This window comes from Portunus trituberculatus, chromosome 10 (assembly GCF_017591435.1).
Source record: "Portunus trituberculatus isolate SZX2019 chromosome 10, ASM1759143v1, whole genome shotgun sequence".
NCBI lineage: Eukaryota > Metazoa > Arthropoda > Malacostraca > Decapoda > Portunidae > Portunus > Portunus trituberculatus.
Genome location: NC_059264.1, coordinates 5,791,583 through 5,844,082, shown reverse-complemented (window position 1 = coordinate 5,844,082; position 52,500 = coordinate 5,791,583). Strand labels below are relative to the sequence as shown.

The window sequence follows — 52,500 nt, the reverse complement described above, 5'->3', positions numbered from 1 at the left end:
TTTCCTATCTCCCGATGTATCATTTGCTATATCTATCATTTTTTTACGTAAGAGGGAAAGCTGGCCAAGGGCAACAAAAAAACATAAATAAAAAGGCCCACTTGATTGCCAGTTCCCTTAAAGGTTAGTAGAGTTAGCCAAAAGTCTGGGAAAAATGTACATCTTGAAACCTTCCTCTTAAAAGAAGTCAAGTCGTAGAAAGATGGAAATACTGAAGCAGGCAGGGAGTTCCAGAGTTTACCAGAGAAAGGTATGAATGATTGAGAGTACTGGTTAATCTCTTGCATTAGGGAGTTGGACAGAATAGGGATGGGAGGAAGAAGAAAGCCTTGTGCAGTGAGGTCGTAGGAGGGGAGGCATACAGTTAGCAAGATCAGTAGAACAGTTAGCATGAAAATGGCGATAAAAGATAGAAAGAGATGCAACATTCTGGCGGTGACACAGTTGAAGACAGTCAGTCAGAGGAGGGGAGTTGATGAGACGAAAAGCTTTAGATTCCACCCTATCATAACCTAAATATACCTGTATATATCCTATTTTTCTGTCTATTTATATCTATCTATATATTTTTATCCTTCTCCCGCTACTTTCATATTTATTTATCTATCAGTTCTCTCTCTTTCTATCCTTCCATTTTTTTTTTTTTTTATCTTTTCTCTCCATCATCATCCCCATTCATGTTAATAAACCATCTCTATTTTTCCTCCTTTCTCATATCTCATTCTTCCCTTTCCTTGATTCTTGCTTCTCTTTTATTCATCGCGTGCCCTTGTGCTCTATATTAGTCATATTCTAGTGTGAATGTTAAATGTTCTAGTGTTTCTTGTTCTTCCCCAAGGTGGATTAACTTTCCATATGAACGGGCAAAATATATACATTCAAAATATTAAGTCGAAGTTTGCTATCGTGTTAATGTTATAAGAAACAATATATAAAATTCGTTTTGTGTGTCTCAGTTATATACTTTTGAATGTCCTTGAGAGATTATTGAATTTTTATATACTGGAATATGAAGTAAAAAATATATATCCGTAAATCAATGTATGTCCTTGTGATGTTATTTCAGAAATAGGAAAAGATAATGAAAAACTTGCACTATTAATTGAAAAGCTATATATAAATTTGAATGAATCAAGTTATAAGTATTCACAAAACTACGAAGGCACACACAAACGAATAAAACAAATATATCCCAAAACACAAACCAAACATTATCACAACACCAAAACAACAAAATAAAACACATCTAGAATACAAACATACATTAAACAACACAAAATCTAAAAAAAAAAAAAAAAAATACACTAAGAACAAAATACAAGCGCACACACCACAAACTGACAAAACATACACATCCCAAAACACAAACCAAACATTATCACAACAGTAAAACAACAAAAAAAGACACATAAAATACAAAAACACATTAAACAACACAAAAGACTAACAAAACTTATAAAACATACTAAGAACAAAATACAAGCGCACACACCACAAACTGATACAAAACATATACATCCCAAAACACAAACCAAACATTATCACAACACTAAAATAAGAGAAAAACACATTTAAAATACAAATAAACACTGAACAACACAAAAAACTAACAAAACATTAAAAAATATACTTATAACAAAATAGAAACGTGGATTGGAGGAGTTTCCCGCCAGTGACGTCACACCAGCAGGACATTAGCACGAGTCTCCCTAAACACGCAATTTGAGGGAACTGTGACTTAATTAACCTCTTAGACACCCCGGGACGCTGCGTGGCCGGCGCCTGAGAACCCCGGGGAGCTGGTGTAGGCGCTGAAGAGGCAGGTAATAGCGAGGAAATATGAAATAACCGGGAAATATATTTGAATTCCCGCTCATGTTGTGTTTGGCCTCCATGTTTGTTGTTATTTTATCTTGGCGTGGCGGAATTAGTCGCTTCTCTCTCTGGTTCACCTTCTTCTGGCGTCTACACAGGATAGTTAAAGGATAGTAGTCGTAGGTAACGTAATAGTTGTCAATGGTAGTCGTAATAGTATAAGTTCATAGTTATACTTATTTTTGTTATTCTATTTTTTCTACCCTCGCTTGTCATTTCGTAGTAATTTGTCTACTATCGTGCCTGTAAGGTAGTGAAGAGGGGATAGTTAGATTGGTAGTAGTAATAATAGTAGTATACCATAGTGTCCTTTATCAGTCCTTTATATTCTGGTTATATTTACCTATTATTTATATATCCCTTTAATTTACCTTACCTACGTACCATAGCGACCATTTTTAAACCATTCCCCATACAGTTAACCATTCACACATATATAGCTAACCACTTATAACTACTAATGCAATTTAATATTTTACGTGAACTAATCACGTATTTATGGGGCAGAATGCAACAAACAACGTAATTTTGTGTTGATTTTCCTGCTTCGTGACGTATTTCATAATGTTGCACTGGGATTTCATAATATTTAAACTGGATTATGGTGGCGTGGACTGGAGTGAAGTGGAATATAACTGGATCTAACTGGGTGGGAGAATTGCATCATGTTGCTTCACTACGAGGGTATATAGAGACTGGGGAGGGTCACGTTGGGTTCAGTCCGTCACAGTCACCCAGTCAAGCAGTCGGTCTTCAGTACATGACTATATGACTAGTGGCTCTCGTTGTTGTTCTTGTTGTTTGTTTGGTGGTGGTAGGTATTGTTAGTAGCTTCGTTGGCACTGTCCTGATATAGACATCCCTCCAGCTGCCCTCGTTCCCCGGCTCCTCCTTTGGCTGATGGAACGTTGGAATGGAAATATTATAACCAAAACTAACCTAATCTAGTTGAGGCGATACGCACTGCTGATACGCTTTCCTCAGAACCCTTCTTACCTATAGGGTGGTTAGGTTAGGTTAGTTTTGGTTATCATATTTTCACTCCCGTCATCTGAGTGAAAGACCTGCAAAGGGGGAGCTGGGAAATGAGGACAGTTGAGGGATGTCTTTATTAGGACAGTGCCGGTTTGATTTTTTTGGGTGTTGATTCATTGTGTTAACTTGCCTGAAGGGAGATTTGCTGGCTCTCAGATAAGAGGAATCCACATTAGCATATAAGTGGGCATTTTTTAGTTTTATTTTTTTGTTTATGTATTTGTTTACTTTATTTTTTTTATTTTATGTTGGTCTTTGCCAGCTTTCCTCCCTTGTATAGAAAAAAAAAAAAAAATCTGCAAGCACACCATTCTCCATTTCTCTTGTATGTTAAGTTAATGGCACAATCCTGATATAGTCATCCCTCCAGATTAAAGCAACAGAAAATATAACACTGAAATTCAGGAAAACAAAAGTGGTCTGAGCCAAAGCCAAGAACTAAACTGCATTATGGCATTATTAACTTGGTACTGTTCTGATATAGATGTCCCTCCAGCTGCCTTTGTTTTTCTTTTTATACCATGTAGACTTTTCACGGGAATTTATGGGCTAAAGGGGATACTTTTTGTAGTACCTCCTATCTCAAAGCCCACCCGCTAGGAAACCGTTGCCCTGAGTAAGGAAGCCCAACCTACACTCGGACCGTGGACAGGATTTGAACCCGTTAGCTTGGAGACCCCTCGGACCCCAAAGCACGCATGGTTCCACTGTACCACGGAGACCCCTACGCTCTTTCACTCTGCTGACTGAACGTGGGAATGAAAATATGATAACCTAACTTAACCTAGCTAGCATACCCTAACCACACTATTGGTTGGAAGAATTGTGAAGAAGACATGTGAGCGGTGCGTGTTGCCTCAACTAGGTTAGGTTAGATGAGGTTAAAATTAGGGTTATTTTATGTTAGGGGAAAGTTAGAGTTAGACCAGTTTAGGCTAAGATTAGGTTAGGTTAGGTTAGGTCAAAGTTTGTTAAGTTAATTTAGGTTAAGTTAGGTTAAAGTTTAAGTTAATTTAGTTTGGCATTAGGGTTATGTTATATTAGGTTGAAGTGAAGTTTGGGTTAGGTTAATTTAGGTTATTATATTTTCATTCCCCACATTCCACCCCCCTCCCCCCCAATGAGTGAAAGAGCCAGAAAGTGAGGACAGCTGGAAAGACGGCTATATTAGGACAGTGCCAAGTTAATAAAGTTTTTGTCATTTTTGTAGCCATGCAGGAAAAGAAGCTGAGTTTGTGTCATGTGTATATTAGGTTAGGTATGATCATGGCTAGGTTAAGGTATTGTTTGGTCATTTTATTACATTATGTTCATTTAAGGGGGTATCACACTGGCCTATGATACGCTGAACAAGAAATGTCCACTCCAAATAGCTGGAACTTTCCTGAGAATAGCAGAGCAAAGTTCGGATAGTCTGATATTCACTTCGCTTCTCAGTATGCTATCCCAGTAGAAAAGTAAACATAAGATATATAGTAAAGACCTATTATTTAAACTAAAAAGAACGCACATAAATTTTCATATCAGAATATTAAATAATATTTCATTAATCTAGAAAGGTAAAATATATATATCAATAGTTTGGGGTCATGGCAAGCATCCCCAATTCTATAAAGTTGCCGTCGTGCACCTCTCAGTTTTCTCCAGCTTCTTCCTCTTCTTCAATAACAGGAAGTGCAAAAACAATTGTTACACGATGCACAGGTTGAGGTAGAAGTGGCATGGTTTAGTTCTGGTTTGTTTTGATGAGGCTTGGTGTTGGTTGGTGGGCTGTTTACCTGGCATAGCAAGAAGGCAGGCAGCTTGTGTGTGATAACGTTCCTGGTTTCAAACAAAGAGCCATGGCCCGTGTTCTGCGTAACATAGGCCAGTGTGATACCTTCTTTAGAGTGAAGTTTTAGCTTATGTAGTCAAAATTTTGAGTGTTGCAGTTGGACTTTTTTTATTGAGTATTAATTCTTTTTGTTTTGTCGTTATTTACTTGTTTTATTTTATTTATTTATATATTTATTTTTATTTATTTTTTTTTTTTGCCACTGTAATATTGAAATAACTTTGGACATTTATTGTAATATTAAAGTAACATTTGAGTTCTTTTGGTAAAATTGAAGTAACATTTTTTTTCTTTTAGGGTGTTAATATTGGACTAATATGTTTTTTGTGGTAATATTGAAACAATTAAGATTTTTTGGTAATATTGAGGTAACAAGAGTTTTTTAGGGTAATATTGAAGTATCATTAGGGTCTCTCTCTCTCTCTCTCTCTCTCTCTCTCTCTCTCTCTCTCTCTCTCTCTCTCTCTCTCTCTCTCTCTCTCTCTCTCTCTCCTTCTATCTTTCTATTTTCTCTCCCTTCTCTTTCTTCTCCCATTTCTTTTCCTTCCCTTCTTTCTCTCTTCTTTTTCTTATTCCCTTCCTTCTCTTCTTTGTTCTTTTCCCTAGAGTATTGCATACAGGCCTGGTCACCCCACTATAGGCAGGATATCAACATGTTAGAAGCAGTTCAGAGAAGAGCAACTAGGATGATACCAGCATTAAAGTGCCTGGAGTATAGAGATAGATTAAAGGAATTAAACATGTTTTCATTTGAGAGATGTATAAGAGGGGATATGATAGAGTTATTTAAAATGTTCTCAGATACAAACTACATAGATGTGAGATCTTTCTTTACCTTAGAGGAGGGAAATAGGACTAGAAATCATGGCAGGAAGATTAGAAAGCAAGGCTGCAGGTTAGATATAAGAAAATATTTCTTTAGTCATAGGGTGGTAGACTTCTGGAATGCATTGCCAGAGACGGTTGTAAATAGCACTAGTTTGACAATGTTTAAAAACAGATTAGATAAGCACTTAAATTTATTAGATTTATAATTATGTATAGCACTGCATGATAGTTTTTATAAGAAATTTACTATAGTTAAACAAGACATGATCCCCATGTATGGGGACCACAAATTGTAGAGGATTTCGCTGCAGGACTTAGCCCTGTTAATGGGCCAAATATTTAGAATTAGTATATAATGTATTGTGTACTTGTAAGTGTATCTTTAAGTACTGATGACGAGGTCGCTGTGCGACTGATACAGGATAACCTAGATGGGCCCTGGTGGCCATTTGTTATCCTATTATTTATGTTATGTTATGTTCTCTCTTCTCTTTCTCTCCCTGTCTCTGCCACACCACCAATACCATCACCACCACAATAACCCCCTCCTCTCCCCCCCATTATCCACAGCGCTGGTCTAGGCATCACCACACACCACCACCACCACCACCACAATGTTTGGTCAGCCTCGGTCAACCTTCGGGGCCACCAACACCACGTTCGGGGCCAGCTTTGGCACTCCGAGCACCACCGCCAGCACCACCGGCTTTGGGGGCAGCACCTCCTTTGGTAGATTTGGTGCCCCGGTAAGTGTTATCTCTCTCTCTCTCTCTCTCTCTATCTATATATTTTTCCTTTTTTGTTTTTTTGTTTCTTTTTTCATATTTTTTTTTCTTTGGCGATATTTCTATTTTTTGTTTATATTTTATTTATTGTATTTTTCCTTTTTTTTATGTTTTTAAGTCTTTTTCTTTGTTTTCCTTTTTTATATATTTCTTTCTATTTTTAGTATTTTTCATTTTTGTTTTCCTTTTTTCTTGTTTTGTTTTCAATTTTCTCATTTGAATTTTTTTCTCTTTATTTTCATCTTGTTTATTCTTTTTGTATTTTTTGTTTGATTTGTTTGTTTTAATTTTTGTATTGCTTGTTTTCTTTTTATTCTTGTTTATTTCAATCTTTCCCTTCACCAATTTTCCATATAATTTTCACATCAACCATCAGTATTTTCCAGCATTTTTAGTCTTTAATCTCAATATTATCCACTTCCTGAGCCATATTTTCCCTTCTTTCCTCTGTTTTCCACTTCAACCATTGATATTTTTCCCCCCTCAAGCAATTGCTCCCTTCACCAATTCTTCATTTTCACTTCAATCATCAATTTTTCCATTGTTTTTAGTCTTTCACCTCAAAGTTGTTCACCTGAATCTTCATCATTTTCCCCTGACTTTCCTTTATTGTCCACCATCAATAATTTCCACCCATAGCAATCTTTCCCTTCACCAATCCTTCATTTTCACTTCAATCATCAATGTTTTTCCTTAATTCTTAGTCTTTCACCTCAACATTTCCCACTTCCTAAATCTCCACCAAAACTTCCCTTCCACTAAGACCATCAATAATTTCCACCCACAGCAATCTACCCACTACTTTCCACCCCTAACCACTTACCACCCTTATTTCATCCCTAACTAATAAACCCCTAACTATAAACTCTATTTCACCTTACAGCAGCAACAGACCACCAGCTTTGGCACTGGCACTATGCCCTTTGGAGCCGCCACATCCTCCTCTACGTCCCTGTTTGGTACTCAGCCGCAACAGAGCACAGGGGGACTATTTGGCCAGCCCCAGACACAAGCATCCACAGGCTTCACCACTGGGTTTGGGTCTACAAGTGGTGGTGGGCTGTTTGGCCAGACGCAGCAGCCCGGTACAGGTGTGTAGGGTGTGGCAGGGTGTAGCAGGGTTGGTTGGGTTGGTTTGATAGGGTTGTGTTTGTGTTAAAGCTTCCTGTTTGTTTGTGTTCATGTTTGGAACTCCCTAGCGTGTTTCTGTTTAACTCTAGAACTGTATCTGTGCTTCTGTTGAATTCTAGAACTCCCTGCCTGCTTATTTATTTTTTTTTTTTTTATTCATTTATTTATTTTTTTTACTTGAACTCCCTACTTGCTTCTGTTTAGCTCTTAATACTCCCTGCCTGCTTTTATGTAACTCTAGAACTGCTTGAAAAATAAAAAAATAAAATTGATGCTGTGAAAAAGCTCTTAAGTGTTAATATTCACATGCCAATTTAATGCTGTGACGAAAAATAATAATGTCCTATCAACTCAATGCTGTGAAAAAAAAATAGATGCTGTGTAGGAAAATTGTCAATACATCCTTGCCGTATCAATGCTGTAAAAAAAATAAATAATAATAAGAAGAAAAATTTTATGTCAAAAATCCACCAATAACCTCCAGTAACACCACAAACACCAGTAATATACCACTAACACCATCTCTCTCTCTCTCTCTCTCTCTCTCTCTCTCTCTCTCTCTCTCTCTCTCTCTCAGGTTTATTTGGAGCGACGGGCACCACTGGCTTTGGGACGCAGCAATCCACACAGAACCGCCCCTTTGGGTTCGGCCAGACCACCACCAGCACCACCACCACAGGAGGGCTGTTTGGCACCACCCCATCCACTGGCGGCGGTCTCTTTGGCACCTCCACGGGTAGGTCCACATCCACCAGTCCTGCCTTGGTGAGATAGTGCATACGTTGTGGTTGTGGTGGTTGTTGTGATGGGTTAGGTAAGTTTTTGGGTTTTAATGGGGGTTTAATAGGTTGTTTTTGTTATTTGTAGTGGTTTTAATTATGATTCTTGTTATTTTTTATTTTTTTTTATTTTTGCTTTTTTTTGTTTCTTAATTTTCTTATTTTTTCACAATTTTGACTTGGTTTCTTTTTCTAATTTTTGTTAATTTCTCATTTTTTCCACAACTTACTCTATTCTATCTTATCTTTTCACAACTTTTACTTTTACTTTTTTTTTTTTTTTTTTTTTTTTTTTGTTCACTGTGCTCACCAACTTCTGGTGTGTGTGGCAGGGTTTGGCGGTGCAGGGGGAGCGGCGGTGAGCGGCACGACGGTGAAGTATGAGCCAGTGACAGGCAGTGACACCATGACCCGCAATGGAGTGTCCACCAACATCAGGACGCGCATTGAGGTCATCACCGCCATGAAGGTCAGTGTTGGGGGTGTTTTTTTTTTGGGGGGAAGGGGCGGGGGGACCTGTCTTTCTTTTACGAGAGACAAACGGACAGACTGACAGAACCCTGACAAAGACCAACCCTAACTTAACCTAATATAACCCATGAAATATGAGACAAACAGACAGACAATACCAACACAGGCTAATCCTAACCTGATATAACCCCCAGGAATGAGACAAACAGACAATTCCAACACAGACCAACCCTTACCTAACCTAACCTAGTGTAACACCCAGGAATATGAGACAGACAGACAGAAACCAAATAAAAACTGACCTTAATACAACCTAACTTATCCTAAACTAAACTAAACCTAACCTAACTTAACCCCCAGGAATGCGAGACAAACAGACAGACAGAACTCAACAAAGACTGACCTTAACCCAGCCTAAACCGAACCCAACCCAACTCAATCCAACCCAACTCAACTCAACTCAACTCAACCCCAATCTAACCAAACCTAACCTAACCTAACTTAATTTAACCCCCCAGGAATATGAGAACAAGTCAATGGAGGAGCTTCGAGTGGAGGACTATCTGGCCAATCGCAAGGGTCCAGGGCAGGCCGGGGCACTGGGGGGCTTCGGCCAGAGCCAGCCCCAGGCCACTCCTTCCTCCGGGGGCCTCTTCAGCACCAGCACCGGCACCTCTCTCTTTGGCTCCAAGGCTCCAGAAAATAAGTCACTTTTTGGCACCACTTCCACTGCTAGTAAGTATTTGCTTTAGTCTTATTTTTTCTTTTAATTTTTTTCTCTTCTTTTCTTCAAGGCTCCAGAAAATATGTTTTTTGTTTGGCACCACTTCCATTGCTAGTAAGTATGTTTTTTGTCTTTTATTTACTTTTTTCTTTCATTTTCTTTTTCTTCCTTCAAGGCTCCAGAAAAGTTTTTGTTTGGCACCACTTCCAGTGCTAGGAAATGTTTTTTTGTCTAAATTTCTTTTTTCTTTTCTTTCTCTTTTCTTTTTTCTTTTCTACAAGGTTCTGGAAAATATTTAACTAACTTTTTGTCACCTGTGACTGTTAGTAAGTGTTTGGTTTAACTCTTTTCCTCTTTTTTTGTCTCACCAATTCTCACCACCACTTACCACCCCACAGCTGGCTTTGGCACTACCAGCGGAGGCAGTCTGTTTGGTGCCAGCAATGTGACGCCAGGGTTCGGCCAGCCCAGTACCACCAGCACAGGCTTCTCCTTTGGCCAGACACAGCAGCAGCAGCAGCCCAAAGCAACAGGGTTCAACTTTGGCAGCACAGCGACTACCACGCCCTCCCTGTTTGGCACCACGGCACAGCAGCCACAGCAGCCATCCTTCGCCATGCAGGGCTTCCAGTTAGGGCAGAACACGCAGCAGCAGGTCTGTGGCTCAACCCTTTTTTATTTTTTTTTATTTTTATTTTTATTTATTATTTTTTTATACTGTATATAGAATTGTGATGTCTTCTGATCTAACCAAACTCAACCCAACTTTAACCTAACCTAGTTTAATCTTACCTTACCTTACATAACCTTACTGCACTCCACTGCACCTCACCTCACCTCACCTCACCTCACCTCACCTTACATTACATTAACTTACCTTACATTAACTTACCTTACCTTACATTACCTTACCTTACCTCACCTCACCTCACACCAACCTAACCTAACCAAACCAACACAACTTAGCCTAATTTTACCTCCTCCTCTCCCCGGCCAACAGAACACAGGTGGACTTTTTGGCACGCAGAACAAACCAGGCACGTCCGGCTTTCTCTCCACCCCCAACACTGGCGGCGGACTCTTCAGCAACAAGCCAGCTGGTATAACACAGCCGCTCGGTACTGGGTTTGGCACCACCTCCGCCGTTACCCCCTTTGGAACCACCCCCAGTGCATCTACAGGGGGTGGCCTCTTCGGGAACCAACAGCAGAACAAAGGCACTGGGCTCTTCTCTGCCTCCACGTTTAGTAAGTGTGGCTGTGTTTTTTATTATTATTTTATTTATTTATTTTTTTTCTCATGTTTTCATTTATGGTGGAGACTCAATACTAGAACTTAATTCGTTCCAAATGGCTGTTCGAGTATCAAAAATTTTACTATCAATACCCATAAATCAGGTAATTCGTTCTAATCTTAGCAGAAGTTTATAAAAATTTCAAAGTAATTTTTTCTTTGTAATTTTGATTTGTATATAATGTAAGTGAAGACTGGTGATGGATAATGTAGAAGAGGAGGGGAGAAGGGTGGGGAGGAGGAGGGAGGTCTTTGGAGGACAAGTCACCATCCATGAAAACATTTGGTGTGATTCCTGTGAACCCACTAGTGGAGGGCTGTGGCTCACTAACACTTGCACTCTCACTACATTCCTTATTTTCACCACCAGTAAGCCTCTAGGGTGCCATTATAAGTTTCTGAATGAAAAACTACCCATAGAGAGCAGAAGGTGTTTTTTTTTTCTCAAGACTGCGGCAGGACTTGGGATGCGCATTAGTATCCGGTATATTGGAATACCAACATTTTTGTTTTTCATTTATATATTTATTTATTTTTTTACTATAAATTTTGATGCATTATCTATCGGTCTTCAATATTTAACCCTTGGCCAAATTTATCCTCCTACATAAAAAAAAAAGCACTGCCATAACCACAACCATTCTTCTTCTTCTTCTTCTTCTTCTTCTTCTTCTTCTTCTTCTTCTTCTTCTTCTTCTTCTTCTTCTTCTTCTTCTTCTTCTTCTTCTTCTTCTTCTTCTTCTTCTTCTTCTTCTTCTTCTTCTTCTTCTTCTTCTTCTTCTTCTTCTTCTTCTTCTTCTTCTTCTTCTTCTTCTTCTTCTTCTTCTTTTTCTTTCTTTCTCTTCTTGTGACCTCTTCTACTTTACATCTCTTGGTAGGTCCTGGTTCCCTGTAGTGTTCAGGTCTTGATCCTTTCTGCAGCCTGCAAAATGAGAAAAGCAGAGAGGACAAGGCAGGGAACTCAACTCATGGACATTTTCTCCACACCTTACTATAAATTTTGACACCTCACTCATCTGTTTTCCGTGACCATAACCACAATTATTCCCCGACAGACACCGGCAGCACACCATTTGGCAACACCGGTCTCTTTGGGCAAAACAACAACCAGCAGAAGCCAGGAAGCACCATGCCATTCTGTAACTTTGGCCCTCCGAATATTGGCACTAATTTTGGCACCAACACTGGCAACGGTTTCCTCAACACCTCCGTGCCGTCCAACGCCCTGGGGATTGGTGGCACTGGCATCAACACAGGCAAGGGTGTAGGGTGTAGGAAAGAGTGTGTGGGTGATGTGTGTTTTTTTACTTTTTTTATTTGTTTGATAGGTTTGTTTGTGTATTTCAGTGTGGTAAAAGTCCAGAGCAAAATTAAAAGAAAATACGGTGTTGTACTTGGAAAAAGATGCTGGGTTTCTTTATTTTAATGGGGCAGTGGTCTAGAGTAATAAGATAAATAGAAAATAGTGTGTCTACTTAGTGGAAATGGTTATTTGGATGGAGGTAGGTTTATTTACTTCTTTTAATGTGGTGTTGTCTAGAACTACAAAACAGGTAAGTAAAGAGAATAGGGTGTCTAGTTAACCCCTTCAGTACTATGATGCATTTCCATATTCATTCTACTTACTATTTGGTGAGTTTATACAGCTTCAGAAAATCATGCAGGGATTAGAATAGTGAAGACTGTGGTCATTAATCTTCTGAACTCCACAGACCCTTCCTAATGTCAATAAAATGGTCAAATCGTACACTAATCTCAAGGTAAAAATGTGTCCCAGTATTGAAGAGGTTAATGTGGCAATGGTCTAGAGCTACAAAACAGATAGATAAAGAGAATAGAATGTCTAGTTAATGGGAAGGACGTTAGAGGGGTTTATGTATTCATTCAAAAGGCGCAGTGGTCCACAAAGTAAACAGAGAGAATAAATAACCCATTGAGGTGAAAGTCCATAAAGAAATGTTGAAAGGTGTCGTTCAGAATTGTAGGATGAGTGTCTTGAAGTGTCCGTGTTGAAGGAGGAAATGCAGGAATGAGTGAGAAGTTCAGAATTTACCAGTGAAAGGGATGAATGATTGAGAATACTAGGTTTGGTGGGAGTTGTTTGTTCATTATTGTTTGTGACATGCTAATGGTCATCAAATTCTTCCTTTTCATGGTTAAACTATCTAATTCTTTCATAGTAGTGCAGCTGATGTGTTGTTCGTCATGGTAATTCTTTCTGTGTCATCAAACATTCTTAATTCTTATCTCTCATAGTTTTATAGCAAATATAGTTTGTCATGTCGTTATTTCTTCCTATACACGATCAAACTGTCTAATTTCTTCTCTCATAGTAGCTAATGTATTGTTCTTGTTTCTAATTATCCCTACATGTCTTCAAACTGCCTAATTTCTTAACTTGTCATAGTTTTATAGCTAATATATTGTGTTTGTACTTTGTAATGTCCTATTTCTTCTTATACATGGTCAAACTGTCTAATTTCTTCTCTTAAAGCAGCTGATGTATAGTTTGTCTGGCTGGTCATTCTTCCTACACATGACCAAATTATCTAATTTCTGATAACTTGTTGTGTTGTAGCTAATATGTTGCTTGTCAGGTAAATAATTCTTTCTGCAAGTAACCAAACTATAATTTCTTATTCCTTGTAATGATGTCGTTAATATATTTTTCTTCTCATTTACTCCTACACATCACCAAACTCTTATCTTACCCCTTATAGTGATGTAGCTAATGTGTTTTTCTTCCCAATTATTCCTACACATCACCAAACTATTATCTTACCTCTCACAGTGATGTAGCTAATGTGTTTTTCTTCCTAATCATTCCTACACATCAAATTTTTTTCTCACCTCAGTATAGCTAATGTGGCGTTGTTCCTCAGGGTTTGGCGTGGCACAACAGAACCTGCTGGGCGGTGGAGGGGCTGGCACGGGTCTCTTCCCTGACCTTGGCAAGCTGGTGAAGGCCATGACAGAGAAGCCCATCTTTGACCTGGCTGTGGAGGGCAAGTCTGGAGCAGGTAACCCTTCCTCACCTTTATGCCCATATTCAGAAACACCTTGTTTTCTCACCATGTCAATTTTCCAAGGCCACATAGATGTTGAGGTGAATTTTCAAGGCATTTTCCCCTTTATATATACTAAAAATATTCCAAATTTATCACCTGAACCATAGAATAACTTAACAACTTCAATACCAGGATGCATTTCCACATTCATTCTGCTTACTATTTGGTGATTTTGTACTGCTTCAGAAATTTATGTGGGGATTAGAATAGTGAAGACTGGCCATTAATCTTAAGACCTCCACGGACCCTTCCTAATGTCAGTAAAATCGTCCAGTGATACCCAGAATATATAATATGTATAAAACTAAATTGAAAATGCAGTTAACGAATGACAAAATGATCTTAAAATCCACAAAGAGCAACAGTGAAGATATTAAATTATTCCTATAAAAAATAGATAAATAAACCTAATCACTTCTTTTCTTTATGTGTGTGTGTGTGTGTGTGTGTGTTTATAAGAGAAGAAATCTGACTAAGGGTAACAAAAAACTATATAAAGAGACCCACTTAGATGCCGGTCTCCAAGCGGGTCCGAGAGAGACCTGCTTTTTTAATATTTATTTATTGTTTTTTATAATTAATTAATTATTTTATTTTATTTATTTTATTTATTTATTTATTTATTTATTTATTTTTTTTTTTTTTTTTTTTTATCCCCAGGTAAGGCCGGCAGCCCGTCCACCAATGACCAGGTGTCCAAGCTGAACTCCAACCTGAAGCCCACCTATGTGCTGTCCCCGTCCCTTGTCACCAGCACCAAGCCCAAGCCCAAGCCAGTCAACAAACCCACACACCAGAAGTAAGGAGATTGCTCACTCTTTTTTCCTCCTTCCTCTTGTCTCCATCTCCTTATCCTCTTCTCGTCCTTTCCTTGTCTCCTCATTGTCCTTGTCTGTCTCCTCTTCCTCCTTTTCATCTCCTCTTCCTCCTTCTCATCTCCTCGTCCTCCTTCTCATCTCCTCTTCCTCCTTCTTGTCTCCTCCTTGTCCTCCTTCTCATCTCTTTGTCCTCTTCTTGTCCTCCTTCTCATCTCCTCTTCCTCCTTCTTGTCTCCTCCTTGTCCTCCTTCTCATCTCTTTGTCCTCTTCTTGTCTCCTCCTTGTCCTCCTTCTCATCTCCTCTTCGTCCTTCTTGTCTCCTTGTCCTCCTTCTCATTTCTTTGTCCTCTTCTTGTCTCCTCTTTGTCTTCCTTCTCGTCTCCTTGTCCTCTTTCTCGTCTCCTTGTCCTCCTTGTCTCCTCCTCCTTGTCCTCCTTGTCCTCCTTGTCTCCTCCTTGTCCTCCTCCTCGTCTCCTTGTCCTCTTCTTGTCTCCTCCTCCTCCTCCTCCTCCTGTTATATTTTCTTATTTAGTGTTATAAAGTAGTAAAAGCTGCTAAAAAAATATCCACTGAGGTTGGTGTGGTGTGGAGAAAACTGTCTTGAACACAATGTAAGGTGCTGCCTATGAGATGAAAAAATTATCCATCTTAGCCACAATACAAGGTGGTATGTATAAAGAAAACAATTATAGTCCTTTCATCCAAAGAATCCAGGCCGAAACTGCTAGTTCGGTTGGCAGTCCTGCCCACCCCCGCCGACATTAAACCTTCCCGACACTTAAATTTTCTTCAAGTACATTTATTTTTCTTCACTTTACTCAATAGTTATACAAGTTTGTTAATTATTTTTTACATCCACAGATAAAGCAGCCTTTCTTGTGCTATATCGTTGTTTTAAATCATGCCAATGTAGAGAAACAAAGTATTTATGACATGAATAATATGACAATACGTGTTTTAATGTGTATGCAACACTATATATTTGATCTTTATGTGCACGGCAATGCCAATATTTCTTTTCGGTAGCGGGACACTCTTGTCGGATATTGAAATATTTATATGTAACTATTTTGATGCCTTTGATCCTGTGTTTTTTGCGTGCTTTTCCCGGGCACCTGTGTGTGTCACTGTGTGTCGTGATGTAAAGTGTCAGACTCATCCGTCAAACACTGTGGGAAGGGAAGGATGGCATCTGCATCTGCTCCTCGTGCATCTGGTAGACCGGCTGAACAAAGCGCGTCACCTCATCACCCGTCATATAGCCATATAAAATCGTAATTTTCTCGTTCATTTTACTTCATATTAAAAATGTGAAAGCAGAGTCATCTTCCTCAATATTTTATGTCATAGGAGACGTGGTAATTTTTAAAGATAGCCTCATAATAACTGCACATAAAGATTAAATATAAAGTGTTGCATACACATTAAAACACATATCGTCATATTATTCATGTCATAAATACTTTGTTTCTCTACATTGGCATGATTTAAAACAACGATAAAGCACAAGAAAGGCTGCTTTATCCGTGGATGTAAAAATAAATTGACAAACTTGTATATCTATTGAGTTAAGTGAAGAAAAATAAATGTACTTGAAGAAAATTTAAATGTCTGGAAGGTTTAGTGGCAGCAGGGGTGGGCAGGACTGCCAACCGAACTAGCAGTTTCGGCCTGGATTCTTTGAATGAACGGACTTTAGTTAGCTTAGACACAATATCAAGTGTTATGTATGAAAGAAAAAATTAGTTAGCTTAGACACAATATAAAGTGTTATGTATGAAAGAAAAAATTAGTTAGCTTAGACACAATATAAAGTGTTATGGATGAGATAAAAGAAAAAAATTACCTATCTTAGACACAATATAAAGTATGTACGAAAAAATAAGAAAAAACTGACCCATCTTAGACACAATATAAGGTAGTTACATATGAGAAAAAGAAAAAATATTACCTCTTCTTCTTTTTTTCTCTAGCAACAACCGGCATTGGCTCTTCAAGGGACTGGAGGACCCTAATGAGGAAAGCCCCGAGGATTTCCTGAAGCCTAAAAAATACCCCAGCGTTCGTACCCTTAACCTGAAGGTGTTCCGCGGGGCCAAGGCCGACAGCACCACCCCCACCACGCCCTTGGACACCCCCGGGAGGATGAATGGAGAAGTGGACGGCAGCACTAAGGGTGGAGAGGAGGGTGGTGATAGACCCTCTCCACTCACCACTCCTCTTAGTACCCTTGGGGACTCCACGCCGCTGCCTCTTGTAAGCTGTAACAACATTGGTCCCACGCAGACTCATGACCACTCGCCCACACCGGATATCATTAAGGTGAGTGTTTGTGTGTCTGTGTTTTGATTCATGAGGTTGTCTTTAGCTTGTTATTTTTTCATGTTTCACTGCCAGGTTTTATTTTACTTATTTATTTACACTTGGCCCTCAATTTAACGGACCCCAATTCAGTGGATTTCAGATTTAATGACCACAAAATCTCCATGGATATTCTGTCTGTTGCTTGGTGAATCGGTACACTTTTCTTGTGCAACACCAGCTTTAGAAACATCAAAATCCTAGAATAACAATAGATACAAGATCCTGTAAAGATAGATAAGAAAATAATATTATGTTCACTACTATATTTATCATAAGATCATTGAAGACAAAAAAATTATTCTAAGCTGGAAGTGAGGCAGGTATAGAGGCTGATGTAATGTGTGTCAGCTTGGTGTAATCTCGTTAATGCATCATGTTAACACTGATCCTCCACTTTAAACCCTTCCCACCACCTAACCTTACCTTACCTTACCTTACCTTACCTAAACTAACCTTACTTATCCTAACCTTACCTATCCTAACCTAACCTAACCTAACCTCACCTCACCTCACCACACAGGGCCGAGGGAGCATCAAGCACCTCAACCTGCCAGAGAAGACCAGCCAGCACATGGACGACACACTGGCAGATCTCAACGTGCGGGTTAATAGACTGAAGGACCCACACCACATTGACCAGGACTCTGAGGCCAATAAGGAGAATGACAACAGCGCCAACATCTCCCTCTTCAATGCCTCGGGTGATGATGACTTGCCTGATGTCTCCAGCACCTCGGAGGAGCCACATCCTGCTGGTACGTGGAAAGGAGGGAGGAAGAGGAGGAGAGTGTGACATTGTGGAAGGAAGGAAGGAGGAGAGTGGATGAAAGAAGGGAGACAGAGATTAGATGATAGTTTGTGGGAGGAAGGGAGAAGGAAAGTGGATAAGTTTGTGGAATGAGGAAGAAGGAAAGTGGATGAGAATTTGTGGAAGGAAGGAAGGAGAAACTGGGTAAGAATGGATGAAAGAAGGGAGACAGATCGGATGAGAATTTGTGGGAGGAAGGGAGAAGGAAAGTGGATAAGTTTGTGGAAGGAGTGGAGGGAGAGTGGTTGAGTTTTTGAAAGGGGGGGAGAAGGAACGTGGATGAAAGCATGTAGAAGGAAGGGAGGGAGGGCAAAAGAAAGTGGATGAGTGTTGAAGGAGGAAGGGATAAAAATCTGTAGAAGGATGGGAGGAATTTTGGTTGAGTGAAAGGGAGAAGGAAAATGGATGAGAGTTTGTGGAAGGAGGGAGGGAGAAGGAAAGTGAATGAGTGAAAGGAAGGGAGAAGGAGAGTGGAGGAGTGTTTGTAGCTTCTCTTCCTTGCCTTGCCTTCCCTTCCTCCCTCCCTCCCTCCTCTCCTCTCCTCTCCTCTCTCTCTCCTCTCTCTCTCTCTCTCTCTCTCTCTCTCTCTCTCTCTCTCTCTCTCTCTCTCTCTCTCTCTCTCTCTCTCTCTCTCTCTCTCTCCATGAAAAAAAAAATATATATATACACACACACTACAACGACCATAACAACCACCACCACCACCACCACCACAGGAATCAAGCTACAGCGGCCGGGCTACTACACGCTGCCCCCGATGGAAGAGCTGGCGCAGATGGTGGTGACAGAGGGTGACTCGAAGCGGTGCCCCGTCGCTAACTTCACGGTGGGGCGCTATGGCTATGGCAATGTGTGCTTCCTGGGGGTGACGGACGTGGTGGGGCTCGACCTGGATGCTGTGGTGTTCATCGTGCGGAAGCAGGTGGAGGTGTACCCGCCTGGCACCACCAAGCCACCGCGCGGACGCCAGCTGAATCGGCCAGCTATTGTGAGTGTGGGGTGTTTTGTTTTTGTTTGTTTGTACTGTACTTTTCCTCTTCATTAAAAAACTCCACCTCCTTTTCCTCTTACATAAAATAACAGACAACTCCACCTCTACTTTTCCTCTCAATTAAAAAAAAAATCCACTTCTTTTTCCTCGTACATGAAAAAACTCCACATTTTCCACTTATATATAAACAACAACACATTTTCCTCTTACATAAAGCAAATAACTTCACCTCCACTTCCTCCGTCTCTTCGCAGGTAACTCTGGACTGCGTGTGGCCAGTGGACAAGACGACCCGCGAGGTGATCAAGACTGCTGAGCGGCTGCAGGCGATGGGCTGGACTGAGTACCTGGAGCGGCAGTGTGTCAAGATGGACGCCTCCTTCCTCGAGTACCGCCTTGAGACTGGCTCCTGGGTGTTCAAGGTACCCGGATTCTGAACTGTTGCTGTTGCTCTCTTTGTCTTTGTTTTTGCTTATTTTCTTCGTTTGTTTATTATTTTTTATTTTGTTGTGTTTTGTTTCATTCCTTGGTTTGTTTATTTTTGCTTCCTTCCTTTGTTTCTTTCTTATTTTCTTGGTTTAATTTAGTTTCTTTTCTTTTTCTTTTTTTTTCTTTTTCTCTTTTTCTGATGCTGGTCTACCCATGTTTTTCATTTTCGTGTTTTCTTTGCTGGCTTTTCTTTTTATTGTAGTTTTTCTTTGCTTTTATTTTATTATATTTTTCTCTCCCTTTAGGTATGATTTCTTCTCTCATTTCTTATTTTTTTGTTTTGTTTTTTTGTCACTTTTTTTCTTCTTCTTTTGATGTTACCTGTATTCTTCTTGTTATTTACTATTGTTTCTTTTTGTCTAACTGAAGTGCTTTTATTTACTTGCACTATCATTTTGTAACTATATATAACTGTACCTGTATTTTTTCCCCATGAGTTCCCATATGCAGTAGTAGTAGTTCTCTTATTTACTTCATGGCAATATCTGTAACATAATTAATATCTCATAGTAAATTTTAAGGCTTATTAGACATGAAGGTAAACACACATTGGCTTGGTGTATTATCTGTGGTGCCGAACAGGTTATCTATAAGACCAGGTAGATGTAAACACAATGAAAGAATATAAGAATGGATGGGGCATGTGTTTTAATTGCGGGAATGTATGGGCTAAAGGGGGTACTTTTAGGGGGTACCTCCTATCTAAAAGCCCACCCGCTAGGAAACCCTTGCCCCAAGTGAGGAAGCCCAACCTACACTCGGACTGTGGATGGGATTCGAACCTGGGCACTTGGAGACCCCTCGGACCTCAAAGCACACATGGATCCTTTTCATACGTTATGTTTGTATGTACCTGGTCTTGTGTTGATCTTCTTTGCCATGACAGAAAACATGCGCATCTCTCCTTTTTATCATGGGGGACTAACTTAAACTTCAGCCTGTCTTGTGTCGGACAGACTGCAGTATACTCACTCTGTTTATTGTATGAAAGTAATATATAACTATCCTATGATTTAATTGTGTAAGAGTTTTTAAAGGATGTATATATAAAAAAAGGTGTATTTGGGTGTATTTTATTTTGGCTACTGAAAGTTACGGTAGTTAGTTTGAGATGCAAGGTTGAGCATGTTGAGAAGCTGTTAAAAGTGTGTGTGTGTGTGTGTGTGTGTGTGTGTGCGCTCAGGTAGGCTACATTGCTACCTGGTTTTGTAATGAGGGTTTATATGTACATTTATCTAGTGGATTATTTGTATTGGTCTTATTGTTGTTTTCTCTTTGTAGTTTATCCTTTTTCATTAGGTCTTACATAATCCTTGTGCTGATGTGGCAGAGCTGACACATATATTACTTAGTTGATTAAAATACTTTGCTTCTAGTCTTATTTACTTTGGTTCTAATTCTATTTTAGGTAGGGCTGATATAGTACATTAGTGGCAAGAGTAATTAACTAGAATATAATGTTTTTTAGACTTGTACTTTTTTTTTTTTTTTTTTTTTATGTAGGAAAGAGGGCCAGACAAGGGAAAAAAAGGGGAAAAAAGCCCACTTGATTGCTGGCTCTCTACTTTGATGCCAGAGATTGTACTACCCTATTGACCGTGACTTCAGATGTTTTTTTGCCATTATTGTAACTACTTGCTTTTTGTCACCTGTCCTTTTTATCAAACAGCAGATTTATACTTATATTTACCTAGAAAACTCCTATATAGCCATGATTACTGAGAATGTATTTACTATATTGTATTAAAGGAACATGACACATTTTATAATATGTCAGTAAACTCCCAGGCAATACTAAGAGACCTTTATAACACATGGAAACTAGTATAAGATGTGTGTGTGTGTGTGTGTGTGTGTGTGTGTGTGTGTGTGTGTGTTGCATCAGTCAGGTGGTGTTAAGGCTTTCCACCACCTGGCTATGCAACCACCACCACCACCACTGCTGCTGCTTCTACTGTCACTCCTGCTGTGCTGTGGAGAGAGACTCAACAGCTGCACTTCACTGACCACCAACACTCGTCAGGACAGAAACATGACGAAATTTGAACTTTGCTGTCATTCAATCAGGAACATGACATAATTGGAGTGTTGCTGTGTTGTTCTGCTGTGCCCACCTCAAGAAGCTCACTTAAAGGGGTGGAGAAGAGCAGCAGGAAACAGTAAGAAGTAGCAGGAAGCAGGAGATGATAGAAGAAGAACTGAGAAGACAACAACTAAGAAAACAGTCACTCCTGCAATGTGAGTGAGTGAGTGACTAGTACTGAGTGACTGTTTTGGTCTTGTACTATAAATCAGTCAGTCAGTTTTGAGTATAACAAGATTCCTATTTATCTATAAGTGCTTGTATGTTAATTTTAAGGAATATTGTGGCTATGATTGGTGTATATCAAATTTATATGTATTTTTGTATGATGCTGACTCATATACACATGCATATTGTGTGTATTACAATCAAGATGTCTTATTATACTTACATATATAAACCAGGTGTATTCAGAGCACCAGGTGAAGGTTATGTCCCTGTGTATTTAATTCCAAGTGTAGGTGGTTACTTTTCACTGTCCTTGGTTCATATACTGTATACAAACTCTGGAACTCCCTCCTTGCTTTTGTATTTCCATCTTCCGATGACCTGAACCCATTTAAGAGGGAGGGAGGTTTCAAGACATTCTTTTGGCTAACTCTCTCAGACCTACTTGGGGACTGGCATCTATGTGGGCCTTTTTGTTCAGTTATTTTTGTTGCCCTTGGCCAGATTTCCCCTCTTACACACAAAAAAAACCAAGGGCAGAAGTGTAACAATCCACACTCTATTTCTATTGTATTCCCTCTTCACTCTGACACCCTCTGATCTACTGACAATCTCGTGAAGTATGTGCATTCTCCCCATCTGTACTTGGGCGGAGTGTAGGCGGGACCTTTCATGCATGTAGAAATAAAGGTGTGCACTGAAGGAATGTTTCAGTCACCCATCGCGGGATACAAAGCCCCACTGACTGGCCTCCTGGTACATTCAAGGGCCTGCTCTCAGAAACACCTTGTTCTCTCACCATGACTGTTTTCAAAGGCTACTGTGATGATTAGCTAGGTTTTTCAAGACAGTTTCACCTCTTGATGTCAAAACCTTGCCATTGTATCACCAGCACCATTAAAACTTTTAAAAATGAGTATCTTCAACCTTTCAAGCCTTTTTGCATAACGCTTTCCGTTGCCCCTGGCCAGTTGTCCCCTCTTACATAAATGAAAAAGAATAGAGCCTTTGGAAAATAGTAATGGTGAGAGAACAAAGTGTTTTAGAATACAGACAGGGATCAGAAGTAATGTAACGCTGTCCTTCCCCTTCCACTATGCTTACAATTTTCCCTTTTGAAGTCTGAATTTGCCATATCACTCAATAAAACCTGGTAATAAATTCTCATTATGTTAAAAGGACTTGAGTAACAGTGGAAGTGAGTACAGGAGCTTACATAACTTCTGGCCGAGATTGTAACTGGAACAGACAAATAGATGTGCCGGAGACTCACTCTTCGTAGGAACTATTGGCATTAACTTCACTATTCTTAAGGGACTATGCTGTGTCGGCAAAATTGGTGTAGCTTGTGGTGGATGTGAGGGAAGACAAGTGTGTGTGTTAGTTTGTAGAAGACTGAAAAAAGATTGTGGTTTGGATATGAGAAAAGAATTAACAAGTTTTTTTTTTAAGGAACAGTTGTTGGCAAAATTATAATGAATGGAGAGAAAGAGAGAGAGTGTGTGTGTTTATTGTTTTCAAAATTGATAGACTGGGATGAATATAAGAAATAGAGAGAGAGAGAGATGGCAGAGAAAAAAAAAATGGGGAAAGGAAACTAGAGGCCGGTTTTTAAATTTCAGGTGAATCACTTTTCAAAATATGGATTGCAAGATGACAACGAGGAAGAGGATATGGTGGCTGTTCCCCCTAAGCAGCAGCAGCAGCAGCAGGCCCCTACAGATGCCCTGCTGCCCCCACAGACTACCACCACCACCACCACCTCCTCCCTGCTACCCCTCACCCTACCCCACAAGAATGCTGGTCCCCCTGTCACTGCCCTCACCTCCCCTCCTCAGTTTTCTCTCAGCTACACCACCACCACCACCACAACACCGGCTCTCTCACAAGCTGTAAGTTCTTGGTGTTGTTTTTGTGTTGTTCTGGTGCTTGTTGTTCAATGATGTTGTTATTTTGGGGTGTTCTTTGTAAATATAAAGGGATATTTTTTCTTTTCTTTTGTTTTTAGTGTTGGTCTAATGATTTTCTCATTTTTTTTTCTATCTTGCTATTTATTTTTATCTCTTTTATCTGCTCTCCTTCCTTTCCTCTTTCCTTCCATTCCCTTCCTCCTTTCTCATCTTCTTCTAAAACCTCTATTTCAATATGTCTACCTTCTCCTTTCTTTCTTTCTTTCTTTCTTTCTTTCTTTCTTTCTTTCTTTCTTCCTTTCTTCCTTCCTTCCTTCCTTCTCTTCTTTGCTTCTTTCCATCCTTCCTTCCATTCCCCTCTTTCATTTTCATCATTTCATCCCCTTTATCTTCTTTCATTTCACCTTTGTATTTTAACTTTCCTTGTTTCCTTCTACCCATCTTTCATTCTTCAAACCCTCCCTTCTTATCTCCCATTTCTCCTCCCTTCTCATCCATTTATCCCTTCATATATGCCCTTCTCTTTCCTTTCTTTCCTCCTCTTTTTTTTTTTCTTTCATTTCATCTTTATATATTAACTTTCATGCTTTCCTTTTGTCCTCTCTTATCTCCCTCTCCTCCCGTCTTTCCTTGTTCATTTATCCTACCTTTATATACTCCTTTCTCTTCCCTCCCTTCTTTTTTCATCCTTGTGTACTGACATTCCTTCTTTCCTTCCATCCTCCCTTTTTATCTCCCTCTCCCTTCTCATCCATCTATCCTCCTTTTCCTTACACTTTTTCTTTCCTTCCCTCTTCTTTCATCTCATCCTTGTATATTAACCTTCCTTCTATCCCCTTCCTTATTCAAATCCCTTTCTATCTCCCTTTTCTTCTTCCGTTTTTATTCCCTTCCCTTCTGCAGCAGCCGCCTCAAACCAGGTTCCTCGAGTCAGCCCTGCAGGATTCCCAGGTACCTGAGGATGACCTGCTGGACTCTGTGGCGAGGGAACCAGGTGAGATACAGAGGCACTACCTGTTTTGTTTGATTTGTTGATTTTTTAGAGTTTATTTTGGTGATGTGATGAGAGACGATTAAAATGACTGGTATTTGTTAAAGAGGTGAAGTTTTTTTTATATTTGTTGATTTTTTAAGAGTTTATTGTGATGTGATGAGAGATGATTAAAATGACTTGGTTGTTGTTGAAGGGAATAGTTGAAGTTTTGATTTATCTTTGTTTTGTGGTGAGGAAACCAGGTGAGTGAATTTTTATTTATTTTTTTTTAAGAGTGGTTTTTAGGGGTGAGATGTAATAATAGATGGTTAAAATGCTTCGCTAGTTGTTAAAGTGAAGTTTTTTTTATTTCTTTTTTTTCTTTTCTTTTTTTTTTTTTTTTTTATTTATTTATTTTTTTTTTTTGTGATGTAATAAGAGATGATTGAAATGATTTGCCAGTTGTTAAAGACAGGTAAAGTTTTGATTTATCTTCATGTTAATGACCTGGTGTGTTTATTTTATAGCGAATGGACCAGGTGAGAGACACATAGGCACCATGTGTTTTGTTGACAGATTGTGAATTTTTTAGTTTTTAGGGTAAGATGTGATAAGAGGTGATTAAAATGACTCGCTTGTTGTCTAAGAAAATAGTTGAAGTGTTTATTTATCTTTATATTAGCGACCTGATGCATTTATTTATTGATTCGTTGAAGATGCGATGAGAGATGATAAATGATTTGCTAGTTTAAGAAAAAGAGGTGAAGTTTTTATTTATCTTCATGTTAACGACCTGATGCATTTATTTATTGATTCGTTGAAGATGTGATGAGAGATGATGATAAATGATTTGCTAGTTATTTATTTGTGTCCATGATATCTTGAGTAGCAGTAAGCATTAGTGGTAAAGATATTCCTTGCTCTGGTAAAAGTTAACAAAAAAAGTGTTTATTGAAAAATAGGAACATGATTTGCTGTTATTTCTTACTCTAGTGTTTATTGAAAAATAGTAACGTGATTTGCTGTTATTTCTTACTCTCCTACTCCTGGCCACTTACAGAGATACAGAGTTCACTAAAGACAGCAATGGATACTAACACTACCACAGCAAACACCACCACATCTACACACCACCACAAAATGCCCAGAAACCAACCACACCACCCAAAAACACCACCACATTCTACACCACACCAAACATCACCACAAAACACTATTACACCAACCACCACCACATCCCACACCACACCACCACACCAACGACCACCACATCCCACACCACCACGCCACCCAAAAATACCACAAAACATCCATAAATCAACCACACCACCCAAAAATACCACCACATCCCACATGCCAACACCACCAAACACACCACAAATACACCAAACCTAACCTAACCAAGGCACTCACTAACAGAGGAGAGTGCCGCCATGAGCATCCTGTCCCCGAGTGCCGAGCGTCTGACTGTGGTGTCGCGTGTGGTGCCGAGGACTGTGCAGCTGGCCAAGATGCAGATGTTTGGTGGCCGGGACGAGGAGGAGGAGGAGCAGGAGGACATGGTGATAGGGCGGGAAGTGCAGCCGTATATCACCACCACGAGAGAAAGCACACCCACGCCTCAGTTTCCGAAAGGTGAGTGGATTAGGGTGGTGTTGTGTGGGTAAGATAGGGTAAGGTCAGATTGGTTAGGTTAATTGATAGGTGCATTTAGCATAGTCTAACTTCATCTAATCTAACTTAATGTATCCTAAACCAACCTAACCTAATGTAACCAAACCTAAACTGAGCTAAATCAAACTAACACTCAAACTAACCTAATCTTACTCAACCTAACCAAACTTAACCTGATCTAACCTAACTTAACTTAACCTAGCATAACAAGAGGTTGTAAGTCATTTTCAGGTGGATAGTGGATATTAGATTACATGTTCACCATTATATGACATGTATGAATAGAAGGTTGTTGATATGAAAGGCAGAAGAAGTGAGGGTTACAATGTAGGAATATACAGTAAGAGGAAGGAGGAAGGAATAAGGAAGGAAGGAAGGAGAGAAGATTGAATTAAACATAGGAGAAGAAAGGAGAGAAAACAAGAAGAGAAGGAAAGAGGAAAGGGAGATAACACAAGGAATAAGGAAGAAAGAGAAGATTGACTTGGCCAGATTTCCTGTAACATAAAAAAATAATAAATAAAATAAATAAATAAAAAAAAAATTAAAATATGACGCACTATCTAGCTACTATTTTTCTTGCAGTGGTGAACAAGAGGCGGATGATGTCGGGTGATGTGAGTGCAAGCCGTGTGTCCAGCCCTTCCCAGAGTGAGGCCAGGGCTAGGGTGGGTGTGCAGCCGACCCAAAGACCCCCATCGCCAAAGACTGGTATGTTGGGTTAGATGTGGTGTGGTGTGGTGATTGGGTGAAGAAGAAAGTGTTTGGAATGTCAAAGTAGTCTAATTTTTTTCCTTGGTGTGTGTGTGTGTGTGTGTGTGTGTGTGTGTGTGTGTGTGTGTGTGTGTGTGTGTGTGTGTGGTGACTGCATGAAGAGAAGAGTATTTAAAGTGTGAATGAATTGACTAGTTTTTTTTTTTTTCTCATTTCATGTCTGTGTTGGTTTAATTGGTTAGTTTATGGTGTGTGTGTGTGTGTGTGTGTTTGTGTGTGTGAGTGTATGTTTATGTGGTTGGTTTGCCATGTGTGTGTCAAATCAAGCATAGCATGTATCTTTTATTTATACATATGCATCACCAGTTACTATGAACACTCACATCTAAATTACATAAACATTGTATAGTTAAATTACACATCACACAATAACACCTACATCAGTATGTGTATATGTAATCAACTCATCTACAGGTAACTCTCAATTTACATGATAGATGCGTTCCAACTGGCATCGCGTATTTCAAAATTCACGTAAAACAAACTTGTAATTCTCATAAGAAACAATAGATAATAGGTGGAATGTGGCATGTGGTCCAAATCATGTATAAGCAAACTGATTGCACAAATTTAATTAGTTATAATATTTTTTCGGTCACTTATTAACAAAAACGCATAAATTAAGTACAGGCAACCCCCGCTTAACAAAGGGGTTACGTTCCTAAAAAACCCTTCGTTAAGCGAAACTTCATTAAGTAAACCCATTATAACAAGTTTGACCTCTGACTTGAACTTCCATTGAGAGTAAGCAAAGCCAGAGTGCATCATAGTACAGTGAAAGGTTTAATGAAAGTAAAAATTATGAAGTTAAACATTTAGGCAGTTTAATTTAAGTCATTATAATGTACACTAATGTATGTATGTACGTAACTTTATAATGTTGATGATCTTAAATTTATGAAGGGAGGGAAAGTGAAACAGGAAAGACACTACCTGGCAACCTGTGGGATGTAAACAAAGGGCGCATCATTGTATCACATACAAAACTTATGTACCATATTTTCACAAGGCTTTCCATTTTATCTGTTGTAGTCACGAGTTCAGGTGGTTCTTTTACCTTTCAAGGAAGATGCGGTCTCACCAGCCTTCTTAATAGAGTCTGCTGACTTGAAAATAGTAGAGACAGTAGGTGGAGTCAAGATGGTGGCGAGCAATGCTATTAGTTTTCTTGCCTCGTGTCTGTGAATAATATCCAGCTTCACTTCGAGAGTAAGAGACTTCCCGGTCTTAGCAACGCTGGACAACATTGCAGGGTGTTTTGGTGGTAAATTGAGCAAGGGAAGACAAGCTGGTGTTGATGCTGTTATTGTTTTGAATGGGCAATGAGTGGTGCGTGTGATGTCCACGAGAGGCGCTGGTGTATTAAAAAACCTGTCGGCTTGCATGATACGGCGGGACTTTCAAACCTGGAAAAGATTACCTCGATAAAACTTTGTTAAAGCAAGTTTGGTGTTTGTTAAACGAGCAGATGGTAGTAAAATGAAACCTTTGTTGTAGCGAAATTTCGTTGTGTGAACCTTCGTTAAGTGGGGGTTGCCTGTACGCATAAATCAAGAGTTACCTGTATTTTACTTAATTTGTACAGTACCATGATGCATTTTTTCATCTTCATCCTATCTACTATTTGGCAATTTTATGTAGCTTGAGAAACTTATGTAGGGATTAGAATAGTGAAGACTCAGGCCATTAATCATTTGGCCTCCATAGACCCTTCCTAATGTCAATGAAAGGATCATGTCAAGATAAGCAAGTCCTCCAGTTCTCATATCCCAGCTCCCCCTTTGCAGCTCTTTCACTCAGCTGACATGACGTGTGAATTGAAACATGATAACCTAACCCTAACTTTAACCCAGACTAGCATAGGTTGAATTTAGGGTTTGGTTAGGCTATGTTAAAGTTAGGATTAGTTTTTACTTATCTTGTATTATTTTATTTTATTTTTATTTTTTTCTCTCATTCACACGTCAGTTGAATGAAAGAGTTGTGAAGGAGGAGCGGGAAAATGAGGAGAGTTGGAGGGTTTGCTGATCTTGACATGATCACAATAAAATCATCTAATCACACTCAAAACTCATGACAAAAATACGTCTCAGTACTGAAGAGATTAACAACATGTTCCTCACCAGGTGCAATTCGTGAGGAGCCCAGACTGCACGAGCCCCGCACTGAGTACCAGCTGCTGCCGAGTGGCCGGGACGAGGGCCAAGAATTGGGCCACATGCCACCCCAGCACCAGGCCACACAGATCCCAATGGCTGACTCCCTCCTGCACGGCATACAGAACTGTGTGGCTGACATGGGGGCATTCATGGGGCGTTCCTTCAGAGTGGGGTGGGGGCCTGGCTGGACGCTGGCTCACATTGGCCCCATGCTGGCCCTAGAGCAAGAGGGGGCCAGTGAGGGGGAGCAGGAGAGTGTGCCGTCCCAGCCCTCACCCCCGCCCTCCTTCCTCTTCGTGGGATCTCTTGCCAGTCAGCCCAAGATGGCCAAGGGAAATGAAGGACCAAGGTGTGTATGGTGATTTATTTATTTTATAGTTTTATTTATTTATTTATTATTTATTTTCATTATTTTTATTTATTTATTTTATTTATTTGTGTGTGTGTGTATGTGGGTGAGAGAGACAAGTAATGGAGAAAGGCTGAGTTTGAGACAGTAGGGGTTGTGTATTTGTTTTCTTCTTGCTTGGTTTTTTTATGTAATGTGTGTGTTCTTTTGGTGTTGCAGGTACAAGGTGTTGATGGAACAAGTACACACCATCCAGCCAGACCACGGCACCATCTCGGTTAGTCTCAGGCCACACCAGTTTGTCTCTTGAAACACTTTATAAATCATCTAATACTGTAACAAGTCAACACCAAAATTACACCCTGCTGACTTGTAAATAATTCTAAACTTCATGTAAAACCCACTCACTACTCCTGTCAATAATGCAGAAATCCTAATGATATGTCACTAGAACCATTAAAATGCCCTTAAATATCTGGTTCTCCTATTAATTATATAAAAATCATCTTAATATTTCACTAGAACCTTCAAAAGACTCTTATAAACCTGTTTTTCTATTACTAATGTAGAAAATTTGTTTAAACTCCTGTTCCTCTTATTAATATTGCACAAATCTTGTTAATCTATTATTAGAACTATTAAATAACTTTCTTGTTAATATTTGAGAAGACCTGTTTAAAATCTTGTTCCTCATATTGATAATGCAAAAGTCCTGTTAATCTGTCACTATTACCATCAAGACACCCTTTAAAAACTTATCTTCTTTGTTAATAATATAGAAACCACCTTAATCTGTGACAAGAACCATCAACATACCCTTAAAATCTTATTTCCTTTGTTAATAATATAGAAACCTTCTTAATCTGTCACTAGAACCACCAAAACACCCTTAAAAGCTTATCTCCTGTGTTGATAATATAGAAACACCTTAATCTGTCACTAGAACCATAAGAAAAACCCTGAAAATCCTGTCTCCTTTGTTGATAATATTGAAACCTTAATCTCTCACTATAACCATCAAAACACCCATAAAAGCTTTTCTCCTGTGTTAATAATATAGAAACCTCCTTAATCTGTCACTAGAACCATCAAAACACCCTGAAAAACTCACATAATTTCAACTGCACCCTTTAAAAGCAGTAGTAATGAAGTGCAGTGTTTCAGAATATATCACATGATCCTACATCCTACATCCTATCACCCCGACAGGCCCTGGTGGAGGAGTGCCTGGCGTGCGTCCTACAACACAGCATCCTAGAGAGCACTGAGGAAATGGAGGATCTCTCGGACCCTACATCCTCCCCATCCTCTCCATCCTGCCCCTCCTTCAGACCCCTCAAGGACGTGGAACTCCTGCACCAGCTGGCTGATACTGCTGCCCTTCACTCGTACCAGGAACCCGCGCTGGAGGAAATCCTGACACTTTGTGTGGCTCTCTGGGGGCGCCTCGATTTTACTCCCCGGAAACTGGTGTGTGTTTGTGTATCTTGTGTATATTGATTTTTACTCCTCTGAAAACTGGTGTGTGTTTGTCTGTTTTGATTTCTACTCCCTGGAAATTGGTTTGTGTTTGTGTATCTTGTGTATTTTGATGTTTACTCCCCTGGAACTGGTTTGTGTTTGTGTTGTGTGTTTTGATTTCTTCTTTCTAAAAACTGGTGGGTGTGTGTCTTTTTTTATTTCTACTCCCTGAAACTGGTGTCTGTTTGTGTGTTTTTATTTCTACTCCCCTGAAATGGTGTGTTTGTGTGATTTGATTTTTACTTTCTAAAAACTGGTGTGTGTTTGTGTGTTTTGATTTCTACTCTCCAGAAACTGGTGTGTGTTTGTCTCTTTCGTTTTTTGTCCTTTTTTCTTTTTCTTTTTTCTTTTCATTATTAGTATTACAGGTTAAGTGCCTCAATTTTTTTGTATCTCAGAAAAAGGAAATTTATGTTAAGTTAGTGTTTGCTGTATATCTTATTAAAGCACTTCATCACCTTAAGTAAATAGAAAGAAGAAGGAAATTATTGCTTTGAAGTTTGTGTGTTTTCTCATCAAAACACTTTGTCACAGAAAGAAGAGAAAACAGGCAAACTTGAAAGCAATAATTTCCTCCTTTTCTCAATTTTTTCTGTTTAAAAGAGATAATAAGCAAATATGAACTTCAAGCAAATTTCCTTCTTTTTAAAATTTATCATTAAAACACTTTGTCACAGAAAGAAGAGAAAACAGGCAAACTTGAAAACAATAATTTCCTTCTCATCTCAAATTTTTTCTGTTTAAAAGAGATAATAGGCAAATATAAACTTCAAGCAAATTTCCTTCTTTTTAAAATTGATCATTAAAACACTTAATCACTTAAAGAAAAATTTAATAAAGAAGGAAATTTGCTTTTAAGTTTATATTTGCCTATTATTTCTTTAAATCACTTTACCCAAAGGAAATCAAAGAAAAGAAAGAAATTAATTTGAAGTTAGTATTTGTCTGTTATTTATTTGTTCTATTTTCTTTCATCACAGAAAGAAATTAGAAAAAAGTTAAGTTTGTATTGATTAGATTTTTCTTTTTTATTATCTTCTTATTTGTTCATGTATTTATTTTCTTTGATATTTTTCCTTTCTTTGTTCACACTTTAAAACATATCACTCATCCCTCCCAAAAAAACCCTCACCCAGTTATTCTTTCTTTACACTTTAAAAACACTCAAATCACTCCAGAAAACACCCATTTGTCTTTTCCTGCTTGAAAACACTGAACTTACCTTAAGAAACGCATCCATTTATCTTTTTCTAGCTTTAAAACACTTAACTTACCTGGAAAAAACTCCCCCATTTATTTTCTCCTGTTTAAAACACTCAAATTTTTTTTATTTTCTCCAGTTTAAAACACTCACCATTTATTTTCCCTCTTTAAAACACTCACCCATTTATTTCCCCCTTTAAAATACTCACCCATTTATTCTTCCCACTTTAAAAACACTGAACTCACCCTAAACTCCCCAAAACAGACGGGGAGAGCGAGTACAGTGTGTCGAGGGCGCGGGTGGAGGCGGTGAGTCAGTGGCTGGAATCAGTGAGTCAGGAGATGGTGGTGCAGGAGGTGTCTGCAGCGCTGGGACCTGAGGGAGGGGAGGAGGGCTATCTGGAGGCCATCCTTGCCCACCTCTCCGCCAGGCAGGTCTCCCAAGCGTGTGTGTTGGCGCAGGACAGAGGTGAGTGTGTGTGTGTGTGTGTGTGTATGTGTATGTGGGAAAGATTATGGTTGAGAGGAGAGAGGAAATGGGTATTAGAAGATGTGGAGGAGGAGGGAGATTACAGGAGGAGGAAAAGTAGGTGAATGTAAAAGAAGGAAAGTAAAATAATGATAAGAGAAAGAAGTAGGTGTGTGTGTGTGTGTGTGTAAGTTTATTTCTTTAATTTTATGAGATTGATTCTAGTCTCTTATTCTTTATATTGTGTTTTGTCACATTTTTCTTTATATATGTAAGGTTTTTTTGTTTAATCTGTTTTAAACCATTTTTTATAGTCTACCTTAGAAATACTATAATATCCTTTTAATTTTCTCTATAATATGTGACAATTTTTATACAGCTTCAGAAACTTATGTGGGGATGAAAATAGTAAAGACTTTGACTATTAATCTTTTGACCTCCATAGACCCTTCCTAATGCAAATGAAATAACCTAATCAAGCCCAAAAAATCATGGTAAAAATGCTTCTCAGTACTTAAGGGGGTTAAAATCACAACCTTAGAAATACCATGACATTCCTTTTAACTTCTCTATACACAATCACCGTCTAAACCATGCGACAAACCACCCCCTTTGACCGCCTTCCCCTGGCAGGAGACCACCACCTGGCACTGTTGCTGGCCCAGGCGTGCATGGGGCAGGACACCCCCCGGCAGATCATGACAGAGCAGCTGGCTAACTGGGCTGAGGGAGGCACAGACGCCCTCATGTCCCCCACCCGCCTTACCCTCTTCACCCTCCTGGCGGGGGCGGCCACTCACCAGGCCACCCACACCTCCCTCAACACCTGCACCGGCCTGGACTGGCGACGTGCCCTTGCCCTGCATCTGTGGTGAGTGGCTTTTGTATTTTATTTTATTTTTATTTATTTATTTATTTATTTATTTATTTATTTATTTATTTGTTTATTTTATTTATTTATTATTATTTATTTATTTATTTATTATTTTTTTTTTCATGTAAGAGAGTACTGGACATTTTTTCCTTTTTTATTTTTTTTTTATATTAGAGGAGGACTGGCCATTTTTTCCATATTTTACCGTTCTTTCATGTAAGAGGACTGATATATATATATATATATATATATATATATATATATATATATATATATATATATATATATATATATACACTTGTGTAAGAGGACTGGCCAACTTTTTCTATTTTACCTTTTTTTTTTTTTTTTTTTTTTTTTTTTTTTTTTTAAGAGAAGAAGACTGGTGGACTGGCCTTTTCTCACCTCCTTCCTTCCTGTTCTATCTCACTTTATTCCTATCCATTCTGTCTCTAGTCATTTTCCTTTTCCTCTTCTTCCTAACCTCAAACATTTTCTTTATTCTTCCCACAATTTTCTCTTTATTTTTTCTTAATTATCATTCCATTTTACTTATTTTTACTTTTAATTTTTCTAATCTCTTAATTTTACCATTCCTTGTCTATTGCATATTTTTTTAAATTTTTTCTTTAATATTCCCTTTTTTCCCTCATTTTTTCTTACCAGCACTCACCATTTCTTTTCACCTCTTTTTTCCTTTTTCTTTTAATATTTCCAATCATTTAACTTTAGCTGTATTAATCACTACTTTTTCATCCTTCTTTCAATTTTCCCTTATTTTTCCTCATATTCTTAAACCAGCACTCATCATTCACAATCTCACTTCTTCCTTCCCTTCAGTTTTTTTTTTTCTTTTAATTATTTCCAATCTACTAACTTTACGACTCCTAATTACAACGTTTTTCATTATTCTTCCTGCAGTTTTTCCCTTTATTTTTCCTCATTTTCTTTTACCAGCACTCAGCATTCACAATCACTTCTTCCTTCCTTTTTAGTTTTTCTTTTTTCTTTTGATATTTCCAATCTACTAACTTTACAACTCCTAATTACGACATTTTTCATTATTCTTCCTTCAATTCCACATTATTTTTCCTCGTTTTCCTTGCAAGCACTCACTTCTTTCTTCTTTTCAGTTTTCTCTTTTCTTTTAATATTTCCGATCTGCTAACTTTACAACTCCTAATGACAACATTTTTCATTAATTTTCCTTCTATTCCGCATTATTTTTCCTCATTTTCCTCATCAGCACTCAGCATTCCTTTTTGTCTTTCTCTTTTTCCTTGTAATATTTCCAATCACTTGTCTTTATTACTTCTTATCACTTCATTTTCATTATTCTCCCTGCACAGATGTATTTGTTTATTTTGCTTTTCCTTAATTGTTTAGTTTTTTCTCCTTTTTGTTTTTTCTCTTTCCTTTCAATATTTTCAATCACTTAATTTTATGACTCCTAATCACTACATCTTCATTATTTGTCCTTCAGTTTCCTTTTATTTTCCCTCATTTTCTTTCCCATCACTTTACATTCCTTTCTATCTTTCTTGTTTTTCCTTTCAGTATTTCCAACTACTTAATTTTATAACTGCTAATCACTGCATCTTCATTATTCATCCTTCAATTTCCTTTTATTTTCCCTCATTTTCTTTACTCACCATTCCTTTTTACCTTCCTCCTTTTCCTTTTAATAATCCATTTTCCTTTTTTCCTTGTAATATTTCCAACCACTTAATTTTACCACCCCCTAATCACTACATTTTCATTATTCGTCCTTCAATTTATTATTTTCGCTCAGGTACGTTTGCCCCGCCACGGCCACACTGGCAGAGGCACTGGAGGAGTACGACAAGGCAGCTGGTCTGGACAAGAACTCCACTGGGTACTGCAATCCTCCCTGCCACCTTACCTTGCCACTCATGCCCTGAGGAACAACATGAGAGGTGAGGGAGTCAAATGGTGTGCTGGTTCTTTGTGGTTCTGTTTCATACTCACTTTTTTTTTTTGTGGTGTTTTTATCTCATTGTTCATGTCTGCTACTTGTGATTTATTTATTTGTTTTTTGTTTGGTTTTTCCTTTTAATTCTTGTTCATTTTTTTTTTTACCTCCTTTTATTTCTTCCTTTGTTCTTTCTTATCTGCTTTTTTCTAGTCATCTTCCTTTTTATCTTCCTTTTCTTTTTCCTTTATTTCTTATTTCTTTCTTTGTTTTCTTCTTTGTTGTTGTTTTCTAATTATCCTCCTTTTTTTCTTCTCTCTCTCCTCTTATTTCTTTCTTTTTCTTTGCTGATGCTCTCTAATCTTCCTCCATTTTTGCTCTTCTTTCACTTATTTTCTTCTTTTTTTCTTCTTTGATATGGAGGTGTTATTGATATATTGTTGTTGTTGTTGTTATTGTTGTGGTAATATCCATTCACATACACATAATCTAACCTAACAACCTAACCTTACCTTACCAGAACTTACCTAACCTTATGTAACCTTAACTTATCTAGCCTCACTTCACCTCACCTCACCTTATCTAACCTAACCTAACCTAACCTAACTTTACCTTACCTTACCTATCATAACCCAACCCAACCCATCCCCACCCCACCCCACCCCACCCTACCCCACTTAACTTCAGCTAACACCACCACACCTCATTGCAGTAAGCCACGACATGTGTTACCACCTAATGAAGCTGTTCACGGACCCTCGCCACCCCTTAGAGGCCCTGCTGAACCCTGCCACAGCCACCCCTGACCCCCTCAATGTGGCCATCAGGTGGGTGACTCTCTGATTGGTGCTGTAACTTGGTGTGAGGGATGTGATCGGTGTAGGAGTGAAGGACAGAGGGAGTGAAGGATGGTCTGAAATGTATGTAAGGAGTAAGGATTGAGGAAGTGAGGTAAGGAAGAGGAAGAGTAGGAAAGAAACAAAGGAAGGAAGCAAAGTAGAAAGATAGAAGGGAATGATTTACAGGAGAAGAGAGAAAAAAAAATGAGAGGAGAATAATGGTTGAGAGAGAGAAGTAAGGAAGAAAAGAAAGAATAGAAGTAGAAAAAGAGAATGATTTAAAGGGGAAAGAGAGGAAAAATGAGAGAAGAATAAGGATTGAGAGAGAGAGAGAGAGAGAAGTAAGGTAAGGAAGAAAAGGGGAATAGTGCTAAAGAAGGAAAGAAGAGAAAGTAGAAAGATAAATTCAATGAAAGACAGGAAGAGAGAAAAGGTTTGTGGGAGAAAGAGAGAAAAATGAGAGGAGTGTAAGGATTTGTAAGGAAGAGAAAGAACGGTAAGGAAAGGAAGGAAAGAGGAATAGTGTAAGAGATAATGAATCAAATAACAGCTGAATGAATAAAGGTATAGAAAGTAGAAAGATTAAAACAATAAAAGGCAGTGTGATTTACAGGGAAAAGAGAAAAAAATGATAGATGTAAGAAGTAATTATTGAGGAAAGGAAAGAACTGAAAGAAAAGAAAAGGAAGTAAGGAAAGTAGAAAGACAAATTCAGTAAAATATAGAAAAAAAGAATTATTTAGAAGAGAAAGAGAAGAAAAATTTGAACTAAGTAAGAAGTAATGATTGAGGAAAGGAAATAAGGAAGAGGAAGAACAAGAAAATGAAGGAAGGGAAGGAAGGAAGGAAAGTAGAAAGACTAATTCAATAATAGAGAGACTTCTGGAGAAAAAGAGAGAAAAAATGAGAGGAGAGGCATGTGAGAAGTAATGATTGAGGAAAAGAAGAACAGGAGAAAGAGGAATGAGAAAAGGAAGAGAAGGAAAATAGAAAGATAAATCCAATAAAAAATAAATGAAATACAAAATAAAATGTAATGAAAATTGTCTGATTAATGTAACACCACCACCTCCCCCACAGCTGGCTAATGTGGCAGATCCTGGAGAGCCTGAGTTACCACCACCTGTCGGACTACCACAACGCCAGCCTGCACCTCAGCATGGCGGCACTGCTGGAGGCGGCGGGACACTGGCACTGGGCTGTGTTTGCGCTGCTGCACCTCGCCGACCATGACAGGTGAGGCCTGGGAAGATAGAGGAAGGTGTGTGTGTGTGTGTGTGTGTGTGTGTGTGTGTGTGTGTGTTTCAATTTTTTTTTTTTTATTTATTTTATTTATTTATTTATTTTTTTTATTTATTTATTTTTTATTTATTTTCTTATTTAAGAGGGAAAAATTGTCTTGTTAGGAAGTGAGAGAATGATCTGCATTTTGTTTTGTTTTCTTTTTTTTTTCTGGAATAGTAATCTTACTCTTATATCATTGCTTTGTTCATCCTTTAATCCTTCAGAAAAAAAATGTGAGAAGCAGGATTCTCTAATCTATCCTGATATACAAGGCTCTCTTCTTTTACTTACTCTTATTCTATCCACCTTCTCTATTGCAAGACTTAACTAGTACTCATTAATCATGCATCCCTTTCTCTGACACACTGGAACTCCCTGCCTGCTTCTGTATATCCATCTTCCTATGACCTGAACTCATTAAAGAGGGAGGGAGGAGGTTTCAAGACATTTATCCCATTCTTTTGGCTAACTCTCTTGGACCTGCTTGGGAACAGCCATCTAAGTTGGACTATTTATTTAGTGGTTATTGTTGCTGTTGGCTGAATTTCCTTTAACATGAAAAAAGCATAAAAAAAACCCATGATTGGATTTCCCCTGTAAAAAGAATAAAGAAAAAATTATATTATTACAATAACACCGTCTTTAATCCCCACAGAAGAAAACGTGAGGTGCGGGAGTTACTGCTGCGTCACGTGAGGGTGCGGGAGGAGGAGGTGGCGGAGGAGGAGTACGCCAGACAGGAGGCCTTTGTGCAGGAGAAGCTGAGGCTGCCCAGGAAGTGGATCCACGAGGCCAAGGCAGCGAGGGCTCGGACACTTGGCTTGTAGGTGTCTTGTGTTGGGTTAGGTTAGGGCAGGGCAGGGCAGGGTTGTTTTTGTTTTCTTTCTTTATTTTTTTCATTGTGTATATTCTGTATTTCTCTGTTTGCATTTGTGTTGTGATTTTTTTATTTTAGGTTAGGGCAGGGCAAGGCAGGGCAGGACTGTTTTGATTTTCTTTATTTTCTTTATTTGATTTTATATTGTGTATATTCCTTATTTCTCTTATTTTCTTTTGTTAGGTCTGTTTGCATTTTTTTTTTTTTTTTTTTTTTTTTTTTAGGTTAGGTTAGGGCAGGGCTGTTTTTTTATTTGCTTATTCATTTTGTTTTATTTATTTATTTTTATTTATCTTTTGTACATATTCATTGTTTCTCATTATTTTATTTTGTTAGGTCTGTTTGTGTTGGTGTTTTTTTAATGTATATTTCTTTATTTTTCATATTTTGTTTGTTATTCTTAGGTTTGTAATTCCATTTTATTGTTGCATTTGTATTTATTTATGCATATTTTTTCATTTGAGTCGTTTGCTATTTATCTCTTATCATCTCTACCTTTTATGTATACTCTTTATTTCTCATATTTTGTGGGTTTTATCTTGTATTCACAGCTAGTTGTGTTTTTATTATCATTCGTATTCCTGTAGAAACAAAGCAAAACACAAATATTCTTTTTACACTACAAACCAGTTACCACATCATTTCTCCTCTTTGCCGCAGAGTGGATGAGGAGGCCTGGTATCTACTGAAGGCGGGTGACCTGAATTCTGCACATGCCCTCATTGTGGATACTATTGCACCCAACTCTATTATTAATGGTAGGGTGTGTGTGTGTGTGTGGTTTTGATTTTAGCATTGTGGTGTAGTCGATGAGTTTTGTGGATGTAAGTGGAGTGATTTGTTTTATTGGTGTGTGTGTGTGTGTGTGTGTGTGTGTGTGTGTGTGTGTGTGTGTGTGTGTGTGTGTAATTCACTGTTTGATCTGCTGCAGTCTCTGACGAGACAGCCAGACATTACCCTTCGGAACGAGCTCAGAGCTCATTATTTCCGATCTTGGGATAGGACTGAGACCAGGCACACACCACACACTGGGACAACAAGGTCACAACTCCTCGATTTACATCCCGTACCTACTCACTGCTAGGTGAACAGGGGTTACACGTGAAAGGAGACACACCCAAATATCTCCACCCGGCCGGGGAATCGAACCCCGGTCGTCTGGCTTGTGAAGCCAGCGCTCTAACCACTGAGCTACCGGGCCGTGTGTGTGTGTGTGTGTGTGTGTGTGTGTGTGTGTGTGTGTGTGTGTGTGTGTGTGTGTGTGTGTGTGTGTGTGTGTGTGTGTGTGTGTGTGTGTGTGAGTGGAGTGATAGATTAACTTGGTGTTGTGGCTGGTAAATTGATTATTCTCTTCTCTTTTTTTCTTTCTCTCCCTCCCTTTCTCCAATTTTTTAATTTCTTTTTCTTTTCTGTTTTTCCTGTCTCATTTTTACTTCCTTCATATCTCTCTCTCTCTCTCTCTCTCTCTCTCTCTCTCTCTCTCTCTCTCTCTCTCTCTCTCTCTCTCTCTCTCTCTCTCTCTCTCTCTCTCTCTCTCTCTCTCCAGAGGATCACGAATACCTGCTTGGCTACCTGGACCAGATTCGAGCAGGGGAGCAGCACAAGCAGGTGGCAGGGTGGGCGGCAGGGGGCGGGGTGTACTCTGACTACCTGGAGGTGAATGCCTTAGTGAGTGACATGACCACCTCCCAGCATCCCACACCTGCCCTTCTGGAACAGCTGCGCCCTCGTCTCCTCACCCTCTGCTCGCGTCTCAATAATCTTCAGTGTCGCACTGCCCTACACAGGTATCAAGACATTTGTTTCTTAATTCTGGCTAACTCTTCTTCACTTTTCTTTTAGGGAACCAGCACTCAAGTGAGCCTTTTATTTACTTACTTATTTTTATATTTTGTTGCCCTTGGCTGGCTTCTCTTCTGCATATTAGAAAAACTGGTTATGGGGTGGTGGTGGTGGTGGTGGTATTGGTTATGGTAGGTTTAGTAGAAGGTTGGATAAAGTTTGGTTTGGTTTACTTGATCACTTCATTACTGTGATGTGTTTCCATATTCAATCTGCTTACTATTTGGTGGTTTTTATACAGCTTCAGAAACATACGGGGGGATTAGAATAGTGAAGACTTACCATTAATCTTCTGACCTTCATAGACCCTTCCTAATGTAAATAAAATTGTCTAGTCACATTCAGAACTAAAGGTAAAAAATGTGTCCCAGTACTGAATGGGTTAAGTTAGATTTGGTAGGTTACATTAGGGTAGGTTAGGTTAAAGTTATATTGTAGTGGAAAGGTTAGGTTAAGGTTTGGTTTGGTTGGGACATGTTTTGTTTTAATAGAAGGATATGTAAGGTTAGATTTGTTTAGATTAATGGCTAAGACTAGGTTAGGTTGCATCCAGTTAGTTTGTGTGGAAGGATAGATAAGGTAAAGTTGGGTTTGCTTAATGGTTGGGGCTTAGTTGGTTATGGTGATTGAAATTATAGTTAGTGATAAACATAACATTAGTGAACAAAGATTTTTTGGGGCTGGTATCTAAGTTGGCCCTTTCAAGTTAATGATTTTTTCTGCCCTTGTCCAGCTTACATAAAATAAATAAATAAGTAAAATAAACAAGCCACTTTCTCACCACTCCTTAGGTTATGTGTGTCCGAGATGAGCAAGAAGGTGGTGGGCGTGCTGCGTGCCGTGGTGGGGGAGGGCACAGACGCCACACAGGTCCTCTCACAGCAACTCTCCAGCCTTCCTCTCACACACGACTATGCGCTGGCTGAACTCAACCTCATCACCAATCATTACCTCACTCACCTGGCTGCTGATACCTGAGCTTGCCTGACAGGTGAGCCCCACTCCTGCACCCCACCTGCTCCCTGTCCATTTCAATCCCTTCATCATGTCCAAGATTGATGGGTGATGAGTAAGGGTTGCCTGTTTTGTTTCTTTTATTTGTTTTTATTGTGTTTGAAAGACTTAATTTGAAATAGTGGTAGTGAGGATGTGACAGTGATGGATAATACAGTGAATAAAGGGTGTGTCTCATCTTGTTGCGGTAAAATGAGTTTGCAGGGATGGGAGTGGTGACGTGGTGAGGAGACTTACTGTACTGTGCTCAAAGGTTTACTAAAAGGCTTGCTGGAGAAAGTGGTCCTAAAGAGATGACGTGTAATAGTGTTAGTTTTATTCGCTAAGGGTGGAAAGAGTGACGAGTGGTTGGCGTCACTGCGGTGAAAACAAACTGTGTTGAAATGCGACTGTAGTGTTTAAGAGACTAACTTGTTCATGAGTTAGTTATTTCATTTAGTGCAGAGGTGAAGAGAAATTAATGAATGTTCTGATTTGACATGAAGAAGAATTGTGTTTGGAATAGACAGTGATGGTTAAAAAATATTGGAAGTTATTGTGAGAGAAAACTTAAAAAAAGAAAATGTGGAATGTTATTGATGTCCTAGAAAGAAAAAAAGAAAAAATGTCCATAAGTTATGAAGAGAAATGGTTAAAAAGTATTACAATTTGAAAAAAGAAAAAAAGCATGAAAAAATGAAATATGGTGAGAAATAAAATGTTTAAAGAAGAAATTGAGAGAAATAGAATACTGTAAAGTTTAAGACAACCCTCATTAGTCTAAAAAACAGAAAAAAGAAAGAAAAGAAAAAGAAAAAGAACCAACGATTTATAGAGGTGAAGCAAGGTTGAGAGTGCCATAGATGGTGCTGGTGGCTTGATGTAGAAATGCAGTTATGAGCCTTAATGATTTAGCTTGTAGAAAATGTTAAAAGGTGACTTGCTCGGAGCTGGCTTGGGGGAGACGCTGGAACTAATACCTGTGTGTGTGTGTGTGTGTGTGTGTGTGTGTGTGTCAGAGGTGATGTTTTTAATGGTTCCAGCATTTGAGTGTATGTTTTCTAGGTTGTTCTTTTATACTGTTGATTGTTCCTTGTGTGTTTTCTTGTCTCTGGGCATCATTTGTAAAAGAAAACACCTAAAACTTGAGTAGAAATTAACAGGAAATGCTGAATGAGGTGTAGATAAGGTACAAATTCTCATGTAAAAGTACACACACACACACACACACACACACACACACACACACACACACACACACACACACACACACACACACACACACACACACACACACACACACACACACACACACACACACACACACACACACACACACACACACACACACACACACACACACACACACACACACACACACACACACAGTAATACAATTCCCCAAATATAAAGCAGTAGAATATTGAAATGCAAATAATGTACAGAAATTTTAAAGAATATTATGGTAAGCTTATAAAAAAAGAACAAATTTAACACACACACACGCACACAAACACACAAAGCATTCAACACTGCCAAATATAAATGTAGTAGGAAGTCACTCATAATACTTAAAACAAATAGGAAATTGTAGTCATGTTATTGTTCTTATGTCGTTTAAAATGTTGACAGGAGAAGGAACAGCAGTGAATGGGTGATTGTGAAGACTGTGAATAGGACGTGTGATATATGTTAGACGGATTGGATATAAGGTCAGGTTAGGTTAGGTTATAAATTGTTAGCAGCTTAATGGTATAGGTTTGTTGTAAGAGGTAAAGTTATGTTGAAGGTTGTCTAATGTTTAATGTGTTGGGGTGTGACTGAGAGATAGATGAAGTCAAAATTATGTGTGTGTATGTATGTATGTATGTGTGTATGTGTGTCTAGCTCTACTGAAATACTGAGAAAAATAAGGCACATGACAATTATGATAAACTGTAAACTGGAAAGACAAAAAGTGATTAAAGTTGAAGTGTAAAATAGTGAAAAATGTAGAAATAGCTTTGAACTGAGTAAAAGTGAAATGAATGACCTGCCAAGAAGAAATGAATTAATGAGAGAAATTTAGTATTTATCGAAGGAAACTGAAGTGAGAAATTAAGGTAAAAAAAAAAAAAAAGTCGATGAGGAGAAGTTGGTTAATGAAAGATAGGACAAAAAAAAAAAAAAACAAGGAAAAATAAGTAAAGGTGAAATAGAAAAGAAAGATAAGTAAAAAAAATCAAGGAAAGATAAATAAAGATGAAATAGAAAAATAAATGAAAGTGGAAAGAAAAGGCATGATGTAACTTGAGCAAGAAATTAGTGCCAGTAATGATGATGATGATGAATGTTATGTAAGTGTGCTAAATTGATAACCTGTATATGAAAAAGTTTTATATTTTGTGGAAATATAAAAGAAAGAGGAATACACATTGCTTATTTATTTGCAAGGTTGTAAGGCATCCTAAGATTGTGTGTTTGTTTTGTTGTTATTATTATTATTATTATTATTATTATTATTATTATTATATATTATTATTATTATTATTATTATTATTATTTTGAGTGTGTTTGTGTGTTCTCCAGTAACTTGTGATAATTTTGTGTTCTTTTGTGTGTAAACTATTTATGTTTGCATTCAGAAACTTGTGTTTTTGAATATATAAGTATTAAGTTTTCTTTTAGTGTGTGTGTGTGTGTGTGTGTAAGTAAGAAAGAAAATAAATGGAAATAGGAATCAATGAAAAAACTTAATGTAAATGTAAACAATTGTGTCTAAAGGTGTGACTTATTTTTACTAGGAAGCAGGAATGGTGTGTGTGTGTGTGTGTGTGTGTGTGTGTGTGTGTGTGTGTGTGTGTGTGTGTGTGTACATAGCTTGAGGCCCCACTATGGTTGACGGAGGCCTAGTGGTTGAGTGGCTCTTGGCATCCTGCTCTTACATGACTCTTCTCTTTTTAATAACAATAAATGGATGATTTCATTGTTAGGCTTTATTTTATTGACCAAGCTCTTCATTTTTGTTCCATTATTAGGGAATGAAATAGCCTGTATGTGTGAATGTATATACGTACTCTATTTAATACAGTCTTTTAAATACAGGCCCTTAACTTAACACCTCCTCATATACACTGCCATCTCTCATAATACTTTGCCTTAGTGTCATTGTAGCCTGTCATATCTTCACTTTTCTTCTCATTGTAACCTGTGATGTCTTGCTGTTTTCTTCATTGTAACCTGTGATGTCTTGCTGTTTTCTTCATTGTAACCTGTGATGTCTTGTACTTTTCTTCATTATAACCTGTGATGTCTTGCCCTTTTCTTCATTATAACCTGTGATGTCTTGCCCTTTTCTTCATTGTAACCTGTGATGTCTGCTGCTTGTAACTTGTGATGTCTTGTGATTTTCTTCCCATTTTTACTCTGTGACGTCTGGGTCTTCTCATTGTAACCTGTCATGTCTTGCTCTTTCCTTCTTCATTAACTTAACTCTCTCAAACATAATTCAGAAATATTATGAAACCAGCAAGCTTCACTATATCACATCAATCTGTCACAATCTTGTAGCGCTTTTTCTTCTCATTGTAACCTGTGATATCTTGAACTTTTCTTATTATAACCTCTGATGTCTTCTTCATTACCTTAACTCTAAAACATCATTCAGAAACATAATCAAACCAGCAAGCTTCATTATATCACATTAATCTCCTATCACAATCTTGTAGGGCTTTTCCAGGGCATGATAAGGGAACCAATAAGCCAAGTGTCTGTAAGTCTTGAGTTGTTATCAGATAAGGCTGTGGCAAGGGAAGATAATGAGAGGAAAACAGATATCAGTGGTTACATGGTATGGGAAATTAACCCTTTCAGTACTTATTGACCATTTCCTTCATTCATTATGCCTACTATTTGGTGATTTAAAGCAGCTGCAGAAACTCATGTGTAGGATCAATAAGTAGTGAAGACTGGCCATTAATCATCTGACCACTATAAACCATTCCTGATGTGAATAAAAAGGTCTAATCGTATACAAATCTCCAAATAAAGATAAGTCCTAGTATTGAAGGGGGTTAATAAAGATGTTTTGTAGAAGTTATGGTTATGGTGATGTAAGAGTTTGAGAGTGAGAGTTTGGGAAATGGTTGTTAAATTATAGTCTGTCATAGATTTAGAAGGTAGTAGGATAGATTGATAGCGATTGATAGATAAATATTAAACAGACACCGGAAAAAAAAAAAGACATGGGTGGAGAACAGTAAACAGAGACAAATGAACAAACAAATAAATCATGCATGTTCATGTTATGGGAAAGGAAAATTAAATAGAAAAATGACTACATCAGATAATTACAAACTAGATATTGCTACCACCTATAACTGTGAAGAGAGAAAGACAATGATAATTAATGAGAAAGTATGGAAATGGTATGAGGGAGGCCAGATCAAGTGGTTAGTGGTAATATTTCGTAAGCCAGAGCACAGTGTATGGATGTGAATGCAATGAGAGAGAGAGAGAGATGGTTGGAGTCCTGCTGGTCAGTGAAAGATACAATGGAGGTTGTGGAATTGTGGAAAAGAGAGGAATGAGATAATGCAAGTAGCGCTGAGGAAATAATGGCAGGAAGGCGATGGATGGTAATGAGGCTTTAAACATGAATGAAAGGAGGAGGAGGAGGAGGAAGAAAAGGGAGAAAAAGAACGTCGGGAAGGAATTAAGGAGGAGAAGGATCAAGATGGTGAGGAGAATGTGATAGGGCAAGGAAGAGCCGGAGGAGAACGAGGAAAAGGAGGAGAAGGAGAAGGAGAAAGAAAATATGGTGTGCTAAATATGGGAGCAATTAATTAAGTTGTGTTGTTTTCATTAGTCTTTTCTTTTCCCGGTACATGAGGTAGAAATACAAAAGGTACAGTGCAAGAGTCATCATAAGCCACTAAAAAGCAACTCCAAAATGAAAGAAAGAAAAAAGAAAAAAATAGTTATCGAAAAAGCAATTAACTCTTGAGCCATTTGAAAGAAAGAAAGAAAAAGTGATGTAAAAAAAGCAAGTCCAAAATGAAAGAAAGAAAAGAAAAGAAAAGGGTTCTAAAAAGCAACTCGAAAAAGAAAGAAAAAAAGAAAAAAAGTTATCTAAAAAGCAACTCTTGAGCCATTTGAATGAAAGAAAAAAGTGATGTAAAAAAGAACTCCAAAAAGAAAGAAAGAAAGAAAGAAAGAAGGAAAAAAGCTACCTAAAAAATAACTTGAGCCATTTGAAAGAAAGAAAGAAAAAAAATGATGTAAAAACCAACTCGAAAAGGAAAGAAGAAAAAATATCTAAAAAAACAAATCAAATAAAAGAAAGAAAAAACTCCAAAAAGAAAGAAAGAAAGAAAGAAAAAAGCTACCTAAAAAATAAATTGAGCCATTTGAAAGAAAGAAAGAAAAAAAGTGATGTAAAAACCAACTCGAAAAGGAAAGAAAGAAAAAAGTTATCAAAAACCCAAATCAAATAAAAAAGAAAAAAAAAAAAAAAAAAGCAACTCTTGAACCAATCCAAGATCAAACTCAACTTGACACCACAACAGCTGTTCCTTCCCTCCTTTCAGTCAGTCCTCGTGCTGTCACCCTCCAGTCACCACTCACGCAGCCGCAAACCACTCACCATGCCGGAAATCAGCCCCATGGACCCTAACTCGTACTCCAGACCAGGTGAGCGTGACATGAGCGTGTGTGAGCGTGTGGTGTGTGGTGAAGTGATGCAAGTCGATATGTGAGTGTGTGTGCCATTACTCGTTTTTTTTTATTATTATTGTTTAGTGTTTTTTTCGTGTTTTTTTTGTGATTTGGTGTTTGAATTAATTTTTGTGGTGGTTTTGTTTGTATTTTTTTTTTCAGGATGATTTGCCGGTTCGTGTGGTGTTTTTGTTTGTTTGTTTATTTGTTTGTTGTTAAGGTGTTGATGGTTGGTTGAGTTTCTCTAAGGGTGAGGAATATGAGTGGTGAATTGTGCAGTTTGTGTGATTGTTGTTGTTGTTGTTGTTGTTGTTGTTGAGGCCTGTGCCCCCCGGACCCCCCCTACAACACTAACCTAACCTAACGTAACCTAACCTAGCCGGGAGGGGCGCAGCCCCCTGGAACCCCCTACAACACTAACCTAATCCTAACATAAACCTAACCTAATGTGACCTAACCTAACAGGGGGGGTTGCACCTTTCCAGACCCCCCCTACAACACTAACCTAACCTTAACATAAACCTAACCTACCGTATCCTTGCTTTGGGGCAGTTTCCCTCCCCTCACACCGGTTCTCTTATAGCTTCACACAATATGCCCTGCCTCTACCAATACCCTCCTCACAATACCTTAATGAAAGGATGAAGGTCCTGGCTGGTCCTCTTCTCCATTGTACACTGACTTGCATCGCAGGAGCGATGATTTCCCAGTAATCAAATTCGCAACCTTTACAACTAATGTCACTGGTGGCCATGGCTGAACTGCTCACACAGATGTCTGTGCACCTGTCTGCCCAGCTGTGCCCCGCCTACAAATACATATAGCACATTTCCATTGGCGCAGCTCGTGGTGTTAAGAGGTGGTGGCACGTCATTGGACAAAAGAACTATAGACACAATAAGAATCCTATTCAGCAGTTACCCACAAACCCCAGCTAGAAACAATTCCAAGTCAGTGTAATGCTCATTTCCGAGTGTGATGGAGCTCCGTGGCTCGCCGCAGCTTGCTGGACTTAGAGAAAACTCGCCAAACGCTGCACATTTGAAGGCTTGTTTACAACACACTAAGGCCGAGCACTCACCAAAACTCTCACTGATGGTAAACACGTTACATATACTGCACTGTGCTATACGTATTATACAGATCGGCGTGGAGCAGTGATTCTAGAGAAGAACCGTTATTGTTGTTGTTGCAATTGTTATTGTTGTTGTACCTAATTGTTATTGTTGTAATTCTTGTTGTAATTGTTATTGTTGTTGTAATTCTTGTTCTTGTAATTATTATTGTTGTTATTGTAATTGTTGTTGTGTGTCACTCTTCCAGCATCTACACCCAGACAAACACACCTTATATGCAAAAAATACAAAATCTCCTCTTAAAAATGAATAATGCTCAAGTTGCTATAGACTTAACAGTTAACACAGGCACACTCAATGGGCTCATTCCCAAAAAAAGAAAGAAAGAGAGAGAAAAAAGTATATAGATCATCATTTAGCAACCTTGATTTTTTATTTGTTGTGAGTATTGTGTTGATAGTTCTTCCTTACCGCTGAGTGACAAAAGAAGTGGACGATAGAATTTAGGACATTATAACAGTGACTTATTCATGGTGGCACCGAAGGGATAGCTTTCTCATTGTATGGTAATCAGTGTGACGCAGTAGTGGAGGGCATGTCATCATTTCTTCTCATTTATTTGTTTATGAGTATTTTCTTCACACAGGATGAGCAGTGAGCAAAGAACAACAAAACTATTATGGAAAAATCATAAATAAAAAATAATGACTCACTGAGATGCATTTGACCATAGAACACTTGTAACATAGTGACTTCATCTTTCACTTCTCAAAATATATAGACAGCCTAACCTAACTTAATAAGTCTTCTTCTCAAGATAGATAAGGAACCTAACTGGCCCAAAATACTCAATCTTTCACTTCACAAAATATTTAGTCCTCTTCAGTACCATGTCACATTTTCACACTCGTTCTGGTTACTATTTAGCGGTTTTATACAGTTTCAGGTACTTATGTTGGGATTGAAATAGTAAAGAGTATGGTCATTATTTTTCTGATCCCCATAGGCCCTTGTTAATGCAAATAAAATTGTCTAATCATACCCAAAAATCAAGGTAAACGTGTGTTAGTATTGAAAGGATTAACTTAATGTAACCTGACCAATCTTATACTTTTCAAAATATATATTCAGTGTAACCTAACCTAACTTTCTTCACAATACACTCTGTACTAATAATTACTTGTCTTTTTTCCTCCTCAAATATTAAGTAAGAAAGAAATTTAACCTCAATGATACAACAATAACTGAAACTAACCTAACCTACCGATAAGATCAAATTAGTAAAACCAAATCTAACCCAACCCAACCCAACTTAATTCAACCCAACCCAAATTAATTCAACCCAACCCAACTTAACCTCGACTTGACCTAATCTGATGTAACCTAATCTCACGTAATCTAACCCAACATAACCCAACCCAACCCAACTCAACCAAATACAACCCAACCTCATGTCACCTCACCTCACCTCACCTCACCAAACCTAACCTAACCTGGTCTCCTTCCACAGACCAGGTGGTGGTGAGGGAGCTCCACCTGGACTGGCAGGTGGACTTTACACGGCAGGTGGTGGCGGGGTTTGTGCTGCTGACGGTGGAGTGCGTGCAGGAGGGACAAGACCTGGTGAGAGAGAGAGCATTCAATATATTTTATCTAAAATATACAATCATTTTCTATATTTTCTTATATATATATTTGTGTTTTTAAGGTTAATTGGTTTGCATCTTGTGTTTAATCTATTATTCTCCTATTTAATTATACATGTTTCACAGTTCACACTCATAATTTATCATTAAGTATACTAAACTCACAAATCATTCAATACATTAAGAACAAAATAGTTAAAAATGAAAAAAAAATGAAATCAAAGATCATTAAATTGAACACTAATAAGATAACACCATTAAAATAAGTAAACACACCAATAAACAAAAAAGTAAATAAAAACAATAATAATTAAACAGTGACCCCTCTGTCCCCTCCCTTCCTCACCCCCTTCACCCCCACACAGATCCTGGACACTCGTGACCTGGTCATCAAGAGTGTGCAAGACTCCGTTTCCAGCCATGACCTCACCCATACCCTGGGGGAGGCACACCCTAACTTTGGCGCACCCCTCTCTGTCACCCTACCTGAGCCAGGGAAGAAAACGTGAGTGTGGTGTGTGGGGTGTGTTTTGGGTATGTTGTGGTCAGGGTTGTTTTGATTTACGTAAATTGAATGATAAATTTAAATCAAGTTATTTAAATCAAAGTAAAAAAAATCATGATTTAATTCAAAATGAAATATCCTGTATAAGAAAATGTGATCTACTTGTACAGGACAAGCATCAACTCTGCTTGTCCCGTCCAGATCCTGTACTAGTCTTGTAGCAACTCAGACACCAGCGAACGATTGCATCCTTTAATAAGACAAATATTCAAAAGCATAAAGAAGGAAAGTAAAGTTTGGTATTGGTTAGTTTGATATTGATAATAACAGCAGATGCAAATATCAATTTCAATGAGAGTATTTTTAAATAGACAAGAAAATTATCAGGTATAATTTCTAATTAATATGAATCCAAATCTGACAACATAGTATAGACAAGTTGGCAGTTTTCCTCAGTATTTAATAGACATGGATGGAGCCTGCTGGCCTGGTGGCCTGCTGGCCTGCTGGCTTGCTCACTGCTGCCTGAGTAGAGTCACGTCCCCCCCTACCATACCAAGGATTGTTGGCCTGTGGCCTCTTCACAGTGCACACTCAAATGATAATACTTTGTGTCATAGTGTAGTGTTGGTGATTTATTGTTGGTTGACACACAGTGCTGCCAGATGGACACTGTGGCAAGAGTGACTGTGGCAGGAAAAGACACCCAGTGTGGCGATCATTTGACACAATTCACAAAGGCAAAGCATGGAGAGCAAAATGCACAAAATGCAAACAATAAATTCAAGGGATAGTGACAAGAGTGAAGAGACATGTGGAGGCTTTGTAGTGAAGGAAGGAGAAGATAAGATAATGACTCATGATTTTCTTGGGAAAACTCATCTGAGATAATTCATAGGTAACACTAAGCTATGATTTCATGTAACATTGGTGGCAACAAAAAAAGATTAAAACAAAAAAATCATCCAAAGAGAAAATATGATTTGAATCAAATAAATCTGATTTAAATAAGAATAAATTGATTTTTTTTTTTTATTATTAGAGAAAAAAAAAATTCTAACCCTGGTTGTGGTGTGTTGGAGGTGTGTTAGGGTGTTTTGTGATGTGCTGGGGTTGTGTTGGGGTGTGTTATGAGAAATATGAATAGAAAAGAATAGGAGAATTAAATAATGTTAAAATATTCTTGAATTGAAAGCTTATCTTTCATGTGTGTGTATGTGTGTGTGTGTAATTAACTGCTTGATCTGCTGCAGTCTCTGACGAGACAGCCAGACGTTACCCTACGGAACGAGCTCAGAGCTCATTATTTCCGATCTTGGGATAGGTCTGAGACCAGGCACACACCACACACCAGGACAACAAGGTCACAACTCCTCGATTTACATCCCGTACCTACTCACTGCTAGGTGAACAGGGCCTATACGTGAAAGGAGACACACCCAAATATCTCCACCCGGCCGGGGAATCGAACCCCGGTCATCTGGCTTGTGGAGCCAGCGCTCTAACCACTGAGCTACCGGGCCGTGTGTGTGTGTGTGTGTGTGTGTGTGTGTGTGTGTGTTCGTAGATGCAAACACCTGATTCAATGCATTTTCTTATTCATGCATACAACAAACTGTGAGTGTGCATGCTTATCAAAATAACACACACACACACACACACACACACACACACACACACACACACACACACACACACACACACACACACACACACTTTATGAAAAACCAACATCATTGAATAACAAGAGTAGAAAAACAAATACAAAATAAAACCAAATTACACCAAAACATACACAAAAAGACAGACAAACCAAAACAACACAAAACAGGAGCTTCCAAAACAACCTAATCATTAACAAAAACATTTCCTCAACACCAATAAAAACACCAAAACTAAAAAAAAAAAAAAAAAAAAAAAAAAAAAAAAACTGACGGCCAAAACTAACAGAAGTATCATTTAAAAACCAAACTTTCACTAACACTCCACACGCACACACAGGTGGAAGATCAAGGTGGAGTACGAGACCTCACCCACATGCTCCGCCCTCCAGTGGCTCTCCCCAGAACAGACAGCAGGCAAGCGGCACCCCTATGTGTTCTCTCAGTGCCAGGCCATTCACTGCCGCTCCCTTGTGCCGTGCCAGGTAGGTGTGTGGGTGACTGACTGGCTAACTGAGTGAGTAAATGACTGACTGAATGAATGAATAATTGATGGATTGACTGACTGACTGACTGACTGATTATTCTATTCTATGTATCTTTTTCTGTTAATTTCTATTCCATTCCATTTGTTTTCTGTTCATTCTATATTTTTTTCACTATCTATCATTCTTCCTATCTGTCAGTAATCAACTATTCA

At 38.5% G+C, this 52,500-nt stretch overlaps 2 protein-coding genes across 2 annotated transcripts in view; both read left to right on the top strand.

Moving 5' to 3' along the window:
- Positions 1-1,673: 1,673 nt before the first annotated feature.
- Positions 1,674-44,183, top strand: LOC123501810 (nuclear pore complex protein Nup98-Nup96-like). Its single transcript, XM_045250826.1, is given in 32 exon segments — positions 1,674-1,823; positions 6,143-6,318; positions 7,241-7,448; positions 8,066-8,224; positions 8,600-8,736; positions 9,257-9,473; positions 9,861-10,117; positions 10,463-10,709; positions 11,811-12,011; positions 13,638-13,775; positions 14,484-14,622; positions 16,615-16,963; positions 17,526-17,760; positions 18,530-18,801; positions 19,059-19,226; positions 23,167-23,436; positions 24,358-24,448; positions 25,847-26,062; positions 26,687-26,812; positions 29,002-29,383; positions 29,603-29,660; positions 30,593-30,843; positions 32,362-32,576; positions 33,210-33,447; positions 35,243-35,340; positions 35,343-35,387; positions 36,096-36,210; positions 37,303-37,458; positions 38,162-38,329; positions 39,044-39,141; positions 39,930-40,170; positions 41,017-44,183. Coding segments are annotated over 31 exon segments (5,814 nt in total). The 5' UTR covers positions 1,674-1,823; positions 6,143-6,186; the 3' UTR covers positions 41,204-44,183.
- Positions 44,184-46,717: 2,534 nt separating this feature from the next.
- The window catches only part of LOC123501811 (leukotriene A-4 hydrolase-like), a 13,693-nt gene continuing 7,910 nt past the window's right edge, over positions 46,718-52,500 (top strand). The window contains 4 exon segments of the mRNA XM_045250827.1: positions 46,718-46,888; positions 49,499-49,611; positions 50,000-50,139; positions 52,141-52,285. Of these exon segments, the coding sequence (XP_045106762.1) occupies positions 46,843-46,888; positions 49,499-49,611; positions 50,000-50,139; positions 52,141-52,285 (444 nt within the window). The 5' untranslated portion in view covers positions 46,718-46,842.